Source organism: Benincasa hispida, chromosome 10 (genome assembly GCF_027475165.1).
Source record: "Benincasa hispida cultivar pf3 chromosome 10, pf3_genome.v1.1, whole genome shotgun sequence".
Classification (NCBI taxonomy): Eukaryota; Viridiplantae; Streptophyta; class Magnoliopsida; order Cucurbitales; family Cucurbitaceae; genus Benincasa; species Benincasa hispida.
Window position 1 is genome coordinate 55538174 of NC_143487.1, and position 72089 is coordinate 55610262.

Here is a 72089-nt window from a genome sequence, read left to right on the forward strand (position 1 = left end):
TAGAGCTAAACGATCGTTTAGCAACTGGACCTCGGTAACAGATTGAAGCAGAAGCTGAAAACTCTGGAACAGCAGCTGACCTCCGTCGCTTGTTTCTTCAATTACATCTTAATTTCAACTCTAATGACTCCAAATAAATTACAGACTCTTGCTAACATATAATACTCATCAAACAAGAGCCAATTACAAATTTAATTGAGAAATTAAAGAGAATTAAAATGCCAAAACAGAAAAAACCATAGCAGTACAACAGTTTCATATATCTCATGAAAAAATACCCACCTTGCCAAAATTAGTCCAAATTGAAAGCTTAAAAAATGTTCGGATACCAATTGTTAGAGTTAAACAACATGCAGCGGAAGTATCAAGGATCCATAAGCATTCTAATTCACTAATTTTGGCAAAAACTAAAACATGTTGTTCATAAAAATGGGTTTTGAGAATATACCTTTGAAGAACTCTTCATGGAAACCGTTTGTTCAGTTGCTGTCTTCACTTGATATCAGTGTGAACCACCTCAAAGCCTTCCCTACTATACTCTTGGAGCTTTAGGAGAACAACTTGTAGATGTTGAGAAACAAGGGAAGCTCACAACAGCAAGTTGAAGAAGACAGCTTCTTCTTCACCACGATTTTTTCTCTCAAAATTCTGTATTCATCTACTTCTCCAACAACTTCAATCTTCTTTATATATCAAGATGAACATGCAAAGAGATGTAGTGCATGGCTTGCAGCTCATGTTTGGAGAATCAAGGTAGAGAACATGGTTTGTGTGTGAGCATAAAGATGATGATAATGGAAAAAAACTTTTTCCACTTTGTGCCATGCAAAACGATTTTTCCATTTTCTTTTTTAAAACAAAAAATGACTTTTAAATCATTTTAATTTAAAAATGGATTTTCTTAAATTAATTTCATAAATTAATTTTTAAAAAATTAATTAATTTAATATCAAATATTAAATTAATTTTTGCACAATAATCATCTTTATATATTTAAATCATATTTAAATATTTATTCTCTTGTTCCGTTTAATTTGAACGTTTCAAATTAATTTCTCAAGCTACCCTAAAGGGTACCCATTTACGAGCTAGTAGGAGGACCTCACGGACCTACAGATCATGGGATCCAACGACCTGAGATTAATCAGCTAAACTCATTAGACTGATCTAACCCCCATTTGTTAACAATGGGTGATTCCACTAAAGCCCATAGTTGAACTCCCCTCGCTGTAGATATATTATGTCTACTCGATATAAACATGATTAATAAGTTAGCCCTTCACAGGTTGCTCGTAATAACGGCTGAGTCGAATCTCTGTTTTACCCCCGAAATTACCTCTTGTTCCTTAAGTTTCACCGATCCCCTAATGAACAATTGATTTGTGATCCAATCAACAAATCGAATCCCTCTCAGGCCAATGAGAGGGTGAGGCCTTTTGTTCAAGACCCAGAATCAGCACTTCAAGGGAAAAACCTCTTTACTAACCCTAATCGGGTAGGAGTGAATTCCCTCTTGCATCCTATGTTCCCAGCTATTTATCCGATCTTATCCCCAAAATGGGAAGCTTATTGAGCAGAGGCAATTGGTTTACTCTCACTGTTTGCAGATCAAAGGATAATCCCGAAGAAACAGGAGTTCATAGTTAGCTCAAGATTAAGGTTAAGTTACCTAGGTCATCACTTTAAAATCGTCAGTCTTAAACAGTAAACAACATTATAAAGTAAGAGTGACAAGTTTCCTGGTCCGATTTTGCACAAAACTCATTTGCACAGGACACCCCCACTCCTCATGTCTCAACATGCACGAATTAGGATCACTTCGTATGTAGCGCTTTACAACTCTTTGTAACAACTACAGAGTAGGCCACATCCAATAGTGTTACCAGAATAAGGTACCTAAACTTATTCATATACTATAGATCATTTTGACTATTTATTCGAACTGATCCACTTGTATGTCTCCACATAAAGTTCAAGTACTCATATAATAGTCAAGGGACTTAGGTTTACTGGATTTCTAAAAATAATATATTCAACAACAACTTTATTGAGTTCTCAGAATAAGTTCTAATGTTTACAAACCACGAGTTTTAGGACATAAAACCCAACAGAGAACACTTTCTCTCTCTTCATTTGTTATGTGAGAGAGGGGGAGATTAAGGGGTGAAAGAGATATAACTCTCTCCCCTTTGTTTTTAATAAATTCAACTTAAAAATTTTGAATTCAATATATATATATATTAACCACTTAATATGGATTTAAACTATATGTTATATCACATATGACATATAACCTATAGTTAATATTATATCACATATAACATAAATTATAGTTTATTATTCTCTCAAATAACCTAATGTATTAATATGAATCAAATTCATATTAATTTTAACCTATAGTTTTTATATGAATCACATTCTTAAAAGTAATAATTGAATCATATTCAATTTATAACACCTCTCAATAAAATATATAAATTTAATATGAATCATATTCATATTAATTTTAACATACAGTTTCTATATGGATCATATTCATATGTTTAATATTTGAATCATATTCAAACATTTATTTCTCTATTAAAACTATATAAATTTAATATGAATCATATGCACATTAAATTTTAACATATAGTTTTTATATGAATCATATTCATATAATTAATATTTGAATCATATTCAAATATTTATTTCTCTCATAAAAATGTATCAACATATATTATATTATATAATGTATTAATATACATTATTTAGGGGGTGTTTGGCTCACCAACATGAATTGAGTTGAGTTGGTATAATATACCAACTCATTGTTTGGCCCACCAACTTTAAATGTTGGTGGAGTTGAGTTGGTATATTTTACCAATTCACCCCAACTCTCCCTTCTTCCCATGTTTTCAATAGCTCCATCCATCGGCTACTGTCACACTCCGAGAACTAACTCTGGGCTCCCACAACCACCTCCAATAAAAACTCCAATTGCCAACTCCGGGCTCCCACAACCACCTTTGATGACAATTTCGATAACAAAATTCGGACTCCAACAACCACCCGATGACAGCTCCGACAACCAACTCCGAGCTCCGACAACCTTCGCGCGACCAACTCCAAAAACCACCTCTGGTGACCCAACTCCGGTGACCACCTTCGCGCTACTAACTCCAACGACTAATTGGCTCTGATAACAAACTTCGATGACCAACTTCGACAACCACCTTTGTAGGCTCCAACAACCATCTCCGACTACAAACTCTGATAAAAATCACCTTCGATGATCACCTTTGAACGAGCAAGTCCGACGACCAACTTGAGGCTTCGACAACCACCTTCGACGACAAACTCTGACAACCAACTCTAATACTATCTTCATGCGACTAACTTCGGGCTCCGACAGTCACCTCCGATTATAATCTCCAAAGAAAATCATCTTCGATGATCAACTTTGATGACCACTTTCCTCCGACCAACTCCAGGATTCGAAAACCATCTCCGATGACAAACTTCAACAACCAACTCCAGTACACCTTTAAGCGACCAACTTCAGGCTTCAACAACCAACTCTAATACTATCTTCATGCGACTAACTTCGGGCTCCGACGGTCACCTCCGATTATAATCTCCAAAGAAAATCATCTTCGATGATCAACTTTGATGACCACTTTCCTCCGACCAACTCCAGGATTCGAAAACCATCTCCGATGACAAACTTCAATAACCAACTCCAGTACACCTTCAAGCGACCAACTTCAGGCTTCAACAACCACCTTCAACTACAAACTTCAGCAAAAATCATCTTCGATAATCAACTTCAAAACCACTTCTGCCTACCATACGACTTATGACCCTTAAAGTATATTGTAGAATTGTCAATTATATAAAAAAAATATCATTTTTATCTACATTAAGTGGAATATTTATATGTAGTGAAGTCACATATCAAATGAACGTTAAGAATATTTAGACGAAAAGTATGTATGTAGTTAAAAAGTATATAACATATAACAAAAAAAACCCATAAAATATAATTTTTTTTCCTGGAACATTTTCCAACAAGAATTAGTGAAAATTAGATATTTGTTCTCTGATGATCCTCCAAATTTAGAGGAAATGAAAGTGAAATTGTTGAAGAAATTTGGTGACATTTCATTGGTTGTTACGATGATAGGTGAGATTTAATTAAAAAAAATCATGACAAGTAAAAGTATAGAGCTAAAAATAGGAAGAAAAAGAAGAAAAGGATGATGATAATGAAATTCATGGAGAAAAATTAACTAGAATCAAAAGTTTTGATTTCGCTTTAATTTCTAATTTTATTTAACCATATTTCCACAAGAAATGTAATGGGTTAATTGTTGTTAATTACCCAAGAAAGAAAGAAAGAAAGAAAATTTTTAAAAATTAAAAGAAAAAATTAAAGCATATTATTTAGAGTTCAAAAACTGAATTAGATTTCCAGACATACGAACTCAGACCAAATAACTCTGAACCCCAAATACAGATATATGAACTCCACATGAACTCCACAGACATATGAACTTCAGATATCTTATCTTAACTCAGTGCCCAAAACAACCCCTTAACTATATCTTATACAATTAATGTCCTTTAATTATTTTGAATAATTCAAATCACACCAAAATTAATTTGATTCTCATCAATCCTCATTGAGCTAAGGAGACCTAATGAACCTATAGACTAAAACTTCAATGATACGAGATTAATTGATTAAACTCTTTTAATCAAATTAATCAACATTCATTAACTGCTGGTCACCCCACTAAAGACCGACAACTGAACTCTTCGCACTATAGATATATTTATGTGTCCATTGGATATAACCAATCAACAATGCGTTGATCTTTCACAAATTGGTCATAAGTATAACTTCAAATTATCGTTTTACCCCTATAATTACATCTGTTGGGAATGTCCTAGTACTCGTAATTCGTGTTAAACATTCTATTTTATCAATAATAATGCTTGTTGATTTTGCATCTTATTATAAAAATCCAATAAACGCATCCTTGGCTATAGTCTGAATGTTGTAACTTTATGTAGTGACATTAACTGGATCAAGTTGACAGTATATAGCCTAAATGGTCTAATACGTATATGGATGAAATTGGGTATCTCATCCTAGTAACACTATTAGATGCGGCCCACTCTGTAGTTGTTACAAGAAGTTGTAAGGTGCTACAAACGATGTGATCTACAAATCGTTCATGTTGAGACATAAGAATGGGGGCATCCTTTGCAATAAGTTTGCATATAGACTGGACCATGAAAATAGTCATTTTTCTTTATAATGACCGTTTACTGTTAAAACTGATTATTTCATTTATTATATAACCTAGGTTAACTCGATCTTAATCCTGAGCTAGCTATGAACTCCTGTTTGTTCGGAATTATCCTTTGATCTGAAAACAATGAGAGTAGTCAAACAACACTACTCAATAAGCTTACCATTTTGGGATAAGACCGAATGAATAGCTGGGGACATAGTCTTGCAAGATAAAATTCACTCCTACCCTATTTTCCTTTTATCTCACAGTTACCATGAACCACCAATAACCTCCCACTCAATTGGTTATTAGAGAAAAAGATTTAATTATCCAATAATTAATATTATTATAAATATAAATGATAACAACCTTATCATACTATATTTATAACATATAGTTTTAATATTTCATCTCATGAAACATATAAACCATAGTTCTTTTTTTATTCAATGGTACTTAATGTAAATTTCATTTACATTAATCCTCCACTAGATGTATCTCATACATCATACCGATCATATCACATATAATCAAATTACCTCTTGTCAATTTGAGCATTTTGAAATCAACACCAAGAATTGATCCTCAACTGAATCTATTGAGCTAACAAGGGACCTTATAGACCTGTAGCTCGAAGCTCCAACGGTATGTGAATAACTAACTAAACTCTTAGTCACGGGATCCACCGTCCGTTAATGCCAGGTACTCCACTAAAGACCGACAACTAAATTCTCCTTACCACAGATAGATTATGTGTCCATCTTAACCAATCAAAAGTGCGACAACCCTTCACAGATCGCTCGTAAGTACAGCTTGGCCAATAACTGTTATGCCTCCATAGTTACATCTAACTCCTTAAGTACCATTGATCTCTCTAATGAACATAAGTCATAATCCTACTATGACCGAGTCCTCTCTTCCAAAGAGAAGCTGTGGCCACTATATTCAAGTCCCGAAATCAGCCCTTAAGGGAGCAATCTCTCTACTTATTCCTGCTTCGGAAAAGAAGTGAATTCCATCTTGTAGATTGAGTTCCCAGCTCCCAGATCAGACTAGTCCTAAAAAAGGTAGGCATGTTGAGTTGAAAATCTGGCTACTCTCATCCATACTAATCAAAGGACCGCCCTCAAAGGCAGAAGTTCCCACCTATGGTCGTTTAGGTGAGATGTAAGTCTCTATTATCAATGACGTTATAAACAGAGTCTAGTCATCTCATGGTCCAGGTCTTATACAAACTCTTTGTATAGGACATCTCCGCTCGTACGTCTCCACATGAATGGTTAGGATCTACCATATTTAGTAGTTTACAACACTTGCAAACCTCTACAAAGCGAGTCGTATCCGTAGTGTTACTAGGATCAGGTATCCCACCTTAATCCTTATACTATAGACCTATTTAGATTATCACTTAAGGTATGATCCACTTTTATCTCACATATATGTGCTTAAATTCACATAAGATAACTAAAAAGTTTTGTTTAATGGATATAAGTAAATGCAAGAATTAAATAACAATTATTTTATTAATCAAATAATGTGTATCTTTACAAAACAACGAGACTCAGGGAGAATTAGAACACCAATCCCAACACTATGATCATCCTGGTGAAATGTAAGTCTCTTCTAGAAATAGCGTTATAAAGAGATACTTAACATTTCATGGTTCAGTCTTTATACAAACTCTTCTGTATAAGATACCTTTGTTCATATGTCTCCACATGAATGATCAGGATCATATCACTAATAGTACTTTACAACAATTGTAAAAACTACAAAACGGGTTGTATCAGTAGTGTTACCAGGATAAGGCACCCAACCTTATCAATTTGTTGGGTTGTATGTCCTAAAACTCATAGTTTGTAAACAGTAAACATATATGAAGTTTATTCAGACAAATGTTGTTGAATGAAAATGAATTGATAACTCTAAATCCAATAAACTACGAACTCTTTGCTATTGTAAGGAATACTTAGACTTTATGTGGAGACATAAAATGGATCAAGTTTGAGTAAAATAGCCTAAATAGTCTATAGTACTTGGATTAGGTTGGGTACCTATTTCTAGAGATACTATTGAATACAACTTGCTTTATGATTGTTACAAATGTTGTTCAATATGCCTCTTATTTAAGGGATAAGATCAGGTAGGTAGCCGGGGACATAAAATTTGCAAGATGGGATTCACTCCTACCCATTTTAGGGATCATAGAAAGGTTGTTCTCTTAAGGGCAGATCTCGGGTCTTGAACAAGGGACCCCATCCTCTCGTTGGCCTGGGAGGGAATGGATTTAGTGACTAAGATCCTAAGTCAATTGTTCATTAGAGAGACCGTGGTACTTAAAAAGAAAAGACATAACTCAGGGATAAAACGTTAATTGACCTAGCTGAGGTTACGAACAATCTATGAAGGACCAACTTATCGATGACAGTTATATCAAATGGACACATAATATATCTACAGTGAGGGTAGTGCAATTACAGGCTATAGTAGACAGTCCTGTTAGGTAACGAATGTTGATTAACTACGTTAAAAAGTTTGACCGGTTAGTCTCCAATCGTTGGAGCCCATGACCTGTAGGTCCATTGGGTCTCCTTACTAGCTCACTATGGACAAAATTGAAGAACTAGGTGAAGTGAGAATTTGAAATGTTCAAATTCAATCTTTAGGGAAAAATTTATTTTATATAAGATATAATTTACAATTAATTAATTATTTTTAGAGAGTATGTTTAAAATAAAATATTAGCATGAAAGTGTTTTAAAAATTGATTAATGTGATTAATCAAAGCTAGGTGTCAAATGCAATTTAATATGTGATATTAAATTTGTTTATTTTATATAATTAAAATTATTTTAATTAAATAATTTCTAAAATAGGAAAATAATATTTCATTTTTTTTCAAAATTTTGTTTTATTATAAATTTTATTTTAATAAAACATTTGTTGGATTTTCCCACTAACTAAGTGAGTTTTAAAGTGGCTCATACTAAGCTTGACACCTACATTATTCATGCTAATGCAGTTTGAGGTGGAAGTCATGCAATAAGGTTTTTTGCATGTTCTTTGTTTATAAATAGGTTTTGATTCTCAAAAATTAAAAACTAGTGCTTCCTTAATTTTTGAAATTAATCTTTCTCAAATTCTCTTTGACTCTCCAAATCAATTAGTGAAATTCCCTATTTTTCACTAAAGTTTCGGTCCCACAACCGTGTTCTTCAACTAGAGAATAGCGAGGATTTACCGTTAGTGGTGCCGATTGCTCATGGAGACGAAGTTTATCATGGAAACTATAAAGGTTGTATCTCTAACTCTCTTTGCATGCTTAATCCTTAGTTAATTATTTGTAATTAGAGAATTATGATACGTTGCTTCTGCTGTGCATGTTTCTTTTAATTCCAACAATTGGTATCAAAGCATGCTTATGACGTTTTATTGCATTTGGTGGGTGTTATTCATATGATGAAGTTTGGTTGACTGAAGTGGATACATTACTATTTTGGCATTTGTTTTCTCATTAATTTGTTGATGAAATTGTAATTACTCATATGTATATGACCTTTAATGTGTTGCAAAGGGTCTGTAATTTTTATGGAGTCATTAGAGTCCATTTAGGCCTTCATTTGTTCAAAAGACGTGGTAAAACTCAAGCTGGTCGAGAGATTTGGAGAAGTTTTTTAGTACAGACCCGATAACTCGACCTGTTTTAGCGTCCAACCCGGTTTGATATGCATACGCTTGCCTTCCCTTCCGTTCAGCCTGTCCGTTAACTCGACTCGCAGTGTCCGACCCTTCGACTCGGTTAGTTTCAGCTCCCTCGCACGCGCCCGTTTCATCTGCCCAACCCGAGTCCCACACGCACATCCGGTTACTTCAGTTCATTGACCTTGTTACGGTTGATGCCCTAAACTCTCGTTGAGTCATGTAGTTTGTAAACATTGTATTGAATAAATACTTGTGATGTAATAATATATGATATTTTCTTTACTGTTGTCTATGAAACATAAGATGTTGTATTTGCTTTACCACAAACCAATAAACTAAGATCCCTGGTTTTCGTTGTAACTTAAGCATGTATGTGGAAACATACAAGTGGATCATGCCTTAAGTGATAACCAAAATAGTCTGTAGTATATGGTTATAGGAGAGAAACCTTACCATGGTGACACTACGGATGCGGCTCGCTTTGTAGATAGTTACAAGTGTTGTGACGTGCTACAGATGGTCTGATCCTGATCATTCATGTGGAGACATGCGAGGGCGACGTCCTATACAAAGGAGTTTGTATAAAACCAGACCATGAAGTATTATAGTCTTGTTATATAACATCGTTCATGACAGAGACTTCACTTCATTAGAATGACCATAAGTAACATGACCTTAATCCTAAGTGAGTTGGGAACTCCTGCCTTTCAGGACAGTCCTTTGATTTGCATAGGTGTGAGTGGTCAGATTGCCAAATCAAACCTACCACTTTGGGGATTCGTCTGATCTGGGAGCTGGGAACTCAACTACACAAAATGGAATTCACTCATTCCCTAAAGCAAGGGTAAGTAGATAGATTATTCCTTCAAGGGCTGATTCCGGGGCTTGAAAGATGTGGTGCTACACACCTTCTCATGGCCCGAGAGGTGTCCACTCATAGTAGAACTATGAGATATTGTTCATTAGAGGGATTGGTGGTACTTAAAGAGTTAGAAGTAACTATAGGGGCAAAACAATAAATTGACCTAGCTGTACTTACGAGCATCTGTGAAGGGTTATCGTACTGTTGACTAATTATATCCGATGGACACAGAAATATATATGTGGTGAGAAGAGTGCAGCTGTCGGTTTTTAGTGGAGTGCCTGGAAGTTAATAGATGGTGGATCTCGTGGCTAAAGAGTTTAGTAAGCTATTCACGTATCGTTTGAGCTTCAAGCTACAGGTCCATAAGTTCCCTTTGGTAGTGATGCGTGCAATTATGATGTGATTTTGCGATGATGTGTGTTATGCGTTGATCATGCAATTTTTCCTAACAAGACCCAAGAATAAGCCTTATTAGGTTTCCTGGTAAGTTCAGGGTCGAACACAAGGACTACAAAGTAAATGTGCGATTGTCACTTTGATTCTCTTGCGGTAGTAAAAACAAATGAAGTGGATGGTGTTTTGATTAAGAATTTTTCCTATGCAATGGAATTGAACGCATAGTTGATAAAAGCGTGGAGTTACGATGAGTATGCGACGAAGGGGTTGAGAAGGGGTTTAGCTAACACTTCCTAAGATTGTGCACAAGTTATGCAATCATGCTACACACAAATAGCAGCACGTCATCTCTCAATGCAGAATGCCATAACTCCTATTTCTAGGACGCATGCGATGAGTATACAATAAAGTCGATAGGACTTATGTCTAAGCCTCTATTCTTGTCTATGCGATGATGAGTAATGCACACATAAAACAAGGTGACCACATACAATCATACCTATTTCTAGGGTACATGCGATGTATAGATAGCAATAGAACTTATATCTAAGTTTCTATTTCTTGCTTATACGGTTCTAATCTGACTCTCTCAAGCCTATATTCTAATCTGACTCTCTCAAATCTAGATTCTATCTTTAGACTACTCTCTCAAGTATCTCTAAAGGGTGAATGATACGTACATAAGACAAGATGATCGCATAAAATGTAAATCTTAAGTCATGCTAGCTAAGTCCTTCTCAACCCATTCAGAAATTTAGCTACTCATGCACGTGGCCTTTTACACTGTTCTTTTTCACTCCAACTCTGTTCTCGATGTGTATTCTTGCTCTCGCAAGTGTTGGCCCTCTTTCCCCTTGTAACGTTTTCTAGTAGTCTCTCAATTTGTCCGGGGATGATCTCTCGGCTTCCTCGTTTCCTTGTTTGTCTCTGTCTTCTAAGTATATCTACAAATATGTGCGTGAACAGACTATCTAACTCTCTAACTTGTTGACTTCTTCTACACTAGTGGCCTTCGGTATTTATAGAGCTCAAGGTGAAGCAGTCTTTCTTTCTAATGATTGCAATGATGGGCGGTATTAATTCTTTTGCTTTAATGCGCCGATTAATGGTCACTGAAAGTTGAGTGTACTTGCTACAGTGTGGCTTTAACAGTTTGTCAACTAAATTTGGATTCGACCGTCATCAGTTTTCCATCCTATCATGATTTATTATGTTATCACCTTGATGTACAGTCTTTAACCACCTTTTTAAGAAACTTCTCACGATCACATACGATCGCATGACTTTGCGATCGCAATCTTCAAGCGTGTTGATGCCTAGTTCCTTTGGATCGCAATTTTACTTGCACCATCGCATTTTTCCTGCACAAAATAAGTAAATTAACTGCTTTTATGCAATGAGTGCATGCAATCACAATTCCTTTTAGTTTAACGCTTTTGGACATGATATTGCTTATTTTACCGTCGCATTCTCTCATTGTTTTACTTATTTGAGCTGTAATAACTTGTATTTCTACTCGTTATCAGGTAGCTCAATGGATTCAAGTTGAGAACTAGTTTTTGAGTTAATTTGAAGTGTTCACATTGACAAAAAGGAGTTTGATTATATATGATATGATTAAACTGGTTCAGTTATATATGATATAATTGACATGATGTATGAGATACATTAATTGGAGGAAAAGGATATAAATATGATTTATATCTACTAGAGGAGAAAAGGACTATGGTTTAAATGTTGCATATGATGTGATATTAAAACTATAGGTTATAAATATAATATGATAAGTTAGTTTTTATATTTATTTATAATTAAACAATTATGAGATAATTGTTGGTGGTTTCTCCATAACTGTATGTGAAAGTGAGAGGTTGCATTCAGTTTTCATAATTGAAGGATAAAATGAAAATAGTTTTCATTTTGCTGAAGAATCGGATAATCGCTTCACAAGTTGTACACTGTCTATCATTTAGCTAAAGAGAGCCTACACGACAGCCTCAGTGTTTCCTAAATATTGTGTACACACGTATCTACCTAAATGATAGTGTAGCTTTTACTAAGCGATCCCACGCGAGAGCGAGATTTATTAAACGATTGTGCACCTTTTTTTAAACGATCAAGCAGAAGTCCTCCTTGCTGCTTGTTCATGGAGAAGACGGTTCGTTTGCTGAAAGAGCGAGAGATTTGGGTAGACGATTGGCTTGGTGATCACAGCGACAGCGAGAGGTGCTGTTCCAAGCAAAAGCGAGAGAAAGACAAAAGAAGAGTTCTTCAAAGGTATGTCTCTCGTTCCTTTGTATTTAAGTTTTCATAGCATGCCGTAATTTGTTTTGAAATGCATAACTACTATGTATGTTTGTGAATGTTTGGAAATCACGACATTTTGGGGTCCGGTTTTATACAAACTCCTTTGTATAGAATATCCCCGCTTGCATGTCTATACATAAATGATCATGATGGTATCATTTATAGCACTTTACAACAATTGTAACACCTACAAAGCGGGCCATACTTGTAGTGTCACAAGGATAAAATACCCCGCCTTATCCATCTACTACAGACCATTTAGGTTATCACTTAAACATGATCCACCCGTATGTCTCTACATACATGTTTAAGTTACAAAGATAACCTTGGATGTTAGTTTATTGGTTTGTGGTTAATGCAACTAAAATATCATATATTTTATAGACAATGAATAAACTATCATATATTTTATTAAATACATAATAAGTTTGTTTAATAATGTTTACAAACTATAGGACCCTATGAGATTTAGCGCATCAACCCCAACATGGTGAACTAACGGGCTATTGAAGACTCTATGAACCTTCGAGTCCTCCTTAACAAGTGAAGATGTGTATCAGTAAACTTCTCCTTGATTGCCCGGTTGACAACTCCAATATGAGATGATAAACTTGTCGCTTGGCCAGGAAAACGGTCTTCAACATCAATCTTGAACCTAGCTATCAAATACCGCAAGTAAACAACGATTCAAATAATAGAAAAATAAAGTTCACACAGCCAACTAAAAGAAATCCTTCTTTAAGTTTTTCGGTACATGCTCTCAATTCTATTACTCGATCCTAGTGCTCGATTCTCTTACTCGGCTTCGGTCCTTGTAGTGGATGCTGGTGCTCGATCATTATGCTCGATTCTAGCCCTTGTAGTGGATCTTGGTACTCGATCCTAGTGCTCGATTCCCTCAATTCTCTTACTCGATTTTGGTTCCTATTCACTAACGCTCCTTTCCCTCAAAATGTTACATCTACCAGATAACATCCCCACAGATGAATTCCTAAACCTAAACCCTAACCATAACAATGAATCAAATGGAAGAACCACATGCACAAAAACTCTAACCCAAAGCAGCGTATGCAAAACAATGACATAAGAAAATGAAAATGATAAACAAAGATTTTACCTTTGGAGTTGAACGATGCAATGAACTTGAATGAGATTTTGTAAGTCGTTAGAGGCGTGAGGATCGTGGGAACATTGGTCCAAAGAAACGTAGTAGGAGAATCGTGTGTGAGGATGATATCAAGCTAAAAGTGAGAAGCTTTAGAAACATGATTTTCGATATATATATATATATCATCACTTTTCAAATTCATTTAAAGAGGTTGTGTTTGCTGGCGAGGATGGATCGAGAAAGAAGATCGGGAACGGGAATCAGGAACGGGGAATTGGAATGGGATCAGGAAGCGTGCAATTTGACGTGGATTTGGATCGGGGAACGAGAATCGCGGATGTAAATCAGATGAGGGAACATGGAGTTAGATATCTGATTAGGTCGGGATCGATAGAAGAGAATGGGTAAAGAGATCGAGAATCAAGGCTGAGACACCGAGAGACTTATCGAGTGCATCTTCGGGGATAGTTGGGTAATTTCACACGCGGCTAATATAAGCAAAAGGCCAAATATTAGTGATTTCTCCAAAGTGGGCAATTTTTCAGTTAGGCCCTCCAAAATAGGCCATCCGTACAAATTTCCCCAAGACTATCCTAAGACTATATTTATATTTCCTAATTAGTTATAGTCAATACTATTTCAAAATCCCAATTTGTTATAGTATTTACTACTTGCGGTAGTTTTTACTTACATTCATAAGTTTTTTTTATTCTTTCCTATCATTATTACTATTTTCTTATCAAACTAAAATAGTTTACACCTCAAACACATATTATTATAACATAAACTAAAATAATCTATATCCCAAACACAAATTATTATATTCCACCGATAATAATTCAGGACTATAATAACCAATTCTTTGCATCAAACACTCAAAAGTCTTAAAAGATCTCTCGGTTCGAGAAATCAAAATAAGAGGGTCTTCTTAGAATAGAACTCATCTCCATTTCCATGATTAAATTATCAACAACTTTATACATATTCTAGAAAGTTTCCAAAGTCAGCGTCATTTTCCAATTAATACATTTCATATAATACTTTTTTTTTTAAAAAAAATGTTAATTCACATAAGACTATCATTATTTAAAATAATTTATTTTATACAACTCCCACCACTACAAGTTCTCTGATTAAGTTGAACCACACCGACTCTAAAATTCAACCGAATTAATTTATTCTTAGGCCTGCTAAAAATTGGTTGAAATTTATTTAAAATATATGTTAATCGATTACTTTTATCAATTAATATCTATGTAAATACTCCTTTTCGATTTTGATATATTATTAAACTATTTTTGTTCATTATCATAACTAATTAAAAAATAAAAATATTCTTTTTTCTTGGAGCCAGTTTGCTAAAATAATATTTTCCAAGAAAAAATTAAATAATATTTTAAATGTTTTTTTTTATCTATTTTTTATTTTTTAATTCAATTTCTGAACTTTACATTATAAATTAATTTAATCCTTAGTTGCGATTTTTACAACTTAATATTTACCATTAATCGTTAAATAAACACTTAGTTGCAACTTTTACTCAACTTAATGTTTACCATTAATTGATTAATAAACTCTATAAAAAAAAAAAATCAAATGAAATCCTTAAGCAACTCAACTTAATGTTTACCATTAATTGATTAATAAAATCTCTAAAAAAAAATCAAATGGAATCTTTAAATTTCGGTAGTTGTATCAAATTATTTCAATTTAAACATTAAAATCTCGTTCCTAACCATTTCGTTTTTTGTTTTTGGTTTTTTAAAATCAAGTCTATTTTCTTCTTATTTCTTACAATAATTTGCATTATTCTTAAATATAATGGTTGAACTCTTAGTCAAATTCTAAAAACAAAAACAAGTTTAACTACCTTTTTTAGTTTTCAAGTTTTGTTATAAGTTTTTAAACTATTGGTAAAAATAGATAACAAATGAAGAAATTTGGGAGTGAAAATAGAGAGTATAGGCTTAAGTTTCAAAAACAAAAACAAAAAATCAATACCCCATTTGGTAATCATTTTGGTCTCATTTGATAGCCATTTCATTTTTTGTTTTTGTTTTTGAAAATTCCACATTTCTTACCATGATTTGCATCTTTTTTTTAATTACAATGGTTGAATTCTTACCAAATTCCAAAAACAAAAACAACTTTTTGAAAGCTATTTTTTTGAGTTCTCAAAATTTGACTTGTTTTTTAAATCATTGGTGAAAAGTAGGTAACAAATGAAGAAATTTAAGAGTGGAAGTAGTGTCCATAGACTTAATTTTAAAAAACAAAGGTCCAGTTTAGTAATCATTTTTTTTAAAATTAAGCATATGGACACTACTTCCACCTTTAAATTTCTTCATTTATTATCTATTTTCCACCTATGATTTAAAAAACTAAGCCAAATTTTGAGAGCTAAAAAAAGTAACTTTCAAAAAGTTGTTTTTGTTTTTGAAATTTGGTTAAGAATTTAACTATTGTACTTAAGAAAAATGCAAATCATTATAAGAATTGTGGATGAAATAGACTTAATTTTTAAAAACAAAAACAAAAAATCAAATAGTTACCAAACGAGACCCAAATGATCACCAAACTGAGCATAAATTTTCAGTAACCAACTAATTTAGATAATGTAATAGAATCATGCCTTTATTGTTTTAGGATTTCATTTTAAAACCAATGCACAATTTTTCACATACAAATATATGGTTCCATGAATGTAGAGATTAATTATTGTACTAGAAAGAAATGTCGAAATCAAGTGAGTAGCAAAATGAGTAGTTTTTCATTTCTTATTTCTTTCTATTTTTCCTTACCAATTTAGTAAGAATCATGTGATAATTTTTCCTGCTAATAATTTGGCTGAATGTTGAGAGAGAAGCGTAATCTTATGTAGATGTGCTAATTAAAATTTTAAACTGATAATTATATCGATTGAAGCTTTAAACTTTCATTAGTGAATTACATTAGATCATTAGTTAGCGATATAATCATGGCTTTCAAAAGCTTTCAATAATACCTTTAAATTAAAAAAAAAAAGAAAAATCAAAGATATAATTATCGTTAGTATATGGATTGAAAACATTATTATCTTGTTTAAAAAAGACCGCTGAACTTTCAAAGTTACATTAGTACTTTTAACCTATAAAAAAAAGTTTAAAAATGTCCTTACCATTAGTATATAGACATAAAAATGTTTATCTATACACCATCACTCTATCTTCCATTTTCTCTCTCCCCTAGCACTTTAGTCTATAGCCTAATATTTTCCTATATTTTTCTCTATTTTCTATGTTTTCCTTAATACCTTCTTATTCCATTTCTTCCACATTCAACAATCTCTAAAATTACTCATTCAATTAAGTATATATTCTATAATAAGAAGAGAGAGAATAATGATTACTACATGTAGTCCGGAAGACTTTATTGATTTTTTTAGAAATTTAAATTAGTCTATTTGGGTGATTAGTTAAGATGTTTCTCATGATAAAAAAATTTAAAAGAATATTTTGATTTTGATACGTTATGAGATTTTATAGTTTTATGCTTTAACTTGAAGTTTTGGATTCTTTTTGGTTTTAAAAAAATAAGAGTAATTGCATGATAAAAACTAAATTGTATAATAAAAATTAACACATAATTTTGATGGATTTTTCATACTAAAAATTAAGTTGCAATAAATTTGAAAGTATATGATAAACTAAATTGTTATATGTACAGTTGAATAGAGATTAAACTATATATATATTTTTAAAGCCTTTTATTTTTATTGTTATTCAAATAAAAATAAAACAAAATGAAAAAAAGTTAATTGAAGACAGGTCATCAAAGAAAAAACAGACGTGGACCAACCAAAATCAAAGTCTTCCCCGGCCCACCATTAACACCTAAACATCCAGCTTTATAACTTATCTATCATTTCCCCCATAAACCCCTCTTATTAACGGACGAAAAGAAAATTTCAAAAAAAAAAAAAAAAAAAAAAAAAAAAAAAGCCATAGAGCCCTCCGGCGAGGCCACCGGACATCCGCTCATCCACGACGGTGGGGGTGTGTCGGGTATCCCACCAAAGCCCACATCCACGATGTTGGAACCCAACGCGCTGCCGCTGAGAAAAGCGGAGTTGATTCCGACAGCTCTGTACAAGCAGAGATCTTGGTCGCCGGACGCGTCGAGGGAGGAGGCGTGGCAACGGCGGAAGGGGAGGAGCAAGAAAGAGCGGAAACGGAGCGTGACGGCGGAGGATCTGGAGGAATTGAAGGCTTGTCTGGAGTTGGGTTTCGGATTTGAGTCGCCGGAGTTGGACAGCCGGCTTTCCAATACGTTTCCGGCTTTAGAACTGTATCACGCGGTGAATAAAAACTACAACGATTCCATCTCGAAGTCTGCTAATACGACGGCGTTTTCATCCCCTGATCGTGATTACCTTAACTCTCCTTCTCCTCTCGGCAGCCCTCTCGCCATTTTTGGTTCCTCTGGTATATTCAAATTCATTCCCTCAATTCCCTTCTTTTTCCTTTTTTTTTTTTTTTTTTGTTTCCCATTTATTTTACGTTTTATTATATTTGATTACTTATAAGTGCTACATTTCTAAATTTTAATTTTTAATGTCTCCTAAATGCCTGCATTTAAAAAATATCTAAAATTTTGATGTTCAATATATCAAAAACCACCTTTGAAGTATAGTAGTTACAATTATACTTTCAAAATTTTAGTGATAAACGTTGAGTCTTCAAATTTATATAAGTGTTAGAATTGAATTTTTTTTAAAGAAACATTAAAATTGAACACTCAAACTTAAATAATTGTAAAAGTTGTAACAATTGAATAAGTTTAATGGTTCAATATCATTTAGGGGTTCAATTTCTACGACTATTATAAGTTTGAATGTCCAATTTTAATACTTATATAAGTTTGAGGCTTGTTTATGTTTTACCATGGAAAATTTAATGGCCCGTTTAGATTGACTAGAGAAAAACATGTTTTTCAAAGAAATCATTATTGTTTAAACTCTTTTGATAAAAATTGTTTAAAATGCATTTGGAAGTGTTTCAAAAGTTATTTTGAGTAGTTACTAAATATTTAAATTTTTCTAAAATAACTTATTTTCAAAATTAAACACTTGAAAAGTTAAACCTGATCCATCCTAAGCCCGTAATTGCAACTATCATCACACTTGAGGGATGATCTTTTTACAATTTATCGCAATATTTTCAATTTTGTATTTAATAGATCTTAGGTATTGAATTTTTTTAGAACATTAAATAATTTTATTACACATAAAATTTAATTTTGTGTCTAATATAATCACAAAGATCACGTAAAATTTAAAGATCCAATTTAGTATCTATCACATTTGTATTTTACAAAAGTTAGAATAGGTCAAAAGATGCATCGAACATAATTGAATGACCAATTGAATGAATCTTGGACTAAAAATTGAATATTTAAGGATATATTATGTAGTTTTTAGGTTTAAATACTAGACTTAGTCTATATACTTTATACTTTGGTTCATTTTAGTTCACGTATTTCCAAAATTTTCATTTTGATATTTGTAATGTTAATTTATTTCATTTTACTTTCCATACTTGATATCCATTTTTCTTCTTGTATTTAAAAAGTGATCATTATGATCTCTTCATTTTCATTTTCATTTCAGGTTTTAAGGAATCCAAAACAACCACATTTTAAAGTATAAAAACTAAAATGAACTAAAGTTGAAATTATAAGAACCAAAGTAGTATTATTTAAATCATATTTCTTAAAGTTCAATACCAAATAGATACAAATCTAAAAATGTAGAGATCCATCTGAAATTTTAAATTTTAAAGAACAAATAGATATAAACGTAAATGTGGAAGGACTAAACTCATAATTCAATTAAGATTTTAAGTTTTAATTATACAACTATACGTGTGTGTTTTAAAGTTTTCTATAAACTCATGGAGTTAATTACAAGGACCTTCATAGGAAAAGAAAGCATACAAATAGTAATGGACAACAATTTTGAAGTTTTTGTATAAACAAATATGGAGTTACTTGTTTATTTGAGTGGTTAATAATTATTATTTTTTGTTGTAACCTAATAATAATTAGGAGGGTACATAGTCCGAGTTGGATCGGGTTGAAAGATTTTTGTGGACCAACTCAAAAATTCATATTGACTAATAATGAACTCTATTAGTTTTTTTAGGGTCAACCCAACCCAACCCAAAATTTTTGGATTGGATCGGATTGGGTTGTCGGTTTTTTTTTTAATTTTTTTTTTTATTAATTTGACTGTTTTTTAAACTTTTATATATATATATATATATATGGGTCGGATCGGGTTGACCCGCCCTGAAATGGAGTAACCCCAGACCCTACCTGAATTTAATATTTTTAATCCAACACAATCCAAACTAAAATCTAACCCAACCCAACTTACGGTTTGGGTTGGGTAGTTCGAATTGGTCGGGTTATCGGGTTTTTTTAACATCCCTGATAATAATGAATGCATTTTTTAGGGGAAAATCCGAAGGCGGTGAAGACAAAGCTGAGACAGTGGGCTCAAGTGGTTGCTTGTTCGGTGAAGAACTCCTCAACCTAAATAATAAATATCTTAAATTGTTGACCACAATGGTTAATTTAAACTAAACCATAGTTTAATATTTGCAAATGGGGCAAAAAAAAAAAAAAAAAATAATAATAATATCAAAGTCGCCATCCATCCACCACCGCGTATTATCATCACTCTTTGTACCCATCTACCTTTAAATTATTAGTATGATTTTGGGTTTGTTTTGTTTAACCTAATATATATATAGTAACAAGAAAAAAAAAAGGTCAATTGTTGTTTCTCTACTTTTTGTTTGAAAGAATTAGCGATTTTGAGTGTACTAGTAATTTTGAAGTTGTGAAGTATGGATTTATAAGTGTATGATTGGGATTTGGAAATATTATATATATGTGAAGAGGTTTGTTAAGACCATATTTGGTAATTATTTGATTTATAGTTTTTGAAAATTAAATTTATTTCTTCTCAATTTCTCATAACGGTTTACATATTTATTAAGTAAAAGAATTGAAAAAAAAAAAAACAAAAATTAGTTCTAAATTGCATATTTGTCAAGTAAAAGAGTTCAGAAAACAAAACCAAGTTCTAAACAACTACGGTCCTATTTGGTTTTTTATTTTTAATTTTTGAAAATTAAACCTATAAGCATTCATTCCTTCCACCTCTAAATCTTTTGCTTTATTGTTTACTTTCTTCCAATGTTTTAAAAAATGCTAAATTATACAAAGTACTCCTAGATTTTGTATTTTGTATAAAAAATACTATTGAACTTTCAAATGTTTTAAAAATATCTTTAATTTTTTTTTTTAAAAAAAGTTTGAAAATACTTTTACGGTTAGTTTTGGATAGAAACTATCACGGTTTTATTTAAAAAAATATCTCAAAAGTTTCAAAAGTTTCAAAAACTTAAAAAAAAACTTCTTACTATTAGTAGATGAACACAAACCTTTAACGCTAATTGTTTAAAAAATATCCTTGAACTTTTAAAAGTTGTATTAATACTTTTAGCCTTACAAAAATAGAGTTAAAAAATGCTCCTACGGTTAGTATAGTAATCAATTCGGTTGAAGCTTTCTTGAGTTCAAAAAAATCAATTAAAACAAATTATATAGTTATCCCTCTTTTATTTTCATATAGATACTCTCATTTTTCTCCTATGTTAGTTCAAGTATTCATTGATTGATGTTTGATACTTTCATGTCTTAGATTTGATATACTTCTAATACACTCAGAATGTTATGTTTATAAAATGAAACACTAATGCTTTCCTTCAAAATACGCTATTGATTGCATGTTGAATATTGTTAGATATATTACTGATATACTTAGAATGTTAATTACGGTTAAATGTACTAATGATACACTCATGTGTTCTTTCAAGTATTTATTGATTAATGCCTAATACATTTATGTCTTAGATTTGATATATTTCTGATACAAAAGTTTCCAAGGAAAAATTGTACTTAAAATCAACCATAAACCTAAAGTCACTATATACTATATCATTAAAATGAAGTACATGAGCCCCAACTCCAACAACAATCATTTTTTTCGAGTTATTTGATATACCTTATACTTTAATTTTGATATACTTGATTGGCATTTGATTGTAATTTGATATACATGTTGATACATTTGGAATGTTGATTGATGTTAGATATATTGATGATAAATTTTTATCTAACATAATATTTTTAAGTAGCTAATCTTTAACATAATTGATAGCTTTCCCAAACCTATGAACACGCTCCTCTGTCAAATTAACTAACTTCACATATTCATTTGGAACTGAATTTGAAAGCAGCTCTCAAATAGGACCCAAATTCAAGTTAAGGTTCATTGATCAAATATTTCATCACCCATTACAAATTCATCAGGTGAAAAAAAAAACAAATAGAGAAAACCAAACTCTAAAAATCTCCCTAAGAACCATTTCTAAAGGGGAAAAAAAAAAAAAAAAAAGAAGGAGAAGAAGGAGAAGAAGAAGGAGAAGGAGAAAAGGGAGAAAATATGGGAGAAAAGGAAATAAAATTAGTTTGAGAATAATAAAAAATTTAAATAATAAATATCTACTTAATGGGAAACGTGATTTTAGGGATGAGATATTGATGTGATGATTTCGTGTTACACACAAGTGTATGTGGTCAAGTTATAATATTAAAACGGCTTGTAAAGCCGAGTATCATCCTCTGGGATCAAATTAATAATTATTGTTTAGTTATCTCAGAATTGTGTCAATTTTAGCTAAGAAATCGAAATTAAGTTTCAATTTGTGGTTTTGTAAAGCAATAAAAGAAAGCAATAAAAGTGTTTTGAAAATTTGAGAATAAAAATGTTTTAGGGTAATGAATCCGTTAATTACTTCATTAGACCTACCCTAGTCAATTCATGGAATCATGTATAAACATTATGCCATTTAAAATAACTTTCTCTAAAAAAAATAACCTATTCTCATGTAACTTAATTGATAACTAAATCTAATGAAATCAAATTAAGAAATAAGGCATTAGGAATTGTCATCAACAACTTTCACTATTAACCTAACTATTAGCACGTGGATTTCTATGCCTTGATGGTCATGCGTTGAACTAAGAATATGCATTATGTGTTAATCGTGTATGCGATGACCATATATTCATATCACAAGTTTTCTTGCTCTTTCGCCGAGTATAATGAGAACGCAAGTTTCTCGAGATGATCCGAGGTCGAACACAAGGGCTTATAATTAAATGATGTTTGTGAAGTAATGCGTTTGAGACGGTGAATAAAAATAAAAAGAAAGAAGTTAATTGACTATGCGCTACTCCTACTCCTAGCTAAACAGACTGAGCAATGGAAGTTTGACTATGAGAATTGATAGAGACGCGACAACTGTTAACACATAATAAGATACGTGGAGAAATAGAATTGTAAAAGGGATAATTTCACCGCATCATTAAGCTTGGTCGCAAGGATAAAACCAGCTTGCCACACTAACGCATCGCACGCCTTTCAGTGGTCAACCACATGCTTATATCTCTATAACGCATGGTTGTGTCAAGCATAAGATTAATCCTATCTTTAGGAACACCGCTTATTTTGCTTAGAGAGTTCCACTACTTACCCTCTCGGGCAATTGGTTATATCCTCTCAGCTCATAGACAAACACTGTGATAGCCTCGCACTAAGCAAAGAAGTTTGGTTCACTATACTCGCGCAACGCACACCTCTCGGTGGGTTGCTATGTGCATCATATCTTTATACTGCATGATTGAGTATGCGATAACTCTTGCAATCAGCACTTAACTAATTGCGATGAAAGTAAAAGATGATAAAGTAGAAGAAGATGATGAAGATGGTGTTGAAGGAAAAGAGATGCATTGATCACAAAATGTATTAATGTCTTAAGCCAAAATGTAATACAATATAGAGATAAGAAGAGAGGTGGAGGGTTAGATGTAGGTAATCTCTTACTTCCATCAGATGTATGTCAAGGTTGCCGGTGGTGTCATGGATGGGTGGTGGAGTAGTCTCTCTCGAACTTTATCTCCGATGAAGCTCCGGTCGTCACTCGGAAAGGGTTGTGGAAGTGAAGGACTCTCAAAGAATGTCTTGCTCACAGTCTCATATGTGATCACAAGAATCAGCCTAAGGCAGAGACTCGGATGCCTTGAATTTGGGCTCCAAGGCTCTATTTATAGAGATCAAACGCTGACAACATTGGTAGTCCTGCTCTGAATCATTGCCACTTCTGACGCAATAGGTGAAATGTCAACATCATCTTATCTTTTTGATACTCTCAGTGGTCAGCCACATGCTTATATCTCTATAACGCATGGTTGCGTTGAGCATAAGATTATTCCTATCTCTAGGAACCCTACTCAGTTTGCTTAGCGAGTTCCAGTACTTACCCTCTCGAGTAGTTGATTATACCTACTCAACTCATAGACAAGCATTGCGATAACCTCGCACTAAGCAAAGAGAATTGACTCACTAAATAATATTTGCTTTTCCAAAACCTTCGATCAAGTTTGCAGAACCTGATATTATATTTAATTTTGCTTTCAGCATTGTCAATTTGGAAAAATATTTTTTATTTGTAAGTATTGTGTGTGTAGTTGCACTGTCTGTCAAACATAGATCTTCTTTGCTCATTTTTGAAACACCCCGCATATGAAAATGATCCATGTTTCTTCATTAAAAGAAATTAATTACAATAAGAAAAAACAACACTTAAAATATACAAAAGTTACTAAAAAAAATATGAAGATAGATAAATGAAAACAACAATATTAAGTCTAGATATTCTCAAAGTCAAAAGAAACACTTGATGTTTGACCAACTGTGCCAATCTTCTCTTTAGGAGATTCAAAGAAGTTCGCCACATCCAAAATTGTCATGTGAGATGGGTCAAATATGTTATTATCAAAATTTGCTTCCACAATTTTCTCTTTTTCTTTCAGAGAGGCTTGATAGAGGTTAACTAAGTGTTTTGACGTACAACAGGTACGTGACCAATGCCCTATCATTCTGCATCGGAAGCATTTATTTTCAACACTCTTTGAACTTTTATCTTGTGGAGCTTTTTCTTTATAATCATCATTTTGTGTGGTTTCTTTTGAAATTTAAATGATTAGTACGACTACCACGAAAATAATAATTATTTCTTTCTCTACCACGATTATGACCTCGACCACGACCATGGCCACAACCTCGAGCACGATTATTAATGTTCACAACATTCACTTCAGGGAATTGTGTTGTTCCAGTTGGTCGAAATTCATGGTTTTTCATCAATAACTCGTTATTTTGTTCAGCCACGAGAAGACATGAAATTAGTTCAGAATATTGTTTAAAACCCTTCTCTTGATATTGCTGTTGTAGGAGCATATTCGAGACATGAAATGTAGAAAATGTCTTCTCTAACATATCAGAATCTCTAACATATCAGAATCAATAATTTTCTCTCCGTATAATAACAATTCGAATTGATTTTAAATAATGCAGAGTTGTAATTATTTACTAATTTGAAATCTTGTAGCCTCAAGTAACTCATAATGAGATTTAGGAAGAATAACTGTTTTTTATGATCATACCTCTCTTTCAAAATTTTTCACAAGATACAAGGATGTTTTATGGTAAGATACTACATTTTCAATCCCTCATGGATATGATAACGAAGGAAAATCATAGCTTTTGTTTTGTCCTGACTGAATGTTGTATTTTCTTCTTTAATAGTCTCTTCAAGATTCATAGCATCTGAGTAGATTTCGACATCAAATACCCATGAAAAATAATTATTGCCGTTAATATCAAGGGTGGTAAATTCTACTTTTGTGAGATTTGTCATGACAGCACTATCATAAAATATTGTACTTATGTTAGAAATTTAATAGATATTGAATATGCAAAATATCATTAAATTTATTAATTATAACGAAAAGGGAAAAACCGACATACCTTTAGGACCTACCTTTAGCGGGAAAAACTATAAGAGCTCGTGTTGATAACGTATTGTGAAATTGAGGAGGACGACGAGAATACGAATATAGAGAAAATATAATATAATAATATAAAATATATAAAATATAATATAAGATAAAGTAACTAAAATTGTAAAATTGGATAATATGAAAATTAGTAGAATTTTGAAGTGGAATTCTCACCAATGTATGTGTGATTTTAAGATCCACCAAATGTCACTATTTATAGGCAAAGTGGCAAATAAGATGTAGACTTACATGGGCACCAAACATGAATAATTACAAGGTACATAGACAACGTGAAGGGTGACACATGACTTTTGGTACATTAAGCAATAGACATCTATTTATTATTGTAATATTCATAATACTATCAAAATGATAAATTTTTAGGCAAGTTACAAAAATCACTCCTGAAATATGATGGTAGTTACAATTATACCTTAAAACTTTTAGTTGTGACAATTAAGCCCTCAAAACTTTTACAAGTGTTAAAATTTAAAACTAAAGCTTACAATAATTATAGAAATTGGACCCACAAATGAAAGAAATTTGAAATCTTGAACTTATACAAATGTTATAATTTATACAATGATGTGATAGACACTTATGGAAGTCTATCCGTGTCTATTATTGATAGTTCTAAAATTTTGTTATATCTTATAAATATTTTTAACAGTTTTATCATTTGAAATAATTTTACTTTTTTTAAACTCATCGACCAAATGCATGTATTCTTCAAAATTTGAGAAAAGAAAATTAATTTTACTTAAAAAATTGAATATGTGACGCAATCTCATTGGTCGTACTCCAGCTGCAAAGAAACCGCCAGCACATTGTTTCCAATTTCTGAAAGAAGGATAAGAGACGACAAACTTTACGTGCCCAAATTTGCAACTGTTGGTTGCTTTTGATAGGACGAAAGAAAAAGAAACGATAAATGTGGAACTGATAGTGGAAAACAAAAAAATGAGTTCATTGGCTATGACCCTTGTTTCGAGATCTGGTTATTTTGTTCATCTCCCGCCGCTGCCGCTGCATTTCCAAGCAAAAAGAAGTAGCCGCCGAGTACTTAAGGCGGCGTTGCCGTTGTCGGAGAAGATGAGGAGTGGTGGTGGGTCGGCGCCAGAGTCGAAGCTGATGGAATTTCCGCATCTGACGGCTGCGCATAGAGATCTGATGGTAGATCTAATCCAAGCCGTTGAAAACGGGTTGGGAGAGCATCTTTTACCGTCGACGGTTCCTCCAGATGTAGAGTATTATGAGAATCAAAGCGGCACGTCACAGGGCACTCTTCTCATTCGATCTGCCCTTCAATCTTCTCCCGTAATTTTTTCCTCTCTAAATCTTTTTTTTAGAAAAAAAAAAATCTAAAGTTTGAGGTAGCAAACTTGGGGATTGTATGTCTATTAATTAAAAAAAATGTTTGTTTTTAGTTCATATCGGTCAAAATTCCAACCTCAAATATTTTGACATCTTTACTACGAGGAGAGCAAGTTTATAATTTTTTATATCTACTGCTCAATTTGCCAAGTTTTTTTTTTTTTTTTTTTTTAACCAACCTTAGAAATTCCAACATCAAAGGAACACCACAATTTTAGGAGTGTTTGAGACCGAGTGAAATTGTATGTCAATTAATTAGAAAAAAAAAGCTTGTTTTTAATTTATACAGGTCATTAGGAGTGTTCAAAGAACTCAATGATCCGAAAAAATCGATCAACTAGCTAGTTTTCTGCTAAGACTAGGGAAGCAGATCTTATGATTTTCTAACATTTTCGTACTTTTTTAAAATTAGGATCATTTTTTAAAATCATTTTCAGAAAGTAAAAAGAAAAAGAAAAAAGAAAAAAAGTAGAATAGAGGATTCAAACTTTAGAGGAAATGTATATGTTGAGAAATAAATTTAAGTTTTTTCTTTTTCTTTCTTATGTAAGTTTACAACATGGGAAACTTTTTTACTAAATTCGAAAACAATTCATACAAAGTTTGTAGCATATGATCTAAATTTTATTTTATTATTTCATTTTCAGATTGATTTTATGATAGCAAGTTGGCTGCACTTAAAGCAACCACAGGGAGGCGCATTCAACATAACCAATATTGCAGGCTACATGAAACCCTCAAACAACATTCCTCATTTCCAATTCGAGTTGGTTCAATGCAGCCCTACTTTTCTCATCTTCTTTCTTGATTTACTTCCTCGAACCGATATTGTTCTCCATCCTGACTACCTTGTCACCTACTACGAGGAGACCGAGCTTGAGAAGCACCGACAACAACTCGCTGCCTTGCCAGTAGTGAGCCCTTACTTCTCGTCATCGCTCTACTTTCGTAAAGTCATTTCGTCAACAGCAATTTTGGTGAGTGTTAAGTGCGAAGAGAGCGAATCTGAGCGCGTAGAAGAGATTATTCGGGAAGAGATCGGTCCGATCTCAAAGGAGGTAATGAAGATATGGATTGAATTGTGGTTGAATGGAGGAAGAGATATTGAAGAAGATGAAAGGAGTTTGATGGAGAAGAGAGACCTTATGATTAAGAAGAAGGCTATTGAGATGGATCTAAGCAAAACCATGCCTTTGCAATTTGGAGAAGAAGTTGCAAATAGAGTTCTTCGAGTTATTAGAAGTGCTTTCAAAATCGCTTGATATTTAATTATCTTTTCCATCATCTTATCTATACATTTATGTTTTTCATATCTTATAAACTTTATAAATAATAGTCACTAGAACTTTTAAGATATACAACCACATACAAAATACATACAATTGCATACAAAATACATTTATTATCTACTTTCTATTCTCCTTAGAGTCAATAGTAGGTGGTACACGTGTGGAAAAAGTTCCTACTTTCACCACAACCACAATTTAGAAACTTCCTTCCATGCCTTTATATTTAATCCATTTTCTAATTCAAAATCTTTCATTGTGGACCAATATCAATACCTTTCTCCCTTTCCATTTCCTATGGATCAAAGGCCAAAATTATTCCCAACATCTACCACTTTGAAGTGTGGCTTCATTTATTAGAACACCAAGAACACTAGTTTTTACCACTTTAAAGATTCTTTGGAGATTGGAATCCATTTTTACCATTTCATCAACAACAAAATCCACTAGAATTTTCTCCATATTCTTTGGGGTATTAGGTATTAAAATTTAAAGATGGTGGGTTCAATGATTATGAATATTGGCTTAAAATTGTTTCTAATTTTTTCATCTCATTATTCTTATTCTCGTTGTTACGTTAGATCATTTTTTCTATTACTCATTTTTCAAATATTTATAACTAAAATTATTATGGATTCATAATTAATTAATTTTTATCGATATATTGAATATTGTTTATTAGTTAATATATTAATCGATTACAATTATAAAAGATTTTCATACTTACTTTCATAAATTAAATACAAACATATTTTTTGTTCATCAAATTCTAATAGCATTCTCATATACAACCAAATCCAATCATCTTTGATTCCAAGACATCATATTCCCAAGCATCTTATTCTCAGACATCTATAAAACCTTAAACCAAACGGCCCCTAAAGGAATGTGAAACCCATTTTGCAATGCCAAAAAATGACCTTCAGTACAGTTCTATGCTTCGATTTAACAGATTATTTAGAAGACCTATAAAATGAAAGCAGGGAGGGAAAAAGTTGTCTCAACCATGGATAGAGGATTTTCATCTTCAAGAATCTCAACAAAAGGCCGAAGGTAAGGGGTTAATGAAGGAGTAGGGTCGGAGTGTACTTTTGTGCATGACCTGCTCCTCCTGGAGTGTACTTTGTGTTTTGATTGTAGATATTGACCGCGAGGAAAGGCGGCTTCGAAGGAAAAGAACTAGAAAAGAAGAAGACGCGAGAGTCTATACGATAGAAGCTCATCCATCTAAACGATCGTCTGCCTCACGTTTTCTCTAAACAATTGTATACGTTTTTCCTAAACGATCGTTCAACCTTTCATACACGATCGTGTAGCTCTACTATACGATAAGCATTTCTACTATACGATAGCAGAGTTTCATCTCCCACTTGCTGATCGTCTACACGACGCGTTTTCCTCCGTCCTCTACCAAACTCACCAAAGCCCACTCTTTGGGTTTTTGACGCCGAGGATACTCGGGTTTCTCTTGTGGTGGTGTTGTCCCAGCTGCAGTGTTCGTGTACGTTTTGATCGTGCTATTGCAGTCGACCTACTCGTCGAGTGCTGGTAGATCCATTGGAGGTTTTCTAGTGCTTAGGGTTCAGACGTTCGAAAAGTGTCTTCATCTGGTATGAATCCTTTCATTGTTAATTATTGTATTCTGAGCATGCTGATAATTAGGTTTATATGCATAACTGTTTGTGTGGATTGTATATCTTTTGTGTTTCGGTCACTGTGAAATCGGAGCGATCTAAACCCGCTCATGGAACTCTCGGTATGAGATCCTTCAGATACATCCACCTCACCCATTTCTCTTTCGCCCATAGAGCCTGATACCACGAGCTCACCTATCACTCTTCATCCACAGAGTTTGATATCACATGCTCGTTTACTTCTCACCCTGTTACCTCTATCGCTGCCTTACCCATTATCTTTCCACCTCCAGATAAGAGTGAGGATTAAAAGTGGCACATAGAAAATCAATCTCGATCAACATTTGAATCATGTCTACTATGTTTAGTACATTGCTCAGACGTGAGCGATTCATTGCAGTTTTGTCGATTACGTCCATAATTCCCACACCTACCATATTTTACTTGTCTACGATGTTCTCCTCTAGATGGTATTCTCCGTACTCTTCGTCATCCGACCTGTACCATTCCTTTAGGAGGAACAATATTCTTTTCCACATATCCCGGAGGTCTTTTCCATTCAGATGTGTGATTGAGTGGATTTACAGGCTCTGCATAAGCAGCCATGAGGGAGTCAACACTATAAAATCGACTACAAAGATTTTGGATGGGGATGTTTCATTCCTAGCCAATTTCATGCGGACACGGGATATCGAGTGAGTCAAATTCCTTACACGTGCATTCATTTTTGTGAAGGTTCACTATACTGTCCTATCAATTGTCACGCACATGAACCCTTTAACAATCAATCGGCTCAACTCGATATCGTCTGCCCTTATCACACTCACTTGCTAATCGATTTTCACAATATTTTGAGTGTAACATTGTTCGAGATACCCAATACTTTCTCTATTCATAAAACCATGACTGGATGAGGCATCTAACATGTTCCAATAAGCACATCATGGGCACCTGTCGATATTCTTTAGTTAAGGAATTGAAATACTCTGCACTATTGGATGTCATGTTGTCGTATCTTCATTTTGTATGGTAAACACATGCCCACCTTTCAAGATCGATATCCTTCAAATATTTCATTACAACTGAAGAAAATTTTCAAAAAAGATTCTTTGAGTGGAAGCAAAGATCGACCAAAATTCCATTTTTCATTGAATATAAATTTTACTGTAAATAAGAACAAGATATGCATTTTCTTAAAATTACAACATGCTTTAAATAAAATACATAAGGTTCTAGAAACCTTTACCTTTGAAGAACCTTATCTTCAAGAACTGCCTCGTACAAGCCACGAATAGAACTCCTTCTCCACATGGATCTCCTTCTTCAAGAATGGACACCACCACCTGAGAACCCTATGTATTCTCTTGGTATAAAGGATTCAAGCAAGAGTTGTGGGCTTTCTTGAATCCTTGGAAAAGCGAAATGAGATGGAGAGGATGAGAGGGAAGAGAAGAACTTTTCTTCTTTGTAAAAGCTTTTTCAGAGATAACTCTTCCCTCAGAGTGAATTAAGGAAGAAGAAAAAAAATCTATAACCACCTTAATCACAACCCATGTAAAAACATTGAAAGAATAAGGGGAGGGAGTTGTAACTCCTTCCCTTTAATTAATTTCAAATAAATTAATAATATATATATATATATATATCTATATATTATATCAAATATAACATATAGTTTATAGTTTATATTGCATCAAATACAACATAAGCTGCAGATTTTATTTTCTCTCAACAATACATAGCATTTAATATAAATCACATTTACATTAAATTCACTTATATGAATCTCATACATATAATTGATATTTGGATCATATCCAAATATTTAATTCCTCTCAAATAAATCATATTTATATTTAATTATATGAATCTCATTCATATAATTAGTATTTGAATCATATTCAAATTCCTCTTATATTACCTTAAATTATAATGTATCAAATACATTATATTAATTGATATCATATATAATTAATTTCTTCAATTAATTTGAACACTTTAAATTAATCCAAGATTAATTATCAATTAAATCTCTGTTGAGCTACAGAAGGGACCTTATGGACATGTAGATTAAAGCTCGGCGGTACTCAGATAATTAATTAAACTCTTTAATTAGATTATCCAACATTCGTTAACTGTCGGTCACTCCACTAAAGACCGACAGCGGCACTCTTTACACTATAGATAAATTTTCATGTCCATTGGATATAACCAATCAACAGTGCGATGACCCTTCAAAAATTGCTCATAAGTACAACTAGGCCAAAATACCGTTTTGCCCATGTAGTTACATCTAACTTCTTAAGTACCACTAATTTCTCTAATGAACAATAAGTCATAGTCTCATTATGACCAAGTCCCTCTGGGCCAGAGAGGGTGTGGCCACTATCTTCAAGACCCAGGATTAGCCCTTAAAGAAACAATTTATCTACTTGCCCCTACATCGGGGAAGGTATGAATTCCGTCTTATGTAGATGTGTTCCTAGCTTCCCAGTTAGACGAATCCCTAAAATGGTAGACTTGTTGAGTTGGAAATTTGGCCACTCTCACCCATATAAATCAAAGGACCGCCTTCATGAGCAGGAGGAGTTCACAACTCACTCAAGATTCAGGTCATGTCACCTATGGTCATCCTAGTGAAATGTAAGTCTCTATTATTAACGTCGTTATATAAAGAGACTAATCATTTCGTGGTCCAGTCTTATACAAACTCTTTATATAGGATACCCCCGCTCACATGTCTCCATATGAATGATCAAGATCAAATCATTTGTAGCACTTTACAACACTTATAACACCTATAAAGTGGGTCGTATCCGTAGTGTCACCAATATAAGGTATCCAGCCTTATCCATCTACTACAGACTGTTTAGGTTATTATCTAAACAAGATCCACTTTTATGTCTCTATATACTTGTTTAAATTACATGAACTAACCTCAGATCTTAGTTTATTGGACTGAGTATATGCTTATAAAATAACACTTATTTTATTAACAACAATATGTTTGTATAAAGTTTACAAACTACGAGATTACAAAGAGATTTAGGACACCATTCCCAACAATGGAGCCTAATGTACAATACAAATAAAGTACAAAAATACAATAATATACCCCAGAAACATTTCCCACTTACCCTTGACAATATGCCGCATATTTCGTAGACCCAGACTTTCTAGATGACCCCTCAAACACTTTAGCCATGAGAGCCTTTGTAAACGGATCAACAACATTATACTCCGAAGCAATCCTTGTGATAATTGATGCGTTGTGAATGTGATGAAATAATGGTGTATATTGCGATGGTGGTGTATGCGTTGTATATGCAAGTTTTCCTAGCAAAATCCAAGTATAAATCCTATTACCATAACCTATTTCTAGGGTGCATTCGATGCATGTTAGCAAACAGAGCTTATCTCTAAGTCTCTATCTCTTGCTTATGTGGTTCTAATCTAACTTTTTCAAGCTTAGATTCTAACCTAGCTCTCTCAAGTCTAGGTTCTTTCTTTAGACTCTCTTTCGAGTAGCTCTAAAGGGGTAATGAACACATACATAAGACAAGATGATCGCATAAAATGAAGATCTTAGGTCATGCTAGCTAAGTGCTTCTCAACCCATTCAGAAGTTTAGTTACTCATGCGTAATGTAAAGAGAGTGAACAGATGTAGAGATGCAATTTCTATTTTATAAATGAAATCAGAATAAAGAATGCTAATGGGAAGTAAGGATAGGGAGCCTAGTAGCAATGTCTTGCTTCCCAAGACTTTTACACTGCGTTTTTCTCTACTCTGCCCAAAAGAATATTCTTGCTTTCGCAAGAGTCGGGTCTCTCTCCGTTCTCAATGCTTCTCGGCATTTTTTCGAGCTGACCAGGAACGATCTTCCAGCGTCTTCTCTCTTCACTCGCCTCCGCCTTCTAAGTGTAAGAAAACTATGAACAACGGCTAACTATCTTTTGTATGGAAAACTCTCTATATGGCTAAAAACTCCTTTCTCAATGGTAATTGTCACTGAAAAGTTGAGTGTAAGTTTTTACCTTGATGCGTGATCTTTGCGAGCGCATAATACGTAAATTAGCTGCTTTAATGCGATGGATGCATGCGATCACAATGTTCTCAACTTAATGCTTTTGGACACGATTTTACATATTTTTACCATCGCAATCCTACATTGTTTTACATCTTTGTGTTGTAACCACAACACCCTGTTATCACAATAAAGTATGATGGACAAAGACATATTTGGAACAACTTCCAAATCAGTAAGGAACTTCTTAAGCCAAATAACCTACCAGGATTCGAAATCCTACATCTTGAATGCTTCTAGAAGTGAAAATTGTCCCTACAAACCAATAAGAGTTGTCCTCACTAACATGCATCCTAGAAAAATTCCCAGGAGGTTACCCAACATAGGATTGCTCCAAGCTAAGCACGCTTAACTTTGGAGTTCTTATGATTGAGCCACCGAAAAGGAAGGTGCACCTTATTGGTATAGGTAGTAACTTTCAATTGTTTTAAGCCTTTCTTAACCATACTTTCATGTTCTCAGGATCCCTCTTATTCGGATGTGATATCGGTTCATTCATGTACCCCTCCTGAACTCGGGTCATTACATCCATACACAAGCATATAGTCCCTCATTCTTCGTAGATACTTGAAGATTATTTTGACCGCCATCCAGTGATCTAATCCTAGATTGGATTGATATCGATTGAAAATCCCTATTGCATAGCAAATGTCAGGTCTAGTACATAACAATGCATACATAAGGCTACCAATAGCCGATAAATAGGGAATTCGTCTCATTTCCTCAAACTCTTGAGGAGTCATAGGACACTGTTCCTTAGATAATACAATTCCATGCCTGAAAGGTATTAAACCTTTCTTGGAATTGTACATTGAATATCTGACAAGCATCTTATCAATATATGGTTCCTGAGACAAGACCAACCTTTTGTTCTTACGATCCCTTATAATTTGGATCCCTTGAACAAACTGCGCCTCTCCCAAATCTTTCATTTGGAATTGGACAACTAGAAATTTCTTTACATTAGCCAAAAGACCTATGTCATTCTCAATGAGTAGGATATCATCCACATACAACACAAGGAAAACTACTGAGCTACTGATGATTTTCTTGTAAACACAAGGGTAATCAACATTCTGATTGTTCAGTGTAAAGTAGGTGTCGTTAATTCTATCTACCCAAAACAAATGAAATTTATAAAACTCTAACTACAACTAAAACTAACACGTAGTAATAGTGGAAGTAAGAGGTCAATCCTAAGAGAACCACAATTAATTGGTCTAAAAATAGACTACCGAAATTCAAAAATGAAAAAGATAAAATGGGGGATGCGGGGTTGTTTGTTTTAAGAACTAAAAACTAACTAAGCAAAAGGACAAGAATTTATATAGGTAGTTTATTGATGAGAGAAATAAGAGAGATTGTGATATAAGATTTGATTGAAATGAAATCTTCGGGATTTTATGTAACTAGGCAATTCTATCACTGACTTAATAAGAAATCATGCAATTAGATTACTCAATAGTTCATTAAGAATATATTTTTAATGCCCTAATGGCTAATTTCACAAGTAACCCTAATCTAGGTCTTAATTGCTTCCTAAAGACATTTCACAATTAATCGCTAAATTTCATTGAACTCATTGGTTTTCTTAACTATTCCAATCTTGAAATCAAAAGACTAAAAATTTAAGATTGATTACATGAATGTTCTGAATTAATAGATTCTTTAAAGAAAATAGGAAAAGAAGTCTACTAATCAAGACTACTAATTCTTGCGACTACAATTATAATTTTGTTATAGAACCATGTAATTTTTTCATACAAAAATTGATTAACCTTGAGTCATCAATTCAATCTTGATCAATTTTATTCTAAATCTTAGCAAGAACATTCAAAAGAAAGTAATTACATGAAAGGAAATTCAAGAAAAGTTTCAAGAAAATGCCTGTTTACAAAGTTCCTCAATAAAAAGAATTACCTACTCATGGAGGATGAAATTCTTTAAACAATCCATTGATAGTTGCATATTGATACCAGTCTGAGTACAAATCGATTTAATCTCTTAGAAAATTACAAGAATCGCTCATGGAAATCGAAGTCTCTCTCTCTAAAAAAATGGGATTCTTTTCTTCGAAGTTTCTCTCCAGAGAATGATGGATTTTTTCTCTTAAAAAATGATATCTCATCTCTAAAAATGATATATCCTCATTTTTGTTAAAGAAATTAACTCATTTATACCAGTAGCAAAGCGTTGTGAGGCACACAGATGAATCGCATCAAAATCCAAAAAAGAATGAAATCGAGTTTTCTGCAGTTTAAAAAGCGAGCTTCCTGTTTCATACTCGATCCTCGATGCTCGACGATGGATGTCCTTTACTTGATAGCTTTAACTCGATGAAGAATGAACAAGAAGAAACTCGATAACTCAATAGTCGATGACTCAATGATATTTACTGGTACTCGATGGCTCGATGGTTGAATACTCGACAGTCGTTATTTGATTATACACAATAGTATTCTACTAAATACTCGATGGTTGATGATGCAACAACCTTACTCGATGGTTTTCAATTTGTTGATTTTCTTGGTCATTTTTTTTTATCTTTTTAGCACAATTTTATTGAAATGATTCCAAAATGCCTCGGGGATCATTTTACCTACAAAATTATCATTTAAATCAAATAATCAATAAAATTTTGGGGAATTAATATAGAAAATATACATCCTGGTTTTGTTGTTGATCATTTATTTGCTTGAGAAAGAATTTCCTTGCTTTTGTTTTTTTTTAGGGCTCCTTTTTCTTTTATTGAGATAACCTACAAAGAAAAAGAAAGGACTCAATTATTCTATTTATTTCAAATGCTAAAAGTAAGAAAGGAAAGAAAATGAAAAAAAAAAAGAGAAAAGAAAGAAAAAAATGAAAAGAAAATTTGTCCTATTTTTGAAAATTTTTATTGTCTTTTGCTTGACATTGTGAATAGGGGTGTCATGTGCATGAGGGATTAGCTAAATGCAAGCCCAATTCGACTTGGTTTACATGCCCTTCATTATAGATTTTGAGTTTGTGCCCGTTCACCTTGAAGATTTTTCCACTTTCAAGACTTTTTATTTCAACTGTGCTATAAGAGAAAACATTATAATTTCAAAAGGACCTAGCCACTTGGACTTGAGCTTTCCAAGAATCAATTATAATCTAGAATTGTAAAGCAAACCTTTTATTCCAATTTTAAATTTTTTTAAATTAAACCTTTGTCATGAAAATATTTGGTTTTCTCCTTGTAAATTTTTTAATTTTCATAAGCATTTCGTCTCAAATTTTTCAATTGTTGTAACTTTAGGAGTCTTTCCTTTCTAGCTTGGGTTAGATTCAAATTACATTGTTTTACCACCCAATACGCTTTGTATTCAACCTCTACTGGAAGATGGCATGCCTTTCCATATACAATTTTATACGGGGTTGTAACTATAGGTGTCTTAAAAGCGGTTCTGTAAGCCCAAAGCGCATCATTAAGTTTGGAACTCCAATATTTTCTTTTCAAGTTCATAGTCTTTTCTAAAATGTTTTTCATTTCTCTATTTGAGATTTTCGCATGGCCATTTGTTTGAGGATGATACGGGGTTGCTACACGGTGGTGAACTCCATATTTCCTCAATAATGCTTCTATAATCCTATTATAAAAATGTGTTCCTTGATCGCTTATAATGGCTCTAGGAATTCCAATCTAGAAAAGATGTTATTTTTAATAAATTTTGAAACAATAGATAAATCATTTGTTCTAGTGGGGATTGCTTCGACCCACTTGGAAATCAACCGCAAGTAAAATATACAAATATCCACGAAAAAAGAAACGAACCCATGAAATATAAACCCCAAATGTCAAATATTTCACAAATAAAAATAGAATTGAGGGGCATTTCATTTCTTTCAGACAAAGATTCAAATTTTTTTACACTTTTCACAAGGCTTACAATAAGTATAAGAATCAACAAAAAGAGAATCCCAGAATAGTCCTAAATCTAAAATTTTCTAGTGATTCATTTAGGACTGAAATGACCACCATATGCTTGTTCATGGCAAAATGATAAAACATACTCAAATTCTTCATTAAGGACACATCTTCTAATGATTTGATCAGAAAAAAATTTCCATAGGTAAGAGGATCCCACACATAGTATTTAGAGTCGCTTTTTAGTTTAGACTTTCTAGACCAAGACATGTTAAGAGGAAACATACCTGTGACAAGGTAGTTTACCATGTTGGCGTACAACGGTAAGAAAGTAGGCACGTTGAAAAGATGTTCATCTCGGAAGTCTTCTTTAATAGGTATTAGTTCTTCTTCTTGCTTGATTTGACTTAGATGGTCTGCCACTGAATTTTCGGATCCCTTTCTATTTTTGATGGTTATGTTGAACTCTTGTAAAAGGAGAATCCATCTAACAAGCCTGGGCTTTTGTTCTTTCTTCATCATTAGGTACCTGAGGGCATCATTGTCAGTATAAATGAATATTGGAAAACCAATAATATAATATCTAAACTTATCCAAAGCAAAAATTATAGAGAGAAATTCTTTTTCTATTGTTGAATAATTGATTTGAGATGAATTGAGTGTTCTAGATGCAAAACAGATCACATGGTATTTCTTGTAAACTTTTTTTTTTCTAATACTGCCCCCACCGCTAGGTTGCTAGCATCACACATGATTTCAAATGGTAAATCCCATCGGGGTGGTTGAATGATTGAGTTGATGCTCCTTAGGTGTGTCAAAAGCTTTCTTGCATTCGTTGTTGAAATTGAATACGGCATCTTTTTGAAGAAGGCTTGATAGGGGGAGCACAATTTTGGAAAAGTCCTTGATGAACCTCCTGTAGAACCTTGCACTACCAAGAAAAGAGCTGACTTCCCTAATATATTCAGGATAGGGAAGGTTAGCTATGACATTTATCTTAGCCTTATCAACTTCTATGCCCTTAGAAGATACAAGGTATCCTAACACTATTCCCTGAGAAGCCATAAAGTGACATTTTTCATAATTCAAAACCAAATTTGTTTCTATGCATCTTTTCAAGATCAAACTCAAATTATGCAAACAATCTTCGAAAATTTCTATGCATTTTTCTACATAATTAGAGAATATGCTCATCATACATCTTTGAAAATTACTTGGGGTGTTACATAGTCCAAATGGCATTCTTCTAAATGCATAGGTACCATAAGTGCAGGTAAAAGTAGCCTTTTCTTGGTCTTCCTGTGCTACAGGTATTTGATAAAATCCAAAAAAACCATCAAGAAAACAACATGGCTTCCCGGCTAACCATTTAACTATTTGATCAATAAAAGGTATAGGAAAATGATCTTTTTGGTTACCTCGTTGAGTTTTCTAAAGTCTATACACATTCTCCAACCATTATGCACTCTCATGGGAATCATTTCTACTTTTTCATCTTTCACAATGGTCATGTTGATCGTTTTTGGTACCACGTGTATTGGACTTACCCATTGACTGTCTGGGACTGGGTAGATTATACTGACTTCAAGTAGCTTGAGAATTTCTTTATGAACAATTTCCTTCATGGTTGGATTTAGCCTTCTTTGAGGTTGAACGATTGCTTTAGCTCTGTCCTCTAGAATGATTCTGAGCATGCAAAGGGAAAGACTTGTCCCCTTAATATCTTCTAAAGTCTAACCAATCGCTTTCTTGTGGTCTTTCAATGTTTCTACTAGTGAACTTTTCTGAGAAGATGTGATTTCTCTAGATATGATCACAAGAAATGATTTTTCTTCTCCTAGGAAAACATACTTGAGGCAAGAAGGAAGAGCCTTAAGCTCGATTCCTTGTACCTGAGATTCCACAACATCATCGCGAGGGGTTATCATTCAAATCAAAATCATTAGAAGTAAAGAAAGAGTCAATTAAAGAGTCATCATCGTCAAGGTCAATGGAGGGAGCAACCAAACAAAGAGACAAATATTCTTTTGGAAAGAGTCAATCAAATTTTCATCAATTGAAAATAACAATTCATTAAACACGTCGGATGTATCTATGAAACAAAGAGACAAATATTCTTCAGGAAATTTCATGGCATCACAAATGTTGAAAGATTTTACTTCTCCATCAAATTTTACCGATAAAGACCCTTTATCTACGTTAATTCTTATTTTTGCAGTTTTCATGAAGGGTCTACCAAGTAGAATGTTAGAGGAAAAAGTAGAGTATGGTTCATTCATTTTTAGAATGTAACAATCGACAGGAAAGATTAATTTTCCGACTCTCGACAAAACATCTTTTACAATGCCTAAGGGTTGAATATATGACCTATTCACTAGTTGTATGCAAACATTCGTTTTTTGTAGGCCATTCAATTTAAGATCTTCATAGACATGAATAGACATGACATTTATTGATGCACCTAGGTCTAGCATGACATGATTGATAATTCTATCTCCTATTTTGAATAATGGTAAACATTCCCGGATCTCTACATTTTTTAGGCATATCTTTTTAAGCAACGCAGAGACATTCTTACTAACAGTTATTCTCTCCTCTTCCTTCCCTTTTCTTTTCTTAGTACACAAGTCTTTTAAAAATTTAGCATACCTAGGTATTTGTTGAATAGCATTAAGCAAAGGGATATTAATTGGTACCTTTTTTAACATCTCAATTAACTCATGGTTAGCATCTTCTACCTTAGGTCTCACTAATCTACTAGGGAATGGTTCCTTGGGGACATATGGCTCTACTTTAGGGAGAGAATAATCAATACCTCAGAAAAAATAGGAGTCTCTTTCGACTCACTTACCTTGCTCTCTTGTTCTTTCATTATCTTTTCTTGCTTCTTGGGAGGAGATTGAACCAGGTTTGTATCTTGAGAGGAGGAGGGGATTTCCTTACTGCTTCTCAGAGTGATTGCGCTTACATTTGCATGCTCCGATTGAGCGGGAAGCTTTCTGGATGATTTATTCTCAAGCTTGCTTTCCACAATTGCAAGTTGTGTGATTTGTATGCCCAAGTTTGAGAATCCTTGTCTAATATCTTGTTGAAAGGATTTTATGTCTTGTTGATGTTGTTTGGTTTCTTGATGAAGTTAAATGTTATCTTTTTGCAAATTATGGAGTTCTTATTGAAATTTTAACGAATGGTCAGTAAGGGTCGATCCCAAGAGAAGCGCAATTAATTGGCCTAAAAATATAGACTATTTGAATTCCAAAATGCAAACTACTCCACATGCTCCACATGTCTTAACTTGAGGGAGACCGCCTTGAGCAATATGTGCAAAAAGAGACACAAGATTAGAGACTTGAGTTCTAAGCTCACTTACCTCTTTGGATTGAGCATTGTTGTGGTCGAGAGTCCTTGATTCGAAATTCTAAGAATTTTTTGCCATGGTGGATATGAGTTGACTAGCTTCGTTGGACATCTTGTCAGCTAGAGCCCATCCAACGGTAGCATCAATGTTGCTCCTCTCCGATGGAAGCAAACCCTGAATAGACAGAAATTTGATAATGAAGAAATGAATACAAAGTTGTTTATATCTTTCCCAATATTCATAAAGTGACTCCCCAACAACTGGCATTGCCATAAATTTCTTTTCTAATATTGTGTGCCTTAGATGCAGGGAAGTTTTTTTCTAAGAACTTCTTTTTCAAACAATTCCATGTAGTGATGGATCCCACTGGCAAATAATACAACCAATCTTTGGCCACATCCTTCGAAGGGAAAGGTCCTAAGATTAAGTTGTTTTTGGATTACCCCATGCGGGCACATTCCAAACATACTACATGGAATTCTTTTATGTGTTTATGCAGATCTTTGTTGGGTTGTCCTCTAAATGTAGGCAAGTGATACACAAGTCCCAGTTAAGTTTGAATGGAACGGTAGTCTCCGGGTACACTATGCACAATGGTTGTTGGTTGTAATTCGGCTCCACAAGCTCTCGCAAGGTTTACTCCCTTGCTTCTCCCAGAATGTCTGATTGAGTTGGTTCTTCTTCTTAATGATCAAAATCTTGTTCTTCAATGGATTCTTTTGGGTGCGGGATAATACGAATGCACAAATGAATAAAATGAAAATGATTTTCATTGTTTTAATCCGTCGGTTACCATAACCATTACAACCCCACTTCCCACGTCCGAATGTGGATAAATCCGTTAATTATCAAATAATTAATCAATTAAATTAATTAATAAATATAATCATATTATATTTATATCCTATAGTTTGATATCATATATCTACTATAATATTTTCTCCTCTACTTGATATAAATCATATATATATCTAATTTTCTCCAATAATGCATCTCATACATTTAGCCAATTATATCATATATAATTAACCAGTCCAATTATATCATATATAATTGAACTTTCTCTTGTCAATTTGAACACTTCAAATTAACCCAAACACTGGTTCTCGACTTTATCCAAGCTATTCAGGTGACCTAACGGACCTGTGGCTCGAAGCTCCAACGGTACGTGAATAGCTGACTAAACTCTTTAGCCACGAGATCCACCATCCGATAACTATCAATGATTCCATTAAAGACCAACAGCTGAACTATTATTACCACAGATATATTTATGTGTCCATCGGATATAACCAATCATGAGTACGATGACCCTTCACAGATGCTCATAAGTAGAGTTGGGCCAATTTACCGTTTTTCCACTGTAGTTACATCTCACTTCTTAAGTACCACTGATTCCTCTAATAAATAATACAACATAGTCCAACTATGTGTGAACACCTCTCGGGCCAAAAGAAGGTGTGTGGCTTCACATCATTTAAGTCCCGGAATTAGCCCTTAAGGGAGCCATCTATCTACTTACCCCTGCTTCGGGGATGGAGTGAATTCCATCTTGTGTAGCTGAGTTCCCAACTCTTAAGTTAGACGAATCCCTAAAATGGTAGGTTTGAATCAGTAACTTGGCCACTCGCACCTATACAAATCAAAGGACTGCCCTTAATGGCAGGAGTTCCCAATTCACTCAGGATTGAGATCATGTTACCTATAGTCATCCTAGTGAAGTGAAGTCTCTGTCATGAACGGTGTTATATCACGAGACATTAACACTTCATGGTCAGATCTTATACAAACACTTTGTATAGGATGCCCCTACTCGCATGTCCCCAACACGAATGATCAGGATCAGACCATCTGTGACAAGTCACAATACTTGTGACCATTCCACAAAGTGGGCCACGTCCGTAGCGTTACCAGGATAAAGTTTCCCTTCTTTATCTATATACTACAGACCATTTTGGTTATCACTCAAGACATGATCTACTTGTATGTCACCACATACATGCTTGAGACACATACAGATAACCAGGGATTTTATGTTTATTAGTTTGTGGTAAAGCAAATAAAATAAATAACCGAGAAAAACAACAAGATGTGAAGTAAATATCGTACATTAACAATCACAGGTGTTTGTATATACTATTTAAAAACTACAGGACACGAGACTTTAGGACATCAAACCCAACAGTATCAAGCTCTACAAGTGAGATAGGTGACCGAGGTAGAGGTGGGGTGGGTGACCTAGGTAGAGGTTGGATGGGTGATCGAGGTAGGGATGCGATAAGTGATCTAGGTAGAGGCTGGGTAGGTGAGTAGGTAGAGGTGGGTAGGGTGACCGAGATAGAGGAGGGATGGGTGACCTAGTGACATCGTGGCTTGTCTGTAGAATGGATGACCTCGTCACTAGAAACACTGTAGAACCCTTCATAGACTGCAATAGAGACATAATGGTTGACAATTGTTGATGTCTGTTAGGTCTTTAAAAGATATATATTTTCTATGTTAATTCCCTCAGATTGGTGTTGATTATTTTCTTTTAATACTAATTTTGTAGGTAAAATGGTCCCCGAGGCATTTAGAAGTCATTACAAGAAAATTGGGCAAAAGGATAAAAAATGACCAAGAAAATCAACTAAGTTGAAGAGAATAAGAAAATTAACAAAGTACCATCGAGAATCGAGTGCCATCGAGTAATTACCAGAATACCATCAGATAAATTCCATTGACCATCGAGTATTTAGTTTCATCGTCGATTTTCAGCGTCACGACCCTAGGAGAAGCGTCGAGCAACGCTTGAAGACAGAAGGCTCGCTTTTGCTACAAAACAAGGCAGCGTTGCAACGCTCCCCATAGCGTTTCAACGCTCCCCATAGCGTTTCAACGCTCAGATTTTGATGCGATTCATTGTGCATGTTCCTCGCGCAATGCAGCATCAACCTCTAGCGTCACGTCTCAAGCACAACGCTTCTTAGTTTTTTCCAATTTAGCGTTGCAATGCTAACCGTAGCATCGCGACACTACCCTGCATGTATAAACAGTTTTCTTTCTTTTTTGCTGAAGAGAGGAAGCACGATTTCGATGGAGGCTTAAATTTCTCTCTGTATCAATTATTCTCTATGGTAATTTTGTTTCCTACTTAGTTTCGATTTTGATTTCTTTGTTAATTGTAATCAATAACTTGTAATTCTTCATGATTTTGTCTATGGATTTGTGAGGTAATTGAATCTTGTTTATATTTCAAGAGTTCTTGCAAATTCTTTTGAGTTTTCTACTTTTCTTTATCATTAATAATCTGAATTTGAGTATTCTTGAATCCGTTTTTAATTCTTGAAGCATGTTGAATGATCTATAACTTGAACATGTTTAGCCTAGGTGCTTGGTTTTGTCACATTCACTCATGATTGAATACGTTGCTTTTAATGTGTTCGATAGAATGTCTAGCCAAGATCTACAAGACGCAATAGTAATTGTGTGTTGAATGGCCATCCTAGGACGCATTAATTACTAGATTTGAAGAAAATTCGATTAATTGAGTAAGCTATCTTAATAATTAATCGACACAATTGAATCTTAGAACTTAATGCGCCTGTTTTCTCTTTTATATAGTCGCTATCAAACATAATAGAGGTTGAAGCATGTAGATTGATTAGGGTTAGGGCTGTCCTACCTTAATTATTGATTAGGACGTTTTCTTGACTAGGTTATTACTAGTTGTCCGCCTTTGTAGAGGCTAGCTTAATCTAGTTAAGTAAGTAGTTGTGAGCTTAATCTGATTGTGAAATAAATTTGTAGAACTCAATGATAAGAATCACAATGAACATCTAACTTGGATTAGAAACAAGATTGTTCAAAATTTGGTTACAAGTATCCTTTATCTTTTTATTTTTAGCATGTTTCTTGTCTTAATAAAAAAAACCGCGTTTTATAGCTTTCATAGTTAAGCATGGTTAAAGAAAAGACTAAATAAGATTTCCCTGTGGATCGACCTCTTTCTTCCACTTTAATTACAAGTTAGTTTAGGTTGATGTTTGAGCTTTAAAAATATTGTTTGTTTTGGGTTAGTTAGAACTAACGACACCTACTTAGCTCTGAACAATGTCTATCGTGTGTCCCTCGAGGTTTGATACACGACCATCCAAACTTGATATTGAGTTGTCAATACTCCACAAATACGAATATATAGAAAGATGAACATTGGCTTCCTCCCTGCGGCCTGAAACCTCTGGCTCAAAATGCACCTCAGACTTAGGATGTACGTGTCCCACCAGTACATCATGAAATATATCCTCACTGGGGGTGTAAGTGGACTGGTGGATGTTTATGTCATCCTTAAATTCGTTGTCTCTCACTCCACCTTCGGCATCTTCTTGCTTATCACCATCCCCAGCTTCTGAACTTTCCTCCCCATTCAAATTACCACCACTTTCTGAACTACTAGAGCTTCCCAAACTCTCGGCATCAGAATATACTTGTCTTATGAGTCGTCTATCAATTGGGTTGTCCCAAAACTCCTTTTTCAACATCGAACATGATAAAACCCTCTTTGACTTTTGTCTGCATTAATAGCCCAACCCAGTAAGATGGTTAGTGCCAATTTAACAACCAAATAAACATATTGTGGCTAGATTACACTTACATTTTGAGACTAAAAAATGTTTCTCTCGAGTACTTTGAATGATACCGAGTGGGAGCATGACCACTGTAATATACAAGGCACAACCACCTTGCTCTTTCGAGTGGCAATGCACACTACTACCGATGATAGGATCTCATAAGTCCATACCTAAATATGAAACAACACATATCTATAACTATGTTAATGTTAAATCAAAGATAAACTTATGTTAAAGAGCATCTACCTGGAATGCGTGGAGAAATTCACGCAGCGAGTACTTCACTACATAATTTTTATTTCCTCTCACCTTTTCCTTGTATAGACCAACCATATCATTCAATGGAGTCTTGAGGGTATTGAGTGTCCTCTCCCAAATAATTATACCCCAATCTAGACTGTTGTAGTAATCTATGTCCTCAACATCTTCAAATAGTGTACGATCGTCTGTATTCTTTTGCTTGTTCTTTCCCATCATTGCAACTTCCATGTAATATATTAAGGTGATCTTAACAGCATTATCATCGTTTTTGAACTCCAACTTCTTGTATTCTTCTTCTAGTAAATTCTGGTGAATGTGTCTGAAGTCGACCGATTACCACAGTACTTTGTTACAAGTTCTTATGAGGACTTTTCATTCTAGACAACTTGGGTAGGGGATTGCCACAAACCAGTAATCAACAAAAAATGGTCCTTCGAAAATGTTACGATTTTTCCTCTAACAAAGAAGCTGATCTAGTTTGCTCTATGCTTCTTCACTTCCCTCAACAACATACGGTGGATAAGTGGGATGTTGAATATGAGGTCAATGTCTAAAAATCGCCCAAAAATTTTTCTCTTGAACATCTCTAACTGTCCTCGGGTAAGCTTCTCCTTTACAATCTTGTTGGCATTTGCAATGTGGGCTAGACTCGTTACTTGCCCGAAAAATCGATCAACTTCACTTATTTTCAGATCTTTTAACATCTTAAATTACTCCTTCATGAAATGAACATTCAATCTATCAGTTAACAGGTTCTTAAAAAAATTAGTAACAATACATACTGTTAAAGTTTCATTATACTCACTCTTGCTTGTCTCGCTCTTAGGTGTCTCGTTCTAGCATGTCTCTCTCACAGGTGTCTCACTCTAGCTTGTCTCACTCTGCCTATTATTATCTTGTCGATCTCGCTCTAGCTTGTCTCACTCTTGCTCTCACCAGTCTCGGTCTCGCTGATCTCGCTCTCACTTATATCGCTCTCGCAAATCTCACTCTTACCTTATCTAGCTCTAACTATAGCATTTTCATCCTCAACCCATACATAACACATCGAAGTCGAAAATAAAAAAAGAAATGACCGATTACTAAACCCCGAAACCCACAGAACATGTTGGCCGATTCCAACCCAACGAAACCTAAACATACATAACATAGACAATGATGATTAAATTCACTTACCCAAGAGTTTCGAATGTGTCAGCAGATGGACAATGATTTTGCAAAGCAAGATTGAGTGACACATCCACACACAAATATCGAGCGACACCTTCCAAGAAGATCATTACATTTGAATAAAGGGATATTTCGTTTTATATGTGAGGCAAAAAGGAGGGCAATTTTATAATTTGATATGGTGATGACGTCAGTGGAGAGTCATTTGACATTTTCTTTAAAAAGGTGGTCATTTGACATTATGCACCCAAATTTTATGTTGCCCAAATTCGCCTTACAGTGGAGGAGGAGGTTGAATTCAAAAACCAGATTATAGCTCAAGGGAAATGTCCCTTGAGATTTGAAGAAAGATGGACAAATTTGGAGGGGTCAAAGATGTTATTAAAGATATTTGGCAAAATAGGCGTTGTTTTGGTATCAATAGTTTCAACATTAAAATCAAACAGTGTATTATGAGACTAAAGAGTTGGAGCAAAGATAGATTGGAAGGCTCTTTAAATGGGGTAATTGGAAAAAAAAAGAGGTAATTAAGGTGTTATATCAAAAGATGACCCCAATTGGAGAGTGAAGGTGATTAGGTGTGAAAGATATTTGAATTTTCTGTGTGATGAGGAGGAAAGGTATTGGAGAGCGAGAGCTAGGGATGATTGGCTTCTCTGGGGAGACCGCCCGAAGTGGTTCCATCCAAGAGCTTCCTTCCAAAAAAGGCAGAATTGGATTAAGAGGATTTTAAATGAGTCAGGTGTGAGGACATTGCTCTCAATTATTTTAAGTTCTTATTCAGTGCTTCAAATCCTAGTATGGAAAATAGTAAAAAATATTGGGGTTGACTCCTTAAATCTCGTGGTTTCATAGTTTATAAATTATTTGTACAACGAATTATTTATTTAATAAAATAAAGTATTTTTTATTTGACATTTAGTCTACATTAACCTAAAACCAATAAACTAAGATCCTAGGTTATTTAGTGTAGCTTAAACATGTATGTGGTGACATACAAGTGGAACATGTTTAAGTGATAACCTGAATGATATATAGTATATGGATAAGGTTAGGTACCTTATCCTGGTAACACTATGGACCCGACCCACTCTCTAATTGTTATAATTGTTGTGAAGTATTACAAATGATCTGATCATGTTCGTTCATGTGGAGACATGTGAATGGAGATATCTTGTATAAAGAATTAGACCAGACAACAAAATGATTAGTCTCTCTTTATAACATCGTTAATTTAAGAGACTTACATTTCACTAGGATGACCATAAGTGACTTGACCTTAATCCTAAGTGTGTTGTAAACTCATGCCTATGAGGTCGGTCCTTTGATCTATATGGGTGAGAGTGGCTAGATTTGTCGACTCAACATGCCTACCATTTTGAAGATTCATCCAAGTGGGGAGTTGGGAACATAACTACACAAGATGGAATTCACTCCTTCTCGTGATTAAGGTAAGTAGATAAATTGCTCCCTTAAGGGTTGATTCTAGGTCTTGAACAATGAGGTGCGTTACCCTCTCACTGGCTAAAGAGAGTCTAGTTTATAGTTGGACTATAACTAATTGTTCATTAAAGGGATCAGTAGTGCTGAGTTTGATGTAACTATAGGGGTAAAATGGTGATTTCAGTCCAACTGTAGTTATGAGCAATTTGTGAAGGGTCAACTTATTGTTGACTAGTTATATCAAATGGACACAGAAATATATCTATAGTGCGGAGAATGCAGTTGTCAGTCTTTAGTGGAGTGACCAACAGTTAATGAATATTGATTAATTTAATTAAAGAATTTGATTATTGTATCATTGGAGCTTCTAATCTGTAGGCCTATAAGGTTCTCCTGCTAGCTCAATAAGGGTTAAATGAGAATCAATTAATTTTGGATTAATTTGAATTACTCAAATTAATTAAAGGGAATTAATTGTATGCGATGTAATTAATATAATGTATATGGATACATTATAGTATAAAGTTTAATAAGAGAGTTATATATTTGAATATGATTCAAATATTAATTATATGAATATGATTCATATAAAAACTATAGGTTAAAATTAATATGAATATGATTCATATTAAAACTATAGGTTATATGAGAAAATATAAAGTTGTTTATGTTATATATGATATAATATAAACTATAGGTTATATAATATGAGATATAATATAAGGTTAGTTTTAATTATATTATTTTAATATAATTAAAAGTAAAATAACTACCATGGGAGTTATTTTACGTGATGAAGGGAGTTATGAAAATAACTCTTCTCATTTCTCTCATATGTAGGGATCACAGAGGAGTTGAGAGATGAGAACAAATTGTTCACGGTGTACTTGAATCTCTCTACAATTTCATCATCTTCCTATGTGAAAACTCTCTTAAATAATTCCCTTCTCCCTCACCAAAATTAATAAGAAGAGGCCAAAACTCTTTCTTGATTCTCACCTTGAGAGCAGTGAGGAAGGCGTGGTGGTAGTGTCCAAGAGTTCTTGTACATTGTTTTGTTCATGAGAAGTAGAGAAGTTTGTGATCTTTCGAGAGAGGAAAAACGTGAAGAAAGAGTTCTTCAAGGGTATGTGTTAATTTCCCTTTCCTCTGTGTTTAGAAAGTATGTTGAGGTAGTATTTATGTTTATCCTTACGTTATGTGTTTTTCTATGTTTTAACTTATTCCAAAAACAAATTCACTGACACAAAGACAGCCAATCGCTTCCGCATCGGGAATTCGATTTCTTCAATTGGTATCAGAATCAAATCATGTGTCTAAATTTATTTTTGAAAATTAAAATAAACGAAATTGTTGGTATTGCAATGAATTGTGGATTGTAGTTTGTAAATTGGATGTTTTAAAAAATTTGGCACTTAGATTTACTACTTTAAATCATTTAGAGTTATAAGAGTACGTTGTTTTGGGCGGTTAAATTATTGCTCATGTGTATAAATTCGTGTCTTCATGGTGAAGAGTTTTCCATGAAGGTGGTGGAATTTCTGGTGAAAAATGAAGAAGAGGAGTGACTTACCACGACGCTATTGTCGTAGCGATGTGGCACTCGTCACAAAGCACAGTGTTGCATGAAATTCCACCAAATAAACTGTTGTGCTCCGTAAGCAAAGGAGAGTGCAGCGATGCTCTTCCATAGCCCTGCTACGTCCGAGATGTTCATTCTAGAGGTCATAAGTTCGAGTAAAACGTGGAGCAACTACAGTCTTTTAACTGTTTTTGTTATTTTATATAATTTTATGTGTTTTAATTAATTAAATTAATCTAAATGTCATGTTCATTTAATTAACTTTTAGGAGTGGCAATTTTTTGTCTAATTTTACTGCTTAATTAATTTACATGCAATGCATGATTAGTTTTTATATATTGCGTAATGTATGCCATATAGTTTAAAATCTGACAATTAGATAAACATTTTATTATGCATCAAATTTCATATAATCATTATATTATATAGTTGCATGATATAATAAGCATGCTCATGCATCATATTAAATATAAATGTTATATTATATGATTGTATGCATAATTAACATGTCCATGCATCATACTATAGTATAAAAATTATATTATATGATTTGCATGATGGATACGTTATATTTTCATTAGTTAATAACATAAGTATTATATTATATAATGAAAATGGAATAGCATTGAGCATGACATTACTTAATAAATATAAGTGTTATATTTAATCAATGTCATTAGATGCATGATTATAGGTTTTAATTATTTCATTAATCTATAAATGTTATAAGTTTAATGATTAGAATTAAAATCTATGGTCAAAAGTTGCATGCAAGTATAAGTTTCAAATAATTTTAAATGGTTTAAAATTAATTCACCTAGACCTATGTTAAATATTTCTATTATGATTAGAAATAGGTTAGTTTTCTTTGTAGAAGGATTAAATTGGAAATAAAAAAAGATTAAATTTACAAAATAATTGTCTATAAGGGACCTTTGACTAAGGAAGATTCTATCTAAGGTTTGGGTATTTAAGTTGACAGAAATGGAACACTCCTACCTAGGAACCGACCTGGAAGGTGAATTAGATAAATATTTTTATAAGCATATAATACATGATTAGGTTTAGTAAAATGTTTAATAAACAAGAATCATATGTTGTTAATCTATTCAATATAAGAGTTATATTGGGCCAAATTAACAGTACACTGAGATAAATTGTTAGCCAGATTTACCTAAGTAAACATCCCAAGGTTTAAAACACTTAGTAGGAGGAAATGATGTACATGATATGTCAATCTACTTTCACGTTCTCCCTAAAAGTTCATTCCATGAGATCTATGCTAGGCCTCGTGACACCCCTTGCTTGTGTCCCCCTAAGGAAGGTGTTTGCATAGGTATCTAGGTGATAGGAGAAAGTGTTTATAGTAAGTGGGAGAGGGGCGTGTGTCAACACATCCCATGGTCTCCTTCGTTAATTTGTAGTAAAGTTTCATGCTCGTCCTCGTGGCACCATTTTCTTGTGTCCCCATAAGGAAGGTATTTGCATGAAATTTTAATCAAACTCTAGTAATGGATAAGATTTCTTTAGTTTTTGCCCCAATCAATTTTCCCTACGGTTGGTTTATTGGGGCAGAACTCTAGAGTCTAAAATGAAGGGTACACTTACAAGAAATTTTAAGTAAGTTAATGATTTCTTGGTCGAATAATGGTGACCAATCATTATAGGAATAGGAGTTATTTTGATGTAATGATTGGTTGGGAATGTCTCAATTCAGTAAAGGGGTGATAGTCCACTCTACGATGGTTTTTATCTTAACTCACTAAAGCATCATTATAAAATTAGATGTCACATAGGGTACATTAAAAGTTTGCTAAAATTTGATTAGTATGGTTTCATCAAACTTCAAATATGACTAGCGCTACAATCAACCTTTTAAGTGCTTATAAGTTTACTGATGATAACTATACGAGTTGGAAAAATACCATCAGTACTATGCTAATCATCGATGACCTATGGTTTGTCCTACTTGAAGAGTGTCCTCAGGCCTTAGCACAAAATGAAGCTCGAAATGTTTAGGATGCATACAAGAGATGGGTAAAGGCAAATGAAAGGCCCGAACGTATATTCTTGCTAGCTTGTCTGAAGTTTTGGCAAAGAAGTATGAATCCATCGTCACTACATGTGAGATTATGGATTCAGTACGAGAGATGTTTGGACAACCATCCTCACAACTCAAACATGACGCTCTAAAGTGTATCTTTAACACTCGTATGAAAGAATGGACGTCTATTAGAGAACACATTTTGAACATGGTGGCCCATTTTAATGTCGCTGAAATGAACGAGGCAATCATCGACGAGGTCGATCAAGTTAGTTTTATTTTGGAAACTTTGCGTCAGAGTATCCTTCAGTTCCATAGTAACGATGTTATGAACAAGCTAGACTATAACCTGACCACCCTTCTTAATAAGCTACATATTTAGCAATCCTTAATGAAATTCAAGGAATAGAAGGGAGAGGAAAATGTTGTCATTTCCTCCAAGAAGTTCCAAGAAGTTCTAGAATGAAGGGAGTGCAACTACAGGCTATAGTGGACAGTCCTGTTAGTTAACGAAATTGATTAGCTAGGTTAAAGAGTTTGACCGATTAGTGTCGGATCGTTGGAGCCCATGATCTGTAGGTCTGTCGGTCTCCTTGCTAGCTCATTACGGACAAAATTGAAGAACTAGGTAAAGTGAGAATTTGAAATGTTCAAATCTGGTCTTTAGGAAAAATTGTATTTTATATAAGATATAATTTACACTAATTTTTGGAGAGTGTTTTAAATAAAATATTAGTATGAAAGTGTTTTAAAAATTGATTAATGTGATTAATCAAAGTTTGGTGTCAAAGACAATTTAATATGTGTTATTAAATTTGTTTATTTTATTTAATTAAAATATTTTCTAAATATGAAAATAGTATTTCATATTTTTCCAAAAATTTGTTTTATTATAAATTTTTTTAATAAAAAAATTAGTTAGTAGAAAAATCCAATTGTTGGATTTCCAAAGTTTGACGCCTAGAGATTTCATGTTAGTGGAAGACATACAAGATGGTATTTTGCATGTATTTTGTGTTTAAATAGATTTATATTTTCAAATATTAAAACTTAATACTTCCTTGAATATTGAAGTTACCTCATCCACAAAATCTCCTTTACTTTTCTTTTTTACTAGAGTGAAATTCCTTAGCTTTCATGAACAAAACGATCCCACGACCGTGTTCTTCAACCGGAGAATAGTGAGAATTTTCCGTTGATGGTGTCAATCGAGCATGGAGAGGAAGGTTATGGTGGAACCCGATGAGTCTGACCCGGTTCCGTCAGCCCTGTGCACGCGCTTGGTGACTTCGAATCCGACCAGTAAGGGTGTCCGACCCACTTTGTGACCTGGTTTCCAATCTGCGCGCCCAGGCGATTGACCTCGTCTGCTCGTGTTGACTCAACTAGTGTAGATGGTCTAGACCGGTCTAGTTGACTTGGTTGAGCCAGTTTGACCAATTCAACCTGGTTTTGGAGATTTTTTAGTCGGTTCGAGTTGTTTTTGGCTGGTTCGGGTTGGTTCAAAGAGTTTGAAGCCTGTTTAAAGGAGCTGCTTGCTGTTTTATGTAATAATTTAGTTTCTTTCTTAGTTTTAATGCCAAAATCGGTCCACTTTACTGTTGTTTAATTATTATGCATGTGATGTATGATATTGATTTTATTATATGTGCATAAAGTATGTCATATAGTTTTATAAAAACCCCACCATAGCTTAAGTATGTGGCCTGCATTTGTTATATATTATAAGTGTTACAATGTATATAGTATGTATGCTTAGATTTTCATAATTTAATATAAATGTTATATTAAAGCATGATTTTCTTTAAGGAAGCATGTTATAGATGAATTGTCTAGGGTTATAATTGTTATAATTGTTTTATAATTGTTATAAAATGATTTAGACTTTTAAAATCTATAACAAAGATAATTTGCATGCTCACCTAGGATTCACCTGTGCAATTCAATCAAATTTTTCTTTAAGAGTTAAAATAGGTCAATTACTTGTAAAACAATAGTTGTTTACTTACCCGGGGAGATCTTGTTTAAGGTTGGGGGTACTTAAGTTGACGGTTTACGGAACACCTCCTGCCTGGAGATCAAACTGGCGTCTAAGTCAATAACCCTAGTTTTATGAGCATGTGTGAGTGGTGTAAGGTAATAAAATTGGTTTATCACCTAGACATCATAGGTTAATTCTCGGTGTAAGAGTTATACTAGGAAAAATTACCTAGACCTAGGTTGTATAAAATTAGCTGATTAATAACTAAGTCAGTACTCAATTTTATACAATAGAGCACTTCAGTAGGAGATTAATAATATAGGAGATATATTATTTCTGGCTCTCACGTCTCTAAGAGTTCACACCATGAGATCCATACTCGGCTTCGAGTTGCTATTTGTGGCAACCTCCCTTCAAAAAGTGTTTGCATGGGTCAATAACAAGGTGAATAGGGGAAGTTATTAATAGTAAATGGGTGAAAGTTGTGTGTCAACACGCCCTGCCGTCTCTTCTATTAGGTCACACCGTGAGATTTCTATGTTGTACCTTCTGTTGTTCAGAGGTGGCTTTAACTATTCATTAATTGCGACGATCCCTTTGGAGGGTTGTATCATAGGATTCAGAACACTGTGAACTCTAGAAATGGATAGAGTTACTTAAGTCCGTTATCAAACAATTGTTTCTCCTTCAAGGGCTTGTTTGATTCCGATCTCTGTAATTCAAAAATGGCGGGTATATACTTACAAGACTTACTAAGTGTTAGTAAAATTCTTGACCAAGTAAACGGTAACTAAGTAATATAAGGATAAAAGTTATTCTGGTATTAGTGTTTAGTCAAGAATGTCTTGAATCAGTGAAGGAGTAGTCGACTGCTCTTCAGTGGGAGCTATTCTAACTAATGAAGTACGTAGCAAAAGAATAATGAGTATGGGTAAATTATTATTTGCTTAATAAATTGGATTAAAATTAGAGTTAATCAATTCTCTAATATTCTGTTTATTCTTCAGCAATGAAAACATTAATTATACAACTGCTAGCTTTAGAAAAACTTAACGACGATAATTACAGAACTTGAAAGTCGAATATCAATACGATACTAGTAATAAATGATCTCTGATTCGTTTTAACAGAGGAGTGTCTTCCATCCCTTAGTCCCAATGAAAACTGAACAGTTTGGGATGCATATGATGGATGGGTCAAAGCTAATGAGAAGGCTCGAGTTTCTATTTTAGCTAATATATCTGATGTACTTTCTAAGAAACATGAGAGGTTAACTAATGCAAGAAAGATCATGGACTCTTTGTAGGGCCTGTTTGGACAACCGTCCACATCTACCATGCATGACACAATTAAATTCGTTTTTAACTACATAATGATGGAAAGGACCACCAAAAGGGAACACGTTTTAAAATGATGGTTCATTTCAATATTGCAGAAGTGAGTGGAATCATCATGAAGGAGAAGAGTCAAATTGGATTCATCATGCCGTCTCTTCTGAAGAGCTTTTTTCAATTCAAAGCAAATGCTATGATGAATAAGATAGAGTACAACTGACGACTCTTCTCAACAAACTCTAGATTTACGAATCTTTATTTAAAAATAAAGAGTCAGAGGCAGAAGCAAATGTTGCTTCCACCTCAAAGAGGAAACCCAGAAAGAATTATCTTCTGGGAGTAAATCTGGCCCTTCTTTTTGCAAGACTAGAGGTATTCAAAAGAAAAAGAAGGAAACTGGGAAAGGGAAGGCTCCAGTTGCACAAAAAAGGAGGAAGGTAGTTGCTAAAGGAAAATGTTTCCATTGCAACGAAAATGGGCATTGGAAAAGAATTTACCCTAAATATCTTGCCGAGAAGAAAGCTGAAAAAGAAAAAACAAGGTAAATTAGATTTACTTGTTATTGAAACATGTATATCGGAGAATGAAGATTCTACCTGGATATTAGATTTAGGGGCCACTAATCATGTTTGTTTTTCTTCTCAGGAAACTAGTTCCTGGAGGCAGCTTGAAGAAGATGAGATTACTCTCTAGGTTGGATTAGAGGAGCGTATCTCAGCGAAAGCATTGGGAGCTAACTTTTGGAAATATATATTTGTATTTAGAAAATCTTCTTTATGTACCTTCTTGTAGAAGAAATTTGATATTTATTTCCTGTTTGTCTGAATGTTTATACAATGTAAATTTTGGTCATAATGAAGCGTTCATTACAAAAAAAGGAGCACAAATTTGTTCTGAAAACATAGAAAGTAACTTATACAAGTTAAAACCATCTAAAGCTGAAGCTGTATATAACACAAAAATGTTTAAAACAGCTGAAACTCGAAGAAAAAGGCAAAGCATTTCTCAGAGTACCTATCTTTGGCACTTGAGATTTGGTCACATTAATCTCAATAGGATTGAGAGATTTGTTTAAAGTGAACTTCTAAACAAGTTAGAAGATAACTCTTTATCGCCATATGAGTTATGTCTCGTAGAAAAAATGACAACAAGATCTTTTTCTGGAAAAGGTCTTTGAGCCAAAGAAACCTTAGAGCTCGTGTATTCGAACCTATGTGGACCGACGAGTGTTAAAGCTTGGGGAGGTTATGAATATTTCATTGGCTTTATTGATGATTATTCAAGGTATGGTTATATTTACCTAATTGATTATAAGTTCGAAGCTCTTGAAAAGTTCAAGGAATTTAAGACGGAGGTTGAGAACTAATTAGGTAAATCTATTAAGACACTTCGTTCAGATCGAAGTGGGGAGTATTTGAACTTAGAATTCCAGGACTATATGTTAGAACACGGGATTAAGTCATAATTCTTTGCACCGAGAACGCCTTAGCAGAATGGTGTATCTGAATGGAGAAACAGAACCTTGTTAAACTTGGTTCGGTTCATGATGAGTTATGCTCAGTTGCCTAACTCGTTCTAGGGGTATGCAGTAGAGACTGCAACTTACATTTTGAATAACATTCCTTTTAAGAGTGTTTCAGAAACACCTTATGAGTTATTGACAGGGTGTAAAGCTAGTTTACATCATTTTTGGATCTAGGGTTGCCCAGCTGATGTGTTGGTGCAAAACATTAAGAAATTATAACATCGTTAAAAATTATGCCTGTTTGTGGGTTACCCTAAAGGAATAAGAGGTGGTCAGTTTTATGATCCTCAGGACTAAAGGTAATTGTATCGAAAAATGCCACATTCCTTGAGAAAGACCATATACGAGATCATAAACCCCATAGTAAACTAGTATTGGAAGAGATTGCAAAAGATGCTACAGACGGATCAAAATTTTTTTTTTATCAGGCTCACTTATCAACAAGAGTTTTTAATAGATCAAGGACATATGGTCCATCACATCCTACTCAAGAGTTAAGAGAGCTTCGACGTAGTGGAAGAGTTGTGTGACAGCTTGAACACTATATGGGTTTAACTGAAGTCGAAGTCACCATACCTGATGATGGCTTAGAGGATCCATTGACTTATAAACAAGCAATGGATGATGCTAATCAAGATCAGTGGATCAAAACCATGGACCTTGAAATAAAGTTTATGTACTTTAATTTAGTCTGGGAACTTGTAGATAAACCAGATGAGATAAAACCTATCAGTTGTAAGTGGATCTACAAGCGTAAAATATACCATATGGGAGGTACAGACCTATAAATCCTAGTTAGTAGCAAAAGGTGATACCTAGGTTGAGGAGGTGGACTATGAAAAAACCTTCTGATTTATTGCTATGATTAAATCAATAAGGATATTCTTGTCCATTGCCACTTTCTATAATTATAAAATTTGGCAAATGGATGTCAAGACTGTCTTTCTAAATGGCAATCTTAAAGAGAATATTTATATGGTCCAACCAGAAGGGTTCATTGAACAGGGTTAGAAGCAATAGATTTGCAAATTGAATAGATCTATTTATGGATTGAAACAGGCGTCTAGATCTTGGAATATAAGATTTATGTTGCAGTAAAATCTTATGGCTTTGAACTGAACGTTGATGAATCGTGTGCTGGGTTTTATGTCCTAAAACTCGTGGTTTGTAAACAATAAAACTTATTCTGAAAATTCAATAAGTTGGTATTGAATATATGAATTGCTTATTTCGTTTTAAAAATAAATCCAATAAACTAAAAGATCCTTGACTATTACATGAGTACTTGAATTTTATGTGGAGACATAAAAGTGGTTTAGGTTGAAGTGAATAGTTAAAATGATCTATTGTATATGAATGAGGTTGGGTGCCTTCGTCTGGTAATACTATTGGATGTGGCCCACTCTATAGTTGTTATAAGAGTTATAAAGTGCTACAGACAATGTGATCCAAATTCGTTCATATTATGACATGAGGAGTGGGGGCATCCTGTGCAATGGGTTTGTACAAGATCGGACCACGAAATCAGTCACTCTTACTTTATAATGCTGTTTACTATTTAAGACAGACTATTTGAAAGCGATGACGTAGGTAACTTGACCTTAATCTTGAGCTAACTATGAACTTCTATTTATTGGGATTATCCTTAGATTTTCATAGGTGAGAGTTAGCTCAACAGCGCTAGCTCAATAAACCTCCATTTTAGGGGTAAGATCGGGTAGATAGCTGGGGACATAGGGTGCAAAATGGAATTTACTCCTACCTGCTTTTAGGGATAGTAGAGAGGTTGTTCCCTTAAGTGCTGACTCCGGATCTTGAACAAGGAACCCCACCCTCTCATTGGCTTGAGAGGGACTTCGTTTGTTGATCTGATCACAAACCAATTTTTCATTAAAGAATCTGTGGGACTTAAGGAACAAGAGGTAATCTCGGGGGTCAAACAGACATTTGACCCAGCCGTTATTATGAACAACTTGTGAAGGGTTAACTTACTAATCATGGTTATATCGAGTAGACATAATATATCTATAGTGAGGGGGTACAACTATAGGCTTTAGTGGAGTGACCCATTAGTTAACGAATGGGGGTATATTTGGTATAAAGAGTTTAGCTAATTAATCCCGGATCGTTGGAGCCCATGATCTATAGATCCAGAAGGTCCCCCTACTAGCTCATAAATGGATTAGCCTTAGAGTAGCGTGATAAGTTAATTTGAAATGTTCAAATTAGAATTAAGGGAATAGTAATTATATGTGATATAATTACGCGTTTACATTTAGAATTAAACGGAATTAGAGAATCAATTAATATTTAAATATGATTTAAATATTAGATTCATGAGATGGAATTTGTGTAAAATTAATTTAATATTTGATATTAAATTAGTTAGAATTATTTAAATTGTTTAATTATTTATTTATTAGAAAATTTATTAGAAAAATAATTTGTGAAATTAATTTTGTAAAATTAATAAAGTTTTTAATTTTTGAAAACTAAATTGATTTTGGAAATCAATTTATAAAATAAAATTAATTGTAAAACACAAATTCGAAAAGATTGGAAAACTCTATTATCTTCAACGAACGAAGCTCACTCAAAATCCCACTTGATTTTTACTTCAATTCTCCAAGCATGAACTACACCTCATGCAACCTTCTCCATTGCATGATAGTCCTACAATAAATAGAGAAGATTGAAGTGGAAATCGAGCATTCATCAGTTGAGTTTTTTCCAAAAAACTTGAGTTGAAGAAGGTGTCCTTCAAGAGGGTGCAATAGTGAGCTTTTTCTCCAAATTCCCTTCATTCAAGCTTATTTTGAGTCCCATAAATCAATCTAAAGCTCCAAGAGGATAATAGGGAAGACCTTGAGGTGGTTCACAAGAAGTTTTAAAGAATATTTACAACTGAATTCGAGATTTAAAAGGTTCTACAAAGGTATGACTTGAAACTCTCTTATTATTGTATGGGCATGCTTTATTTATAGCCAAATTTAATGAATTAGAATGCTTATTGATCCTTGTTGCTTCCGCAACATGCTGATATACTTCTACATCGTGTGTATACAAAAGGATCATCAACTCCACTGTAGCATTTCTAGTTTTGTATGTAGATATCATCTTACCTATTAGAAATAATGTAGGATACCCAATTGACATAAAAAATTGGCTAGCAACCCAATTTCAGATGAAAGATATGAGAGAGGTGCAGTATGTTCTTGGGATTCAAATAATTCGAAACAAAAAGAACAGAACACTAGCTATGTCTCAAACATCTTATATAGACAAGGTGTTGTCTAGGTTTAAGATGCAGGATTCCGAAAGAGGTCTTTTACCTTTTAGGAATGGAATACATTTGTCAAAGGAACAATGTCCTAAGACACCTCAAGAAGTTGAGGATATGAGATGGGTTCCCTATGCATCAGTAGTGAGAAGTCTGATGTATGTAATGCTATGTACTTGTTCAGACATATGCTTTGCAGTAGGGATTGTCAGTAGGTATTAGCCCAATTCTAGTTATGGACATTGGACTATCATTAAGAATATCTTCAAGTATCTTAGAAGAACGAGGAACTATATGCTCGTATATGAAAATAAGAATTTGATCCTTATAGGATATATCGACTCTGATTTTTAGACCGATATAGACTCTAGAAGATCTACTTCGGGATCGGTGTTCACTCTAAATGGAGGAGCAATAGTATGGAGAATTATTAAGTAGAGTTGCAATACAGACGCCCCAATGGAAACAAAATATGTTGCTACATGTGAAGCAGCCAAAGAAGAAGTATGACTGCAGAAGTTTCTAGCTGATCTGAAAGTTGTTCCAGACATGCATCTACCAATTACTTTATATTGTGATAATAGTGGGGCAGTAGCAAACTGCAAAGAACTTACAAGCCATAAGCGCGAAAAACATATTGAGCACAAATACCATCTCAACAAAGAGATCATGCTAAAAGGAGATGTTATTGTGAGACAAATCGCGTTTGAGCAGAATATTGCTGATCCATTTACAAAGGTCCTCCTGACTAATGTTTTTTAAGGTCACCTGAAGAGTTTAGAACTACGGGTAGAATAAATAGGGCAAGTAAGAGAAATTGTGGGTATGAGATGCTCTAGTTTATTGTATTTAGATTTCTCTCACAGTATTCAACTTTGTTGTAACCCACTAGGAGTTTTAGTCCAAGTGGGAGTTTGTTGGGTTGTACGTCCTAAAATCGTAGTTTGTAAATAGTAAACATACATGAAGTTTATTCAGACAAATGTTGTTGAATGAAATTGAATTGATAACTCTAAATCCAACAAATTACGAACCTTTGGCTATTGTAATGAATACTTGGACTTTATGTGGAGACATAAACTGGATCAAGTTCAAGTAAAATAGCCTAAATATTCTATAGTACTTGGATTAGGTTGGGTACCTATTTCTAGAGATACTATTGAATACGACCCACTTTATGATTTTTACAAAGTTGTAAAGTGCCATAAAGGATGTGATCAGTTCGTTCATGTAGAAATTTGTGAGCGAAGGTGTTCTACATAAAGAGATTGTGTAAGACTGACAACGAAATAATCACTATTACGTGTTAACATCGTTTACTATTAACACTGATAAATTTCACTTCTGGATGACTTAGATAACTTGATCTGATTCCTGAGTTGTCTATGAACTCCTGTTTCTTTGAGATTGTCCCTTGATCTGCATAGGTGAGGGTAAGCTCAACAACGCTGCTCAATAGGGCTTCAATTCTAGGGATAAGATTGGGTAGATAGGTGGGGGCATAGAATTTGCAAGATGGAATTCACTCCTATCCATTTTAGGGATAGTAGAAAAGTTGTTCCCTTAAGGGCTGATCTCGGGTTTTGAACAAGGGGCCTGATAGCTTGTAGAAACACAAACTATTGTAGCTTTTTACTTAGAATTATGAGGGATAATAAACATAATATGCGTTAATAATACCAAGAATTCATGTGGAAAAGTGAGTTTCGTCGAACAGCACCAGAAATCCTCACTAACGTTATATCATGCGTTATTATGCATCAAAGCATCTATTTTTGTAGCCATTGTAGGAATTTGAAGGAACTCTTATACAAGAGTACCTATGAGAGGAAGCAGATCTTTCCAATTCATTGTGACAGAATTTCCACATAACATTCAGACATACAGATATGCATTAATAATGCTAAATTACTGGCATGCTTAAAGGATGAATAAATAAGAGACCGCGAACGAACTCCTCCCGCTAGAATGTAAGGCAATCGTTCAACAACTCTCTCGTCGTCTACCATGAATGGCTTCGTACGAACACCAGAAAATGGGAATGACACCACAACTCGAAGCCCTCAATATTCTCGGAGTGAGAATTCAAAGGGTGGGCTTTGTTTGGATTTGGTAGAGGTGAGAGGAAAAACTATCGTGTACAAAAAGATCAAGCAATTGAGAGAACTGAACGACTATCATATAGTCTGATGCTTGATCGTTTAGGCGAGGTACACGATCATGTAGTAAATGCTAGGCAATCATTTATACGATCATTTAGTACAGCTCAGGTGCTAAGCGATCGTTTAAAGAAAGGGCATGCGGATGTGTGATCGTTTAGTGAACGTGATGGTTATCGTAAAGGTTCTTAAATACTATGCAATTGATTGCAAACACACCGTGAGCAATTATACGTATCACTGCAAAAATGAAACCATTTTCTTTTTATTCTTTAGTTACGAAAACTGAAATGAAGTTCCCAATAATGCATGAATTCGGAGAAAACATCGGGCAATTATCTCATAATCGTCCAATTAATAAAATAATAAATATAATCATATTATATTCATAACATATAGTTTGATATCATATATCAAACATAGTCTTTTCTCCTCTACTTGACATAAATCACATTTATATCCAATTTCCTCCAAATTAATGTATCTTATACATTTAGTTAATCATATCAAATATAATATCATATATTATATCATTATAATCGAACACTCTCTTGTCAATTTGAACATTTCAAACTGACCTAAAAACTTATTCTCAACTTGTATCCTACCAAGGGGACCTTATGAATCTATGACTCGAAACTTGAATGGTACGTGAACAGCTTACTAAACTCTTTAGCCACAAGATCTACCATCCGTTAACTGTCAGACATTCCACTAAAGACCAACAGTTGAACTCTTCTTACCACAAATATATTTCTGTGTCTATATGATATAACCAATCATGAGTACGGTAACCCTTCATAGATGCTTGTAAGTACAGTTGGACCAATTTACCGTTTTACCCCTATAGTTACATCTCACTCCTTAAGTACCACTGATCCCTCTAATGAATAATACAACATAGTCCTACTTTGTGTGAACACCTCTCGGCCATGAGAAGATGTGTGGCACCACATCCTTCAAGCCCTGGGATCAACAGTTAAGGGAGCTATCTATCTACATACCCCTGCTTCGAGGAAGGAGTGAATTTCATCTTGTGTAGCTGAGTTCTCAGCACCCAAACCAGATGAATCCCAAAGTGGTAGGTTTGAGTCAGCGGCCTGGCCACTCGCACCCATGCAAATCAAAAGACCACCCTCAATGGCAGGAGCTCCCAACTCACTCAGGATTGAGGTCATGTTACCTATGGTCATCCTAGTGAAGTGAAGTCTCTATCATGAACAACGTTATACAACGAGACTTTTAACACTTCGTAGTCAGGTCTTATACAAACTCTTTGTATAGGACGCCCTCACTCGCATGTCCCCTACACGAATGATCAAGATCAGACCAATTGTGACAAGTCACAACACTTGTAACTATTCCACAAAACGGGTCGCATCTGTAGTGTTACCAGGATAAGGTTTCCCTCCTATATCCATATACAACAAACCATTTTAGTTCTCACTTAAGACATGATCCACTTATATGTCACCACATACATGCTTAAGTTATATAAAGACAACTAGGGATTTTAGTTTATTGGTTTGTGGTAAAGAAAATAAAACATCTAAATGTGCAAAGTCAAGAAGTGAAGTAAATATCATATATTATACATCATAAGAATTTGTACAAACTATTTGCAAACTACAAGACACGAGACTTTAGAGCATCATTGCCAATAATATTCAACTTGTCCTAAAGCGAGTGGAGTATACAAAAACTAGTACAAAACAATAGACTAGGACACTAAGGCCCAGTACAATAAAATCTCCCACTTGCCCTAGTCCAGCCATGGGCGGTCCCGTAGACCCATGTTCTGACGGTGACCCTAAAACACTATAACTGTGAGAACCTTCATAAACAGGTAAGCAATATTGTGCTCCGAAGCGATCTTCGTGACGATCACGTCCCCTTGATGCACTATCTCGCGGATCAGATGATACTTCCGCTCTATGTGTTTTTCGCACTTGTGACTCCTGGACTCCCCTGAGTTTGCCACAACACCACTATTGTCACAATAGAGGGTGACGGGCCGAGACATATTGGAATAACTTCCAGCTCTGTCAAGAACTTCCTGAGCCAGACAACTTTTTAGCAGCTTCACAAGCCACTACGTACTCCACCTCCATAGTGAGGTCGACAATGCACCCTTGCTTAGTGCGTCGCCACACTACAACTCCTTGTTAGAAAACTGATTCTTGAAATTCTTTATTAACGTAATAGGTTGGTATAACCTTTCGGAAAAGCAGTTAAATGATGAACAACTTCTTTATTGAACGATAAGAGTCAAACGATACTAATCGGTCGCTTACAAATTGTTTCTCAATCTCTTACCAAATGCTAAGCGATCGTTTAGAAATTCTACACGATCGCTTAGTATTATTAAACGATCGCTTACAAAATACTCCGCGATCGCTCACTAACTCCTACACGAACGCATACAATCTATTACACGATCGCTTACCAATATCTGTACGATCGCCTACCTTTTGCTATACGATCGTTGAGCTTTACTACACGATCGCTGATGCATTATTTTATGATGTGGAATTATGGATGAAATGCGATGATGAAAATGTGTTGAGCACTCAAGTTTTCTCAGTGGAATCTAAGTGTAAACCCCACTGAGTTTCCTGGTAAGTCCAGGGTCGAACTTAGGGACTTGGGAAAATAGTATGCGGTGGTAATTTTCAGGAAAACTTTGCAGTAATCGATAACTCAAATAGTTGTTGGTTTTGTTTGTTGCTGTAATGAAAATAAACAAATGTGGCGGAGTTCGAAAAGAGCTGAATAAATAAAAGATGCGATGAGTATGCGGTGAACGGGTTGAGAAGTGTTTCGGCTAACACTTCCTAGGATGCGTTCATGCTATGTGATCATGCAACACACATACAATAGTAAACCATCTCTCGATGCGAATGTTACGGCTTCTAATGTTAGAACGCATGCGATATATGCGATAAGTCTATAAGACCTATACATAAGCCTCTATTCTAATTTATGCGATGAGACACAAACAAGGCGACCACAAAATATCATTCCTATCTCTAGGATGCATGCAATGCAGGTTGGCAAACAAAGCTTATCTCTAAGTCCCTATCTCTTGTTTATGCAGTTCAAATCTTGCTCTCTCGAGTCTAGATTCTAACCTAGCTTTCTCAAGTCTTAGGTTTTTTCTTTAGATTCTCTCTCGAGTAGCTTTAAAGGGATGTTTGGCACAACATAACACAAGATAATCGCAAGAAATAAAGTTCCTAGGTCATGTTAACTTAATTCTTCTCAACCCATTCGACAAGTTTAGCTACTCATGCATGCTAAGAGAGTGAACAGATGTAGAATAAGAACTTCCATTGTATAATTATAAAGTTGAAGTACAAAATAATAATGCAAGAAGAGAATAAAGAGCCTGATAGTAATCTCTTGCTTCTTAGACTTTTACACTGTTTTTCTACTCTTATTCCAAAGATAATCTCGCTCTTGCGAGAGTCGGCCCACTCTCTACTTTTACGCCTCCGGGTTCTCTCTCAAGTTGCTCTGAGCGATCTTCCGACGTCTCTACTCTTCCCTTACTCCGCCTTAAAAATAATAGAAAACTATGAACACGGCTATGGTGAACAGGCGAACTTACTAACCCCTTTTCTGAAGGATGCCTTTGGTATTTATAAAGCTCTGAGGTGAAGGGCAGCTTCTCTCCTTTGATTGCACAGATGGGATGGCTTTAATTCCCTGACTGATGTGCCGAGTACTTGTCACCGAAAAGCTGAATGTACTTGTTGTCGTTAGCGGCTGTCAATTTAATTCGGATTCGACTGTCATCAGCTTTCTATCCCATCGTGATTAATTATGCCTTTCACCTAGATGCGCCCACCAAGTTGCGCTGGCTCTATGCGGAAATCCTTCTTAAGAAGATGTTTGCGAACATAAATCACCGCAAAGACTTGTGGTAATGCTATGCTCGTTCGTTGATCTCTTGTGATCGCTCTTTTCGCCTTACGTCAACGCATATTCTGCATCAAAACACAAAAATTAACTGTTCTTATGCGATGAACGCATGCGACTACAATGTTATAAACTTAATGCTTTTTAGATGCAATCTAACATATTTTATCAACGCAAACCAACGTTGTTTAATAACTTAGCAATGTAATAACGTGCATTTCTGCCCATTATTAATCGCCTAGTGGAAGTAGACGACGAGCGGCACACTACGATGGCTTCTCTACGACAGTGTCATTCAAACTCCCACTCTCGAGAGCTCTCCTTTCTCACTTTTGATATTCAGACTTCGCTCCCTCCCTTCTATTTTCTTCCTTCTTTTTAACCTCCACTTCTCTCAACAACCTTGACAATAACTCTTAACTGATTCAACCGCCGACTTCCCCTTTTCTCTTTTATTCTTTTTGTTTTGATATTGCCTTATAATTAGGGTCCTATCATTACCCTCCGCCCTCTACTCTTACCTTGTCCTCAAGGTAAAGTTCTGTTTGTTCAGCTACCTCTTTGAAATCTTTTTCATTTTCTCTTGAGTCATCCTCCAATGTTTCTGAAGCTCTCGTAGAGCCTCATCCCATATCCTCATCGTACATTTCAGACTAATCTCGGCCTTTGTCTGACTTGGATTCTCTTGCAGAGTAATCTTCCGTCCCTCACGAACAAATGATATTGTTAGGTTCTACCAATCGACCTCTGCTTACCCCAAAGGGTATAGTCATTGCATCCCTAAAATCACATTAACACCTTCAAACTCTAGTGGAATGAAACTATCACACATTTTCCATTCACCCAGCCTCATTTCCAAATTTTGGCATACTTTCTACCTCGCAGAGCAGGTCCCGATCCCAAAATTACTCCATAACTGGTCATGGTTGTGATGTTCAAATGCAAGTGATTCGTTAAACCCTCTGATATGAAGTTATGTGTCGATCCACAATCTATCAATACCACTACCGATTCTCCTTTGATATCCCCTCTAATCTTCATTGTTCGTGGGTTCGTCAATCCCACAATTGAGTTAACGGACAGTTCCGTAACAGATGAAATTTCCTTATTCAGCGTCAGAATATGCAATTCTAATGTCGCTTCTCTTGCTTCGTCTTCCTACTCCAACTCCTACTTCTCTCCGGACGCCTGCACTACCAACAATCTTAATTCTCTTGACTCTCGCCCTTTGCAATGATGTCCAATAGTGTATTTTTCATCGCACCAGAAATAGAGCCTTTTTTCTCTCATCGTCTGGAATTCAGCATCTGTTAATCTTCTCACCAGAATTGCTCTCTGGTTATCATTACTCGATGTTCCTCGCATTGTAATGGTCCTCATAAAAAATGTCTCTTCGGTCTTCTACCCCTCTTTTGAATCATTTTCGCTTATTGATTTACTTACTTTGCTAATATTTGATTTTGAAGCGTTCGAATTGTAGAACTTACCCCCGTATATCCACACTCATCCGGCTTCGGCTCGTGCATTTTCTTTATCTTCAACACGTGTGTCAGTGACATCATTTGCGCCAACCCGGTGGGTTCCAAGCATTCAACCTTTATCTTTATCCATGGCGCCAACCCATTCATAAATGTCTCCTCAAGAACCTCGTTCAGCAGATGCGGAAACGATGCTACTAACTTATCGAACAGATTTCGATATGCTTTCACCTTTGTTTCTTGTTTAGTAACCAGGAATCTTCCACAGATCGATCCCTTTCTAAAAGATCAGAATCTTACAAGCATCATTTTCTTCAAGTCTTCCCAGTCCTTTACCGACTCTCAGCCCTCCTTCGACCAATACCAATCTAATGCGATCCTGTCGAAACTCACAACTACCACTGTCATCTTCTCAGTTTCAGTCAACTTTTGAATTTGAAAATAGCGGTCTGCTCTGAATAACCACGCGTCTGGATCGCTTTCGCTAAATACCGGCATTTCGACTTTTTTGAATTTTATTCGGTCGCAAATCGCATCTTTTCTGACGGCTTTCCTCGAACTATTTGCTTCGTACACATTACGGGTATTCGGACTTTCGACCTCTTCCGTCACTTTTGCCTTTCCCTTGGCCAGTTTCGTAACAAGAGAGAAGAGCATTCGTTGATGCTTCTCTGCTTGCAATCCCAAATTCTCTACGCTCTTCGCCAACAACTCCTCTATGATTGGCAGTTTCTGTATTTCGACTTTGAACCCCGAGATCTCTTGTTCGAGTAATTCCATTTTTACTTCAAAACATTTCTGAACCATGGTGTTTGCTCTGATACCAATCCCAAATTCTTTATTAACGTAACAGATTGGTATAATCTTCCGAAAAACCAGTTAAATGATGAACAACTTCTTTATTGAACGATAAGAGTCAAACGATACTAATCGATTGCTTACAAATTGTTTCTCATTCACTTACCAAACGCTAAATGATTGTTTAGAAATTCTACACGATTGCTCAGTATTACTAAACGATCGCTTACAAAAACTTCGTCATCGCTCACCAACTCCTACACGAACGCATACAATCTATTACACGATCGCTTACCAATATCTATACGATCGCCTACCTTTTGCTATACAATCGCTGTGCTTTACTACATGATCGCCTAGTAGAAGTAGACGATGAGCGGCACACTGCAACGGCTTCTCCACGATAGCATCTTCCGAACTCCCACTCTCGAGAGCTCTTCTTTCTCACTTATGATATTCAGACTTCGCTCCCTCCCTTCTGTTTTCTTCCTTCTTCTTAAACCTCTAGTTCTCCTAACAACCTTGACAAATACTCTTAACCGATTCAACCGCCAATTTCCCATTTTCTCTTTTTTCTTTTTGTTTTGATATTGCCACATAATTGGGGTCCTATCACTGCTCTGTTAAGAGTAAAAATTAACCTTGACGTGGACTTGCGAAAGTCCTTATCAGTCTGAAAGTCAGAATCCATGTATCCATTAAGGACCAAATCCCTAGATCCATACACGAGTATGTAGTCCCTCGTTCTCCGAAGATACTTGAGGATTTTCTTCACTGTGGTCTAGTGACCCTAGCCTGGGTTAGACTGATACCTACATACTATTCCCACAACGTAGCAAATGTCTGGCCTAGTACAGAGCATTGCGCACATTAAACTGCCAACGGCAGATGCATATAGGACTCATCTCATCTCCTTAACTTCTTAAGGCATCTTAGGACATATGTCCTTAGACAAAGTGACTCCATGCTTGAACAGCAGTAGGCCCATTTTGTAGTCTTGCATCGAGTACTTGAGCAACATCTTGTCAATACACGATGCCTGAGACAGTGCTAACACTTTGTTCTTATTCCCAGAACAAACTGAGCCTCTTCCAAATATTTTCATTTGGAACTGGATCGCTAGCCAGTTCTTAACTGTAGTCAGTAGACCTACATCATTCCCAATAAGTAGTATATCGTCTACATACAACACTAAGAAAACTACTGAACCATTGATGATCTTCTTGTAGACACAAGGTTCATCAACGTTTTCGTCAAAGCCATACGATTTGATTGTAGTATTAAACCGTATGTTTCAAGATCAAGACGCCTGTTTCAGCAAATGGACCGATTAAGTTTGAAAACTCTTTGCTCTTGTCCTTAGGCAATGAATATTTTCAACATCGCCATCTACTACTATAACAAGGATTTCTGTGAAACCCAGATAGTGAATGGGCGGGTTTGCAACCCTTTCACTGGGTCGAGGTTCCCTCAAAACTTGAGGTGGAACTGACCTACTAGATGAACTATTATCAACAACTCTTGCTGATGAAGCAGGTCCTTCAATAACTCTTGTTGAAGTTTCAGTAGTTTCGTCGGAAAGCTCACGTAACACGACTTTACTACATGAACTGTGCTCCCTGATATAATCCTCCTCCAGGAAAGTAGCGTTCGTGGAAACAAACACCCTATTTTCCAATGAATCATAAAAATAACCCCCTCGTGTACCTTTGGTGTAGCCTACAAAGAGGCATAACCTCAATTGTGGTTCGAACTTCTTGGGATTCGCAACACTCTTGTAAGTCGCAATCTCCACTGCGAAACCCCAAAACGAGTCCGGTAAGGAAGTGTAACTCATCATCGAACGACCCATGTCCAACAAGGTTCTATTTATCCTCTCTGCCATACCATTTTAATGAGGTGACATTGAGAGTTGGGAAACGATTCCATGTTTTATCAAGTAGTCTTGGAACCCAGAATCTAAAAAATCTCCACCTTGATTTGAGCGAAATGTTTTAATCCGTCTATCCAAGGAATTTTCAACTTCAACCTTGATTTCTTTGAACTGATAAAATACTCATAGCCACCTCGGGCTTGCACATTCATAATACCGCAGAGGTCAGAATGTACTAACTCAAGAGTCTCTTTAGCTCGATAACCTTCTCCAATAAAAGGTCTTTTAGTCATCTTACCCTTAAGGCATGATTCACACACTGGGAAAGAATTTTCTTCTAAAAGGTCTTTTAGTCATCTTACCCTTAAGGCATGATTCACGCACTGGGAAAGAATTTTCTTCTAACTCACTTAGAAGGCCATTCTTCACCAGTCGCTCAATTCTATTGAGATTATGTGCCCTAATCGAAGGTGCCAAAACTGGGCATTTTCTTTTGGAGAAATTTGTTGACATTTAGATTAAGTTACGAAAGATTTAAACAACTCTGTGTTATGGAGGGAACGTAAGGCTAAAGGTTTTAGCACATATAAGTTAATTTCCAGATTAGTTGTACAAATTTCAACACCATCTTTATGAATAAACACTTTATCCACATTAAAAGAAAGTGTATATTTACATTGTAACAGATACTTTACAGAAATAAGATTTCTTTTAAATTCAGAAACTACATAAACATCTTTTAAAACTAGAAACCTATTCTGTAAAGATAACTGGATGCCTCCCACTACCACAACTGAGACGATGTACCTGATGCCTACTCGCATTATCATCTCACCAGCCTCCAACTGTCGCCAGGATCTAATCCCCTGAAAAGAAGAAAAAATATGATTAGTGGCGCTCGAATCAATAATCAAGGCAAAATCATCATTCTCCACTAAACAAGTTTCTAGCACAAGTAAATCACATTTACCTTTGTCCGCCTTGGCCTTAGCCTTGGCTGCCTTCCTTTCCTTCAGCCAGCGAGGACAATTCCTCTTCCAGAGTCTATCCTGGTTGCAGTGGAAACATTTTCTTTTTTCAACCAGCGGGTTAGCAGGCGTTTTCATTTTCTCCTTATCACCCTTCTTCTTCTTCTTCTTTTTAGAGTTAGAAGTAGAAGGTGCAAACTTCGTCCCTGAGGTCGAACCTCGATGGAACGTCTTAAAAGACGAGGAAAAATTTGCCTCACCCCTTTTCCTCTCCTTACTTTTTAGTAAAGATTGGAATGTCTACAACTTGTTGAGGAGAGTTGTAAGGGTATATTCCACTTTGTTAAGAATCGTATTGC

At 34.7% G+C, this 72089-nt stretch overlaps 2 protein-coding genes across 2 annotated transcripts; both read left to right on the plus strand.

The window, feature by feature from the left end:
- Positions 1 to 17489: 17489 nt before the first annotated feature.
- LOC120089408 (uncharacterized) lies at positions 17490 to 20613 on the plus strand. The gene is made up of 2 exons (XM_039046862.2): positions 17490 to 18123; positions 20155 to 20613. The coding sequence occupies exons 1-2, from the start codon at positions 17730 to 17732 to the stop codon at positions 20235 to 20237; spliced, it is 477 nt and encodes a 158-aa protein (XP_038902790.1). The 5' UTR covers positions 17490 to 17729; the 3' UTR covers positions 20238 to 20613.
- Positions 20614 to 26456: 5843 nt separating this feature from the next.
- LOC120089221 (red chlorophyll catabolite reductase-like) lies at positions 26457 to 28405 on the plus strand. The gene is made up of 2 exons (XM_039046631.2): positions 26457 to 26992; positions 27697 to 28405. Exons 1-2 carry the CDS (start codon positions 26636 to 26638, stop codon positions 28309 to 28311), a joined length of 972 nt encoding a protein of 323 aa, XP_038902559.1. The 5' UTR covers positions 26457 to 26635; the 3' UTR covers positions 28312 to 28405.
- Positions 28406 to 72089: the final 43684 nt, after the last annotated feature.

Bases quoted from the DNA above. Each gene is read 5' to 3' on its own strand.
- LOC120089408 (XM_039046862.2), top strand. From the start codon at position 17,730: ATGTTGGAACCCAACGCGCTGCCGCTGAGAAAAGCGGAGTTGATTCCG. The intron at 18,124-20,154 runs GTATATTCAAAT...TGCATTTTTTAG, and splicing joins CGCCATTTTTGGTTCCTCTG to GGGAAAATCCGAAGGCGGTG.
- LOC120089221 (XM_039046631.2), top strand. From the start codon at position 26,636: ATGAGTTCATTGGCTATGACCCTTGTTTCGAGATCTGGTTATTTTGTT. The intron at 26,993-27,696 runs GTAATTTTTTCC...TTTCATTTTCAG, and splicing joins CTGCCCTTCAATCTTCTCCC to ATTGATTTTATGATAGCAAG.